Source organism: Citrus clementina, unplaced genomic scaffold (genome assembly GCF_000493195.1).
Source record: "Citrus clementina cultivar Clemenules unplaced genomic scaffold, Citrus_clementina_v1.0 scaffold_1, whole genome shotgun sequence".
NCBI classification, from domain to species: Eukaryota; Viridiplantae; Streptophyta; class Magnoliopsida; order Sapindales; family Rutaceae; genus Citrus; species Citrus x clementina.
This window is the reverse complement of record NW_006263303.1, coordinates 21,061,347-21,131,896: the sequence shown is the minus strand read 5'-3', so window position 1 is coordinate 21,131,896 and position 70,550 is coordinate 21,061,347. Positions and strand designations below refer to the sequence as shown.

The 70,550-nt window shown below is 35.8% G+C and overlaps 7 protein-coding genes and 1 non-coding gene across 9 annotated transcripts; 2 read left to right on the top strand and 6 right to left on the bottom strand.

Moving 5' to 3' along the window:
- Positions 1-6,511: 6,511 nt before the first annotated feature.
- On the bottom strand, positions 6,512-8,743 carry LOC112095732. The gene is made up of 4 exons (XM_024177840.1): positions 8,540-8,743; positions 7,759-7,879; positions 7,236-7,647; positions 6,512-7,118 (listed from the first exon to the last, which is right to left on the bottom strand). The coding sequence occupies exons 1-4, from the start codon at positions 8,741-8,743 to the stop codon at positions 6,512-6,514; spliced, it is 1,344 nt and encodes a 447-aa protein (XP_024033608.1).
- A 19,262-nt stretch (positions 8,744-28,005) lies between these two features.
- Positions 28,006-28,112, bottom strand: LOC112096013. The gene has a single exon (XR_002904173.1). It is a non-coding gene; the product is annotated as a small nucleolar RNA R71 (small nucleolar RNA).
- Positions 28,113-36,753: 8,641 nt separating this feature from the next.
- LOC18054695 (COBRA-like protein 10) lies at positions 36,754-39,368 on the bottom strand. Its single transcript, XM_006452133.2, has 2 exons — positions 38,628-39,368; positions 36,754-38,358 (listed from the first exon to the last, which is right to left on the bottom strand). Exons 1-2 carry the CDS (start codon positions 39,199-39,201, stop codon positions 36,944-36,946), a joined length of 1,989 nt encoding a protein of 662 aa, XP_006452196.1. The 5' UTR covers positions 39,202-39,368; the 3' UTR covers positions 36,754-36,943.
- Positions 39,369-41,724: 2,356 nt separating this feature from the next.
- Positions 41,725-45,597, bottom strand: LOC18054694 (DDRGK domain-containing protein 1). Of its 2 annotated transcripts, none has more exons than XM_006452132.2 (9): positions 45,435-45,597; positions 45,140-45,266; positions 44,641-44,755; positions 44,113-44,219; positions 43,640-43,741; positions 43,379-43,540; positions 43,020-43,076; positions 42,666-42,702; positions 41,725-42,256 (listed from the first exon to the last, which is right to left on the bottom strand). In XM_006452132.2, exons 2-9 carry the CDS (start codon positions 45,242-45,244, stop codon positions 42,051-42,053), a joined length of 891 nt encoding a protein of 296 aa, XP_006452195.1. In that variant the 5' UTR covers positions 45,245-45,266; positions 45,435-45,597; the 3' UTR covers positions 41,725-42,050. The 2 variants fall into 2 exon arrangements, with proteins under 2 accessions (XP_006452195.1, XP_006452194.1); XM_006452131.2 differs by having other exon boundaries at positions 45,140-45,260.
- A 1,074-nt stretch (positions 45,598-46,671) lies between these two features.
- LOC18054693 (thiamine thiazole synthase, chloroplastic) lies at positions 46,672-49,451 on the bottom strand. Its single transcript, XM_006452130.2, has 4 exons — positions 49,096-49,451; positions 48,804-48,984; positions 47,383-47,871; positions 46,672-47,246 (listed from the first exon to the last, which is right to left on the bottom strand). The coding sequence occupies exons 1-4, from the start codon at positions 49,332-49,334 to the stop codon at positions 47,085-47,087; spliced, it is 1,071 nt and encodes a 356-aa protein (XP_006452193.1). The 5' UTR covers positions 49,335-49,451; the 3' UTR covers positions 46,672-47,084.
- Positions 49,452-52,211: 2,760 nt separating this feature from the next.
- LOC112095866 (protein translation factor SUI1 homolog 2) lies at positions 52,212-54,838 on the bottom strand. Its single transcript, XM_024178439.1, has 5 exons — positions 54,658-54,838; positions 54,096-54,177; positions 52,888-53,093; positions 52,735-52,788; positions 52,212-52,609 (listed from the first exon to the last, which is right to left on the bottom strand). The coding sequence occupies exons 2-5, from the start codon at positions 54,130-54,132 to the stop codon at positions 52,565-52,567; spliced, it is 342 nt and encodes a 113-aa protein (XP_024034207.1). The 5' UTR covers positions 54,133-54,177; positions 54,658-54,838; the 3' UTR covers positions 52,212-52,564.
- A 1,475-nt stretch (positions 54,839-56,313) lies between these two features.
- On the top strand, positions 56,314-56,772 carry LOC18054691 (2S seed storage protein 1). The gene has a single exon (XM_006452128.2). The coding sequence runs from the start codon at positions 56,314-56,316 to the stop codon at positions 56,770-56,772; it is 459 nt and encodes a 152-aa protein (XP_006452191.1).
- Positions 56,773-60,430: 3,658 nt separating this feature from the next.
- Positions 60,431-63,759, top strand: LOC18054689 (G-type lectin S-receptor-like serine/threonine-protein kinase At4g27290). The gene is made up of 7 exons (XM_024178348.1): positions 60,431-61,703; positions 61,963-62,067; positions 62,169-62,386; positions 62,460-62,670; positions 62,797-63,034; positions 63,127-63,274; positions 63,448-63,759. Exons 1-7 carry the CDS (start codon positions 60,431-60,433, stop codon positions 63,757-63,759), a joined length of 2,505 nt encoding a protein of 834 aa, XP_024034116.1.
- The last annotated feature ends 6,791 nt before the right edge of the window (positions 63,760-70,550 follow it).

Genomic DNA, 70,550 nt, shown 5'->3' with positions numbered 1-70,550 from the left:
TTTTACTAACTCCATTCTGAAGGAACTTGAAGGGTTAAATTAGGATCAATTATGGTTTTTTGTTCATAATTTAGTATCAGTTACTCTGAAAAAATTGTGTTATGACGTCTCAAAGGCCAGAAAAATGAAACTACAAACTTACGGAGGCTGTTAAGTAAATAAAAGTACTAGGTCGGCCATGCTACTATTTCCGCCCCGGCATGGATCACCTCAGCCAAATGGTACGAGCAGAACAAGGGGACAAATATGAGCCGACCAGAGACGAGTACCAACCAGGGGAGTATACCGACCAGAGGTATATACCGAGCCGATACCCATCCCCCGAAAAAGCGGGAACACGATCCCACAGAATCACGATAGTTGCGCTTTTACCAGAACCGTTGCGGGAGACGCGAGATCCCACGTTTGCCCATAATGTAGCAGTTAAAGTCCCATGAGGGGCTGCCACCACCCGAAAAAGGAGGGATGAAGGCTAAACGGGAACGTGGAACAGCGGCTATAAAAGAAGAAGAAATCGATGAAGAAGGGGGAGAAAAACAGAGAGAATGGAAAACTCTGCCAAATTGTATCCATACACTTTTCAATACCGAGAGTGAGCCAATTCTAAGCAATTATTTGAACCTTAATTGCGTCGTTTTCCCGTAGACACCTTGTGCTAACTTAGGCATCGGAGGGTTTACGCCGGCAAAACCACCGGCGTCTCTGATCCACTTTTGTGAACGCAGGCTTAGTGAGAAAAAGAGGGACAATTCCAACTTCAGCGGCTGGAGCAATCGTTGAAGCAAGAAAGAATTGATATCTTCATTATTGATAACGTGAACGTTGGTGTAAAAATCTGGTTGGGCAAAGGGCGAGCCGATTTCAGCATCAACATTTTGGTGCCGTCTATGGGGACTGGATAAAAAGCTACCACCGAATTAGTAGTTACCGGAGAAGCAGCGAACAATTAGACATGGATGTGCCAAGGAAGGACGCTTTGAGGGAGGATAACGAGGCTGTGGAGACAATCACTCTTCGGGAAATTGAAAATGAAGCCCGGGAGAGGATGATGCAAGATCGATTGGAGCGGATGGAGAAACAAGTGGAGACTCTCGCGACTATACTGTATGAGCTGAGGGATGAGCAGAGAAGGGATTGTGAAACCCCCGTGGAGAGAGATGATGTTGGAGCAGAACCCAGCCTCCGGAGACGTAGAGTCGAGGAAATCCTTCCACCGGCAGACCAACCTAATGGGGTGCATCCCCACAGAAGCATTGGTCGGGTTCCAGGAGAACGAGTAGATGAAGGGAGGGACCAACCTCGCCCCGGACGGGTACTAAAAGCTGATGGCCGATGGGCCAGTGTTGATGAAGGAGAGCTCAGACAGCAGTTGCAGAATGCCGAGCAGGAGTGAGATCAGATAGCTGCGCGTGATCCTGACCGTGCTGTAGAATTGGAGGGAGAGGTGCGCAGATTAGCGCAAGTGATAGAGGAGATACAGGGCAAGAGGAAGCCCCCGAGCTGGAGGATAATGCTAGATGAAGAATCTTCACTATCAACTGAGATCATGGGTACTGTAATCCCAAGAGATTTTCGCTTCCCCGACCTCAAATACTCCGGGCAAAGTGATCCACTGGTGCATATTGAACGTTTTAACGACATGATGGGTGTTCAGGGGTTAACACCAGCTCAGAGGTATAGGGTGTTTCCATTGACACTGGAGGGATGAGCCCGAGAATGGTACCGCAAGCTGTCACGAGGAAGTATCAGAGGGTACGAGCAGATGTGCCAAGAGCTGGCCGAATAGTTCCGAGGAGCAATGGCCCCAGAGGATGATATGATGGAACTAATGGGGATGAAGCAGGAGGAATAAGAACCCCTTCGAGATTTTATAAAGTGATACCACTGAGCCGTGCTTGATTTGGGAGCTTTCAATCACCCGCAGGCGTTGAGGGGATTAAAAGAGGGTGTGATGATAGGCCGGCTATGGTATAACCTGAGAAGCCCCCTGGTGCAGAATTATTCAGCGGGGTATGAGCAAGCAAAGAGAAACATTGAAATCGAAGAAGAAAAATCGGCAAGGATAAAGAGTGAACAGCTGGAGGAGTTGAGACGAAAGGAAAGGAGAACCCCAAGTGGGAGTGGGTCGGGAAAGCGTGCTGGGGAGTCCTCAATGATGGGTGCAGTATCAGCTTGGTCTCGCCCTTACCCCATGGCTCAGAGACCGCAACAGGTCCAACACAATCAGGCTCAGCCCCCGCGCCCCCCATTCTTGGAGCGGCAACGAGAATTCCGGCAGTTGGCTAACCATCGTTATCACAACGCTCCCAGAGCACTACATACAGCCAACTCCAGAATGGGACGATCAGGTCAGCTACCTTCAATATCCGCTCGGGACAATATTCATGATAGCCAAGTAGTCCAGCTGATTGACCAGAGCTTAGCGTACAGACAATACACCCCGTTAAAAGTCCCTATGGAGGAGTTGTATGAGAGAATCGAGGGACGAGACCTGTTGTACCCTCCAGCCCCTATAACAAAACCTGCTCACCGACGGGATAAGAGCAGATTCTGTAAATTCCACGACACTCACGGTCACACTATCAACCAATGTCATGACTTAAAGATTCAGGTGGAGGATTTAGTGAGAAACCGTTATTTAGATGAATATGTAGATGGGGTGTCCCTCGTCATTGAATCACAGTACACGCGGGATGAAGGAGGTGAGAGGGGCCTGGAACGTGAACAGCTGACTATCCGTGTGATAGCAGGAGGGCCAACCTTGGCTGGGGATTCGAACAGGGCACGGAAGAACTATGGGAGATACGCCATGACCAGCAAAGAAGTACTTTCTAATTTGCCAGCAGCCAAGAAGGTAAAAGTGCGGCAAGTTCCCATTATGTGGACAGATGACGATAAAGAGGGTATTTTATATCCTCATGAGGATGCACTGGTGATTAAGGCAACGGTGGCTGGTACAGAATTGCGACGAATACTGGTAGATACGGGCAGCTCGGTTGACATCCTGTTTAAATCGGCCCTAGATGATATGAGAATTGCAGACTTGAAATTGGAACGGACAAATACATCCTTAAAGGGATTTGGAGGGGGATGGTTAAGTCCCATGGGGATCATCGAACTCCCGATTACTGTGGGGACAAGGCCGTTTAAAAGAACGATGATGCTGGACTTTGTCGTGGTAGATGAAAGGAGCCCTTACCAGATGATACTGGAGAGACCATTCATGAGGATAAGCCAATGCATTATATCCACGCATTACTTGGCACTGAAGTATAGAGTAAATGGAGTGGTTGGTGTAGTAAAAGGCGACCAGAGGATGGCAAGGAGCTGTTATGCTACAGTAGCCAAGGAGACACTACAGGTTACTTCTCTAGATAACCGAAGAGATTCTAAAAAGGGTCGCCAAGAACCTGTTGAGAACCTAGAAGAGATTGTGGTAAGCAAAAACAACCCGAGCAGAGTGGTTAGGATCGGATCAGGATTGGTCGGGGCAGTAAAAGGCGAGCTGGTAAAGTGCCTACAGTCACATGCAGATATCTTCGTCTGGTCTCACGAGGACATGCTAGGAATTGATCGCGGGGTAGCTTGCCACAAATTGGCAATCAAAAAGGGGGCGAGGCCGATGAGGCAGAAGAGGAGATGCTTTAACCAGGAAAGGTACGAGGCCATAAACGCCGAGGTGGAGAAGCTGTTGAAAGCAGGATTTATAAGGGAGGCCAAATACCCAGAGTGGATTTCCAATGTAGTACTGGTAAAGAAGGCCAACGGGAAATAGAGAATGTGTGTGGATTTCACAGATCTTAATAAGGCATGCCCGAAGGACAGTTTTCCCCTACCAAAGATAGATCAATTGGTGGACTTAACTGCGGGTCACAGTCTACTCAGCTTCATGGATGCCTTTTCGGGATACAACCAGATACCCATGGACGAGCAGGATGAGAAAAATACCACCTTTATAACTAACATGGGTTTGTTTTGCTACAGGGTGATGCCTTTTGGCCTGAAAAATACAGGAGCTACCTATCAAAGGTTGGTGAACAAGATTTTCAAGGCCTTGATCGGTCATACTATGGAGGTATATGTGGATGATATGATCACAAAGTCCAAAGAACCGAGGGATTACGTGAAACACTTGGAAGAAACCTTTAAATTGCTGAGGAAGTATGAAATAAAGCTAAACCCAGAGAAATGTGCATTTGGGGTCAGCTCGGGCAAATTTTTGGGATTCCTGGTGAGCCACCGAGGGATCGAGGCTAACCCAAAAAAAATACAGGCGGTAACAGAAATGAGATCCCAGCAAGCAGTTTAGGAGGTGCAGAGCCTTACGGGGAAATTGGCAGCATTGAACCGATTCATCTCGCGGGCCACGGATAAATGCCACCCTTTCTTCCAAACCATAAAGAAATGGAAGAAGATGGAATGGACATCAGAATGTGAGGAAGCATTTTGGCAGCTGAAGGAGTATCTGGCCCATGCCCCGTTACTATCAACTCCGAGAGAAGGTGACCAGCTGTTTTTGTACTTGGCAATCTCAAAATGGGCTACCAGCTCAGTATTAGTCCGAGAAGATGAAAGGAAGCAACACCCTATGTATTACACCAGTAAAGCCCTGGTAGACACAGAAACTAGGTACCCATTGATGGAGAAATGGACACTGGCTTTAATAATGGCAGCACGAAAACTGCGACCATATTTTCAGGCCCACCCGATAATTGTGATGACTGACCAGTCTCTTCGGCAAATGCTCCAAAAACCAGATGCATCAGGGCAATTAGTGAAGTGGTCCGTAGAGCTGAGCAAATTCGACCTATCCTACAGGCCCCAATGAGCAATCAAGGCCCAAGCCCTGGCTGATTTTATGGTTGACCGTGTTGAACTAGGGGAAAAGGTCCAAAAGAAACAACCAATAGAACAGGAGGATCCAAATGGGGTATGGCTGGTAATGGTCGATGGGTCACGTAGTGAACAGGGATCCAGGGCAGGAGTTATAATACGAAGCCCAGAAGGTGTTGAGGTATCCTATGCTGTAAAGTTCGAGTTCCAGTTTACGAACAACCAAGCTGAATATGAGGCCTTCTTTACTGGGTTCGGTCTTGCACATGCACTACGGGCAGAAAGAGTAGAGATCCGAACAGATTCCCAGCTAGTATGTAACTAGCTCAGCGATCAATTCCAAGTACGGGAAGAGAAATTGGGGCTTTATTTGAAGAAAGCGAAGCAAATGGTTGAACTCTTCAATGAGGTAGAGGTGAAGCAGATATCCCGGAATAAAAATTACCGAGCTGACATGTTGGCTAGGATGGCTGCAACTGTAGATCCCAAATTACTTAAGTCAGTTCCACTAGAGGTGAGAACCTCGCCGAGTATAGGGGAGGAAGTAGAGGTAATGAGAGTAAGCACTGAAGAATCCTGGAGGGACCCGATTCTTGCATACATCCGCGATGACATTTTACCGGAGCACAAAAGGCAAGTAAGTGCCTGCTTCTGCTCGGTCAACGAAAGACCAGCAGCTAAATTTATGAAAATTCTACCAAGGCAAGTAAGTGCTTGCTTCTGCTCGGTTAACGAAAGACCAGCAGTTAAATTTACGAAAATTCTACCAAGGCAAGTAAGTGCCTGCTTCTGCTCGGTCAACGAAAGACCAGCAGCTAAATTTACGAAACTTCTACTAAGGCAAGTAAGTACCCGCTTCTGCTCGGTCAACGAAAGACCAGTAGCTAAATTTACGAAAATTCTACCAAGGCAAATAAGTGCCTGCTTCTGCTCAGTCAACGAAAGACCAGCAGCTAAATTTATGAAACTTCTACTAAGGCAAGTAAGTGCCCGCTTCTGCTCGGTCAACGAAAGACCAGCAGCTAAATTTACGAAACTTCTACTAAGACAAGTAAGTGCCGCTTCTGCTCGGTCAACGAAAGACCAGCAGCTAAATTTATGAAAATTCTACTAAGGCAAATAAGTGCCTGCTCCTGCTCGGTCAACGAAAGACCATCAGCTAAATTTACGAAATTCTTACCAAGGCAAGTGTGTGTTTGGTCCTGCTCGGCCCACGAAAGACCAGCAGGTGATTTTACGAAATTTCCACAAAGGTAAACAAGTGCCTGTTCCTGCTCGATCAACGAAGACCAGTAGGCAATTTCAATAAATTTTTACAAAGGCAAATAAGTGTCTGCTTATGCTCGGTCAACGAAAGACCAGCAGCCAATTTTACGAAAATTCTACTAAGGCAAGTGAGTGCCTGCTTCTGATCGGTCAGCGAACGACCAACAGGCAATCTTGCAAAAATTTTACTAAGGCAAGCGGATGCCTATTCCTGCTCGGTCCACTAAAGAACCAGCAGGCAAAATCAGATAAATTGTCAAATTAATTTACAGAAACAATCCATGAGCAAAAACCAGACAAGAAAGTCAATAAAGAACATCTAAAAATTTATAAGCATTTAAATGTTTACAAAACGAATGAAAATCTAGAGTCTATACAAAAATAGACCTAAGGATTAGGAGGGTCAACGGCTTCAGGGCGAAGGATCAACTATCTCTGGAGGTGGAAGATGAGCAATACCGGGAGGAGGAGGCACGGACCCTTGTCCCACTTCAAAAGCATGTCCCCCAGCTTCCCCCTCCTGCACCCCATCTAAAGGAGCCTCCACCTGATCCTGCTCACCCTGCTCCTTATCTGCTTGTCCGATCTCCGCCATATACCGCTGCACTCCAGCCTCCAACTTGCTCATGTCTAGCTCGGGATATTCTTCCTTAAGCACAGACATGATGCACTTATAGGAGAAAGCAACCCCAGAGTCATACTCGGCATCCAGCCGATCGTCCACATGAGCGGATTTGCCTTTCTCCTCAGCCAACTGCGCACTCAGGGATTTGATTTCTCCCTCAAGGGCGGTCCTCAGAGTATCTCTTTCACTTTGAGTAGCCTGAAGATCAGACTTCAGGTCACCCAACTCACCCTCAAGTTTGGAGGAAGTGGACTCAGCAACCACAACTTTCTCCTCTAGCTCCGTAATCTGCCTGTTCAGCTCGGCCAGCTTCTCCTTCGAGCGATCAGCAGACTCAACCCTTTTCTTCAAGTCCTGGTTCTTAGCTTGGAGCTTGCTCTCTTGGCGCGTGATCCTATTCTTGTAACAAGATACTATGGTGGCCAACTTGAAGGAGACTCTTTAGACAGAACCAGCTAATTCATTGAGATTCATGCTCTCAATGTCATGGACCATCTTCGGTCCCACTGACTTCCCATAGTCCCTCTGATACGGGGTCAGGTAGTCACCTTGATCACGAGCCGGAAGAGGGGAGGATCGGTCCCCAGAGCGTGTGCTGACCTCAGAACTCTTGTCAGTAGTTTTCTCCCCGACACTCTTACGAGGTGGAGGAGGGGGCAGAACAGGAACAGAAGCCTTAGAAGGGCCAACACTGACTTTCTTCGGAGGAGGAGGAGGGTTGTTGGAGCTGCTCGGAGCCCGACCACGCTTTCTGCTCATTGCACTGAGGATCTTGTTATCCATCCCGGCAGCAATGTCCACTAAGCCCGAACCGACCAAGTTTGTTGGTGACAGCAGGTTTTGGCAAGTAGACGCGTTCACCAGAGCAATTTCAACCTGGAGCAAGGGTCGGTCTTCAAGGTCCTTAACCAAACCCCAAGATTCTAAAAAAATAAACAAGGTTAAAGAACCCAATAAGTGGCAATTTTGATTAAGAATATAGGCAAAAATGAACGACCTGGGGTATTCAAGGGTATCCCTGCCATGGGAAGGACCTACACTACTGGAGGGACCTAAGAAATCGCTGGGTATTGACACGTTAAGGTCTGAATCCCCTGTTTCTTCATCACTCTCATCAACAATTAACTTCCTTTTTCGATTTGACATATTGGAATCCTAAAAGAAAACAAAGAAAACTCGAGTATACGGATACAAAAGGGGGCAACACAGAACCCAATCAACAACAACCAGAGAAGAGATTAAAAGCAATACCTGGAATGAACTGGCCCTGATAGCGCTGCCGTGACAGAGAAAAAACCCAGCAAGTAGATGCTCCGGACGCGGGAAGTGTGAATAAAGTTCAAAGATGGGGTAGGTTAACGACGGAGAGACGAATAACAAAACGATGATGATGTAAGTCTAGGGATTTGAAACGAAAAGGAGGAAATGAAAGCATTTAAGTGATGGGGATGGCAGCTCACTTATCGTATATCGAGGACGAATAGCCCGTCGTTTCAAATTTCAAATACGAAGAGTCTGGAGATGCCACGTCACTAACTGTTACAAGAGGCCAGGCTAGATGCAAGCCCAGATATGCAATGTACATGCTCATTAAGGCCCATGCTCAGGTCGGAACCTCCCCAGAAGAAAATGGTACCTCAGGTCCGTCCCGGTAAACAGAAGACCAGATGAGAAGCCCCCGGGTTGGTAAGATTTGACTATCAGTTTCTACTCTTAACTCATTTCACTCGCAAGACCAGAAACTGGGGGACTGGTGTTAAGTAAATAAAAGCACTAGGTCGGCCATGCTACTATTTCCGCCCCGGCAGGGATCACCTCAGCCAAATGGTACGAGCAGAACACGGGGACAAATATGAGCCGACCAGAGACGAGTACCAACCAGGGGAGTATACCGACCAGAGGTATATACCGAGCCGATACCCATCCTCCGAAAAAGCGGGAACACGATCCCATAGAATCACGGTAGTTGCGCTTTTCCCAGAACCGTTGCGGGAGACGCGAGATCCCACGTTTGCCCATAATGTAGCAGTTAGAGTCCCATGAGGGGCTGCCACCACCCGAAAAAGGAGGGATGAAGGCTAAACAGGAACGTGGAACAATGGCTATAAAAGAAGAAGAAATCGATGAAGAAGGGGGAGAAAAACGGAGAGAAGGGAAAACTCTGCCAAATTGTATCCAGACACTTTTCAATACCGAGAGTGAGCCAATTCTAAGCAATTATTTGAACCTTAATTGCACCGTTTTCCCGTAGACACCTTGTGCTAACTTAGGCATCGGAGGGTTTACGCCGGCAAAACCATCGGCATCTCTGATCCACTTTTGTGAATGCAGGCTTAGTGAGAAAAAGAGGGACAATTCCAACTTCAGCGGCTGGAGCAATCGTTGAAGCAAGAAAGAATTGATATCTTCATTATTGATAACGTGAACGTTGGTGTAAAAATCTGGTCGGGCAAAGGGCGAGCCAATTTCAGCATCAACAGAGGCTATAATAAAAAAAAATTATAAATAAATACAGGTACAATGAGGTAATATTTTAAGACATAGATTAAATTTTAATTAAGATCCTTATGAATTATTTTTTACGAGAGTCAGCCCCTGGCGAAACGGAATATATAGTCCATACATTAGAGTTTGGCGTTGTAGCAAGCAGTACTCATGAATAATGGTTTCATTTTTGTATGTTTATGTGTGTCAAATGGGCTATCAAAAGCTTTGCTATTTATAAGGACAAGTTACTAACGGAGTGACTTAAGGATAAAATTGTAACTACACGAATATTTAATAAATGAGGTGCATGTAGTTGCACAAAAAAATGGGTGGGAATATCGCCACCTGTTACTCTGTTGGCAATCCCTTATTTTGTCTTTTTCGCTTCAATTACAATGCGGCGTCGTAGATTTTTTTTTTTTTTTTTGAGAGCCAAATTTAAAAAAAAAAAAAAAAGAAATCAAAGTTTTCTAAATTTTTACACATAACTCATTGTTATTTTAATTTTTTACACTTAGATCATTGACCATAGTTGACTACTAGAGAATCCCAAGTTCAAATTAGTCACATTCTTTTAAAATAGTCTGGTAATTTAGCATGGATTTATAACTATCTAGTTTTTTAATTCAAGTTGGGAGCGGTACGATCTTGAAATATTACATATGATGTGCTTTACGGTAAACTTCGGGTGTGCTCAATTGGAAATTGTATGGATATTTGATTAACAGTTAGAAGCATTAGTATTGAAAGACAAAAACTTTCAAACCTTTGCCTTTTTTGGTTACAAGCAAAAACAGGGACTGAAATAATAATAATCCTATGTTAGAGATATGAGTCAATATTACTCCACCACCCTATATAATGACATCCACACTGTTGAAAGATTTTTCCATTGATGGTCGATTCAGGGAGGGAAAAAAAACGGAAAAAAACAAAATTGGGTTACCTCACCCCAAAGGCAATGTTGCTGGACTCACAATCTCGACTTATGTTTCAGCCATTCAGCATCCTTTTGGAACTTTCAATTTGAAAAAGAGTGGAGCCATGAATTTGTGCATAATCCAATATGCACATACCCCACGGTGACCTCCTATCTGCGAAAGTGACTTTAAGTCAATTAAAGACTAAAGAGGACATGTAATATACGCAGCTTTAATCTTTATAACTTCTCAAATGTTCCAAATATACTTGTTTTGCGGATAGGAAGATGTCATTTAGTCGTTCTAAGCGCGGATGATGAATTGATGGTGATATTTGATGTCTTCTCTTATTAATATACGATGAAATTGTTTCTCAAGTGTTGAGAGTATTATCTCACATCGACTAAAAATAGTTACTAAACTAATAATATAAGTTTAAGACAACCTTCAACTCTTAAATTGAATTTTAAGTATGAGTTAGGCTCGTGCAATTTTACATTTTTTTTTGAGAAATTATCATTGCACCACCTTTCTTTTGTCTTATATTCATCCAACTACCACAAAATTTTAATATGTTCTCTGCACCACTTTTTTTTTAAAAGTTTTATCAATTAGCCACTTTTGCACTAACACCATTAAATAATTTAAACAAAATGACAATTTTATCCCTAAATAAAATAAATTAAAAGATCATTTTATCTTATAAAAGCTTTGAAAAATAAATAAAAATTATAATTATAAAAATACCCCTAAATTTAAAAAAATAAATCCAAAATAGAGGCGCTCAGTTGATTTTTATTAAATTTAGATTTTGTAAAATTTTAATAATTATTTTTATTAAAAATTTATAATTTTGCAAAATTTTAATAAAAATAACTGAATTTATTTATTAAAAAATTATAATTTTGCAAAATTTTATTAAAATAATTGAATTTATTTATTAAAAAATAAATCCTAAAATTTTAATAATTTAGGGAATTTTGATTAAATCCCAAAATTTTGTAATTATTTTTATAATTATAATTTTTTATTAAATAATTTTTATTAAAAATAAAAATTCTAATTTTTAGATTTATTTCTTTATTAAATGTAGGGGTATTTTTATAATTATAAAAATTTTATTTTCAAAGCTTTTACAAGATAAAATTATCTTTTAATTTATTTAGGAGTAAAATTGTTATTTCATTTAAATTATTTAACGGTGTTAGTGCAAAAGTGGCTAATTGATATAAATTTCAAAAGAAATGTGGTGCAGAGAATATGTTAGAATTTTATGGTGGTTAGATAAATATAAGACAAAAGAAAAGCGGTGCAATAATTTTTTTTTTTTAATGAGAGGGCTTCTATATTCAGATAGTATAATAAAGAATAGATGAGCCTCCGCTGTTGCTTGTAAACTAAGAAGCTTTTACTGCAGGCTAAACAGACGTAGCAACATTAATTTCTAGTCAAGCAATAATGGGCACTCAAAAATGCTGTGACTTGATTTGGATCGAGACTACATAATGGAATGAATATTCCAACATTCTCTATGGTTTGGATACATTGGTGTCATGTCAAGTCAGCATTTTTTAAATTCCAAGTTAACATAAAGCAAATTTACCAATTTGTTGCTTCTAAATTAACTGTAAAAGGCAATCAAAGGGTATCTTATAATTACAATATCATCCCATTTATTATTCTTTTTAAAAAATTCACATTAGTTTTCTCTTTCATTCAAAAACAAATGAAAGGCCATTCGTTTAGTAACAGTAACTCTTTAAGATCTTACTTGAACCTTAAAAGTGCTTCTCTCTCACGTTCAAGGGAACCCATATGAAGTTTCCCTAGCAGAAGCGTATGCTAATGGTTGCTATGACAACTAATTCAAAGAGAAACAAGGCAAAAGCAAGGACACCACTCATGTTTGGTTTCGTTGCTATGCAGTAATGTAATGAGGGATATTTGGATGAGAATTATGTTAACAAAGGCGCTGCTGTTTTATAATAAATTGTAATTAACAAACCCAATACTACTGCAATAAATCACAACTTATCTTTCAGGAATTCAGCATCCAATTTTATGTTATCAATATAGTGGCCCCGGAGAACTTGGAAAAAGTAGCAAGCACCGTATGAATTCTGCAAAATCCAATTCAATTAGCATCATTATATTCCAGTACTATTACTCCTTTTTAACGGATACAACTTTAAGTCAATTTATTGTAGAGGATGTATAGCTATTATTTTGCTAACAGTTGACAAAATGAATTGGAATTGTTTTTTACCTAGGTCCTTCGTTCCTTTCTCTAAATGGAATTTAGACATATTGCATCACTCTTTAATTATGGATCGGATGCTGCCAACGAATGACCCCAAGTTGCATGCAACAGAATCCATACGCATGAAATGGAACAAAAAAATTGTAAACCATATATAGCACTAGTAAATTGAAGGAAAAGTGGGTAAATCAATGTTGGAGTGATAAATTATTCTTCACAATTGTAAAAAAAATAAAACTTAGAAAAATGACATAAAACTTGCAAATTGACATTAAATGTGAAATAGAACAAAAAAATTGTAAATCACATATAGGACTAGTAAATCAAAGTAACAAGGGGTAAATTAACACTGGAGTGGTTAACTAGTTTTAGAATTGTAAAAAAAAAACTAAAACTTAGAAAAAATAACATAAAACTTGTAAATTGACATTAACTATAAAATGAAATAAAAGATTTTGTAAATTAATATCGGAGTGGTAAATTGCTCTTTAGAATTGTAAAAAAAACACTTAGAAATATGAGATAAAACTTGTAAATTGACATTAAATGTGAAATGAAATAAAAAATTTATAAACCGCACATAGGACTTGTAAATTAAAAGAAAAAGAGATAAATTGACATTAAGTGTGAAATTGGCATAGTACTTGTAAATTGACATTAAGTGTGAAATGAAACAAAAAGTTTATAAACCACATATATGGTGGATCATAAACTTGATCTAAGATGAACGAATTTCAAGCCCAATCCATAGAAGTTTCTTATGGTAACACCGGCAGGTATGGTTGGTGAAGTAGATGAGTGGTAGGTTTTGATGAATGATTATGATTTGTATTATATTTGAATAAATGAGTGGTTGTGATTAGTTTGTAACATGTATAAATACCCATCATGTATTCAATTTAAGCATCAAGTGAAGCAACAAATCTTCTAAATTATAGAGAGTGAAAAATAAGAGTTATGGGTGAGGAGTGTTGTTGAAGAAATAAAATAATGCCTATTGAGTGTTTGATTTTCAAAATTCTCCAACAAAGTAGTATCAAAGCTAGTAATCGGTGCTCTACATAGCACTGTAACATATCAAATCGAAGCGCTCGACGAGAGGAATGTGATGCCACAAAAATCAGCCCGATCAGAGTTTGAATGTGCCTGCAATCACTGTTAGAAATTTGTCTCCTGAAACTGAGTGGACTCACCGAGTTGAACCGAGCCGAGCCGAGCCGATTTGAGTTTACCAGAGTTGACCATTGACCATTGACCATTGACCATTGTTGACCACTGGCAGAAAGTTGACCCAAATTTCTCCCAAGGTTTTTTGACTTTTGGATTCATCCGTTCATTCAAAATCTCCAAATTCTTGTTTAATTTGTCAATTATGGCAAATGGTAGCATGATGTCATTTCAAGTTCGACAATTGAAGGGAAGCAAGTTTGACAACCTGAGCATTAAAGTGAAGCTCTATTAGGTGCACACAATGTATGGGAACTTGTGGAACAAGGCTTTACTATGCAAGAAAATGAAGCTACTTTAACTGTGGCGCAAAATGAGAATTTGAAAGATTTGAATAATAAAGAGAATAAAATAAAGTATTTCATTTTTCAATCATTCGATGAAGATGCTTTTGAAAAGATTGTTGGTGCAACCTCCTCAAAGGAAGCGTGGGATAAACTAGAGACCTCTTACAAAGGAGCGAAACAAGTTAAGAAAGTTCGTCTGCAAACATTACGAGAAGAATTCGAATTCTTACACATGAAAGCATCCGAGTCGATTTCTGACTATTTTACTTGAGTTGTGATTATTTCCAATGAATTAAAAAGAAATTGTGAGGAGTTAAAAGAGATAAGGATCATTGAAAAGATATTTCAATTAGTAAACTCGAAGTTTGACTGTATTATTGTGACGATTGAGGAAACAAAAGATGTGGAGGCTATGACAATCGAGCAACTTTAAGGAAGGTTGCAAGCCTATGAAAAAAAACTAAAAAAGAAGTAAGAAATTAAAGAACAACTTCTCAAGATGGAAATCAATCTGAAAAAGAAATAAGAAAACTCCAACAATGAAAGAAAGCATTATGTCTGAAGTAGAGGTCGATGACGAGGTAGAGGTCGTGGTCATGGACGAGGTTGGAATTTAAACAACAACTCCAATTATGGAAAAGGAGAAAGCTCAACCAGAGGATAAGGCAGAGGCAATCTAAGATCGAGTTATGATAAATCCTTAGTACAATGCTATAATTGTCAAGAGTTTGGGCATTATGCTTTAAAATGCAGAGCTCTAAGTACCATAATTAACGAGAGAGCAAATTAAGTTGAAGAGAAGAATGATGAAGATGGTACACTTTTACTAGCACGCAACATCCTCAGTTTAGGTCAACTCTTAGAAAAATGCTATAATATTCATCTAAAAGATTATAGTCTTTGTCTAAGAGATGACAAAAGAAAATTATAACTCTATGAAATGAGAGTTATCAAGACATTTTTTAGACTTAAATCAATATTAGTTAGAGAGTAAATGATGTGTTTTTGCTGCATTTTTAGTTATATTTTGAATGAGCATCTATTTAAATTTATTTTTAATAAATTGATTTTATTTTAGATTATTTTGTGCTTAGATTATGTGCATGATTGTAGGGGACCAAAAAGTTCAAGTTTTATGGATGAAACACTGCTGCAACAGACTTGCAAAGATGACAAAAGAACTTGGCTATAGTGGAATTAAAACAAGTCTGAAACAGTGAAGATACTATAGTCGTTGCTGCAGCAATCTTGTAGTAATGATAGATTGGATTTCGCACGCGTTAGGTAAAAGATTGTTATCTGAAGTTTCACAAAATAAGAGATACGCGGCCACACGCTTCAAGTTACCCTAATTTTAAGTTATGAAAGGAGCACGCATGAAAAAAGAATGAATGGAGAGTTGTCACTCTAGAAAAATAACAGAGAAAAACAACAAGAAAACAAAAATTAAGAGAGATTTGAGGGTTGTAATAGAGGATTCACAGAGAATAAGTGTGAGGTACAATTTTTTTCACTTAATTATAATATAATTTATTTTAAACTAATAAGCCCCCTTAAGTATTAAAATAATAATGATAATATAAAATATTTAATTTTAAGTAAAGATAACATAAGCAATGACATAAATGATGATGTAAGAGAAGTTTGTAAAGAGAGTTAAGAATTCTAGAATTTAGTAAGGCATTTATGAAGGATCAAGAATTATGGTGGCAAAATCCTAACCATCCATTAGCCTTAAGAAATCCTAACCCCCTACCCCTTTTCATTTTCAATGCAACCTATAAATTTCATTCTCTTCTATTCTAAAGTATAATATTAAGAGTAGAGAAATCCTCATTTTAGAAAGGTCTAGAGAAGTCAATGTCAAAAGGTAAATAACATTTCAATTGCAATGTAGGGACAAAATTTTTTTCATACTTAACTTCAGTTTTAACAATTCTTTTATCATGTGATGGACTACTATAATGTGATTAGTTATAATCTAAATCTTTATATAGTCGGCTATGCCGCCTATATTAAAGTATGATGTGATTGGCTATGATCTAAATTTCTACATGGACGGCTATGTCGCCCATATTATAGTAAATTCTTACTTATCCTTATATGGTTGGTTGTGCCGCCTACTCTATGATACTTAATTATGTTATAGTCGGCTCTGCCGCCTATACTATAATTCCATTTTGTTTAATTTGTGTATGGACGACACTTTCGCCTATATTAAAGATTGTTGTCCTTAAATAGTGTTGTGTGTTGATTATGTTATGCATCTAAGAACTTCAAATGTTATGACATAAGTTGCATTGGACACATGCATATCATGGATTACTTTATGAAGAAGACGTTTCGGAAAATGAATTTATGAAAAATGGGTGGTTGTACTACCAGGTGGCAAAGTTTACAAGGAGGGCAAACCCTCCAAGCTAAGTAAAAAGAAATCTTTTGGAGACGACGATACGTAACGTTTAAAAGATCAACTAATCAGGCCTAAGGGTATATTGTTTAAAGAGTAAAAGTGCTTGCCTTGCAGTGCAACATACCCAAGGCCCTAACAAAGTTGTTTTGTATTTTCTAAGTTCTTTTAAAAACTTAATATGGTCATCCATATGCATAATAATTTATACATGTATCAAAGTGTTGTCTTACTGGCATTAGCTCATAAAGTCCTTACATTGCAGGTAACAATGAGTAGGACAAGCAAGTGCCAAGTCCTAATAGAGACAAAGTGCATATGGGTATAACAAACCTTGGGTTTTATGATGGGCTCATTTTTATTTCAATAAAAAAATAAGTATCTTAGCTTTATGTAATAATGAAAGTTTTGAAATGTGCTAAGGAATCTCTATATGACTTTTACTTTTGTAAAAAAGTTTTGTTTGTTGTGTATAACGACTTTTAGAATTCGTATTTATATTAAAAGTATAGTGTTTTTAAACATATTTTTTTAAATAAATATTTTAGTGGAGTGTTACAATAAGAGGGAGAGATCGCAAGATCAATCAAACTTAAATTCTTTATCTTATTTTCTTGTTTTTATTTATTTATGGGAATATATTTGATGGCTAAAATAATATATTTACTGTTTTATCATAAATCATGAACTAAATTTTATTGTGGTAGAGTGTTAAACAAGTTTAATGGCTATTTGGCTGATATATGTGTGTAGCTTTAAATTTGCTACAACAGTTTGTCTTAATTTTACTCATTGCAATTCTCTATTTCAACTGACCATCAATTTAGTGGATACTATGTCACGGGATGAGTATTTTGCGCAGTTAACCCGTGCGGCACTTAGACAACTTTGCTGAGTGTTGCTAAGTAAGTATAGAGCTTCTTGAACTAGAGAAGAGAGCAATGGAGTCGAATAAGAAAACTTGTATTGCACAGAAGAGAGATTACAATGCTTGAGTGCTCAATGCTTGTTGTTGTTGTTATTGTTGTGTTCAAATGCCTAATGCCATGCCCTATTTATAGGGGAGGCTTGACAAGCTTTAGAGATTCTAGAGAATTCTACTAGGTGCCTAGAATTGTAGATATTTACATGTGCTGGAAATGTATGGAGTATTCTAGAATATTTACAAGCTCATTTGTGCTAGAGTTGGCTAGAAGTTTCCGGAATTGGGCCAAGCTAGCACTCTTGCCTTGTGTTGGCTCTCTAGCCCGAAATTGTGGGCAATTGGGCTAGCATCTTGGGCAGTCCGTAACATCCTCCCCCACTTAAACTCGCGGCGTCCTCGTCGCGATCTCGTCCTTGCTCCTTTAGGGACTTGTTTCGCGATTTGCCATTAGTCTTCTTGTGCTTCACTCTTGGGGAGGTTCCGCCACTTGCTCTGCATGTGGTCATTTCCTTCTTTCGGTTGGTGTTGCGGCGTCTCCTCTTGTGTTTCCACAACTCCTCATGCTCAGATGGCTTTGTGCGTTGCTCCACCACTCGTCTCGATGGAAGCTTCAGAGGCATAGCGTCCTTACCTTTGTCATGGATGGCTCGTACTTGTTGTGGGACTTGGCTTGGAGGGCTTTCAGAATCCTCTCCCTTGTGGTGTTGCCGGATGGAGACCAAGTGGTCCGGATTCTTATTGAATCCCCGTCTGCATTGCATGACCGATAGCGCCTTTTCTGCGGGCTGTGCGCGCTCAACTGGTACCACGCATGCCTTACTCCCATCAAAGATGCTAAGGGAGTTCGTTGCGGGAAGTGGGAAGGCATGTACCTTGTCGAATAATTTCGTGCCAAGGATCATTGCAAAGTCATTCATCGGCACAATCGAGAAGTCGAGCTTCCCATTCTATGTCCAAAGCGTAATGTGTACGCCTCGTGTGGTTCCCGTAAATGGCTTGGCGGGTGAGTTTACAGCCTTGATGGTGCCTTCGTGCTGCTTTACCTTGAAGCCTAAACACTTAGCCTCTTCTTCGGAGATGAAGTCGTGCATTGCTCCAGTGTCAAAGAGCGCACGAACGGTTTGGCCATTGATAAGCACACTTACGAACATGAGCCCTTTCCTTGTAGGTGCTGGCGGTTGGCTCACGAGTGTGCTAAGGCGTTGGAGCGAACCCAAGTTGTGTTGGGGTTCCTTCGTAGTTGGTGTGTGTTGGCCCTTGAGTTGTGCCATGAGGGCATTAAATGACTTTTTCTCCGGGCAGTCGCACACCCAATGAGGGCCATTGCAAATGAAGCATAGGCTTCGAGGCTTGGGTGGCTTCTCAGACTTATTTTGCCCACCCTTGCCGCTTAGAGGCTTTTTCTTGCTCCACTCCTTGCAATTGTGGTTGTTGTCCTCATAGCTCTCTCCCCTACCTTGGTCGTAGCTAGACCTCTTGTCCTTGAGCTGGGCGGAGTATTTGGTGAGCGACTCCGCAACGGCAATGGCGTCGTCAAGTGTTTGTATGCCACGCTTATCAAGCTCGGTCTTGGCCCAATCCTTGAGGCCATCTTGGAAGTAGAAGAGCGAATCTTTATCGAACATGTCACTTATCTCCAACATAAGGGTAGTGAACTCGTTGATGTAGTCCCGAATGCTTCCCGATTGCTTGAGGCGACGTAAGCGCGCTCACACTTCCTTCTCTGCATTGCTTGGGGCAAACTGTTTTCGGAGTTCTTGCTTGAAGTCGGCCCAAGTGTTGATGGTGCAAATGCCCTTGCCCATCTCGCCATGCTTACGACGCCACCATAGTTTTGCAGCGCCTCTAAGATAGGTGGGTGCAGTGCCCACTTTCGATGGCGCATCTCGGACACCCATGGCATCGAAGTATTGATCAAGCCCAAAGAGGAAATTATCTACGATTGTGGCGTTGCGTGTGCCATCGTAAGTGTCGGGCTTTGGCACGTCAATGCGGCGCGCATCACTCGTGCTTGCAAAAGTTGGACTAGCAGAGAGTGTGTGCTTGTGCCATGCCCAATCCGAGAAGACTTCATCCACTTCCGCACGGACAGCGCGTAGTTCATCCCGAACAAAGCTAGTAAGTTCGAGCAACTCATCATGAAAAGAACGAAACTCACCTCGGAGAGTGTTCGCTTGCTCTTGGATGAGGGCCTTTATTGCCACCGTGAACTCGGCATATTCTCCCTCGAGACCGTCCACTCGTTCTTCTAATCCCTCGAGGCTGTCTTGAGCGGCGGATAACGCAATTTCGAGAGTAGTCACACGAGGCTCCAACGCATCCACGGATAGGGCCTTGGACTTGCCGCGAGTCTTGCCTTGGGCGCGCTCTCCCTCACGGCCACGGCTTGGTTCCGGTGGAACATCCACACCAACAACACCCTCTTGTGCTACGTTCGAAGGGTTGGCCATTGCTCGTGAGCTAACTTGCGTGCGTGCAAACCTTAGTTCTGATACCACTTGTCACGGGAAGTGCGGCACTTAGACAACTTTGCCGAGTGTTGCTAAGTAAGCCTAGAGCTTCTTGAACTAGAGAAGAGAGCAATGGAGCCGAATAAGAAAACTTGTATTGCACAAAAGAGAGATTACAATGCTTGAGTGCTCAATGATTGTTATTGTTGTTGTTGTTGTTGTTGTGTTCAAATGCCTAATGTCATGCCCTATTTATAGGGGAGGCTTGACAAGCTCTAGAGATTCTAGAGAATTCTACCATGTGGCTAGAATTGTAGATATTTACATGTGCTGGAAATGTATGGAGTATTCTAGAATATTTACAAGCTCATTTGTGCTAGAGTTGGCTAGAAGTTTCCGGAATTGGGCCAAGCTAGCACTCTTGCCTTGTGTTGGCTCTCTAGCCTGAAATTGTGGGCAATTGGGCTAGCATCTTGGGCAGTCCGTAACAACTAGCTAAGAAAGAGCTTAAAAAAGATCTAACTTAGTATAACGAATTAAGATAATATTTGGTTTTAGATTGTGTTTCGCAAGTTGAGTTAATCTCGCTTTAAATAGGGTCATACTTGACCTAAAATTAATTAAGAACTAGATGTAGAGATTCACCTTGTAAGACAATTGGAACCTAAAATGCATAATACTGTATCAAATGTTAGCATAACAACTGGTCATTGTTAGGTTGCATTTAGATATAAGATATCCAATAGACAACAGCTGATGATGCATGAAGGATTCTGCTCATTGCTGTAATAGATGTTGTAGTAACAAAATCTTAATTAAAAAACAATCAATACCATTAAGTGAGTTTAATTACTCAACTACTCTTTTTCCATTAATCACATTCTTGTGTTTAGCTTGAGAATTTTCCTTATTGCATTTTGCTATTCGCATTATTTTTATTTAATTAGTTTATTTGTTTCATCAATTATTTTATTTTAATTTAAAATGAAATTGAATTGTTAAGATTGTTGTAGTAAATCTGATAGCATCAATCCATGTAGAGACAATTTGAATACTCATCAGTATATTACTTGTCGTGTACACTTGCACACAGACACCTATAGCAATTAGCATGCCAACCAACAAGTTTTTGGCACCGTTATCGAGGATTGATTGCTTATTGTGGTTTGTGAAATCAATTTTAGTTTGTGCACAAGTTTTAGTTTTCTTTTAATTAGTTTGCTGTGTTGACATGAGTGTTTTAGCAACCCTTACATGTGAAGGAACAAACCTGTTGAATTCCAGTTTGATCTAAAAATTGAAAGAACTACAAGAAGATTGAGAAAAGAGAACAGGAATTTAAGAATTACTATAGACATGGACTATTTACAAAAGTGCCCTCTCTCACTTTCAAGGCAACCCACGTGAAAAGAACTTCCATTGCTGAAGCTAACGCTAACGGTTGCTGTGGCAAGCAATTCAAAGAGTAAAAAGGCAAAAACAAGGACGCCACTCATGTTTGGTTTCGTTAATTGCTAGCTGTAGGCGGCTGTAGTAAAGGAAATGTGGATGAGGATTATGTTAGTAACGGCATTGCTATTTATAATGAATTGGTAATTAAATACTCTTTTGGGAACAATCTTATCTTTCAGATATTCAGCATCCATTTAATATAATCAATCAAGTGGACCTGGAATCTAAATTGGAAAAAGTAGCAATAGTCCATATAAATAAATCTTCCGCATAATCCAATTTTAATCCCCTTTCTACGGAAACGACTTCAAGTCTACTAATTAAAGAGGACAATTTATATAGCTAATATTTTGGTAATGTCATAAATAGATGATCGTTGTAGATAATGAACTCATATATATTTATGACATGATTATCTTACTAACTCCAGTTAATGATAAACCAGAATTTAATAAACCAATACTCGAAGGATCTTGAAGAATTAAATTAGGATAGAGATCAACGATGATGTTTTGTTCATAATTTAGTCAATGCATTAGAGTTCGGTGTTATAGCAGTACTCATGGATAGTTTTTTCAGTTTTGTATGTTTATCTATATTCGGGTCAAATGGGGTATCAAAAGCTTTTCTGTTTATAAGGAGATTAATTTTGTTAACAAGGCGAATTTCCACGATCTGGCGAGCAATTTCAACTTATCTTTCAGCAATTCAGCATCCGTTTGAAATTTTTAATTTGGAAAAAGTCATCACAATCTCAGTTTTCTGCATAATCCAATTGCACATGCCCCAAAATAACCTCCGACTTACGGAAGCGACTTTAAGTCAATTAAAGAGAAGTAATAGACACAGCATTCATCTTTTTAACGCCTCAAGTGTTCCAAATATTTTTGCTTTGCATATATGAAGATGTCGTTAATTTATGTTAGGAAATTGATGGGTGAAGCAAATGCACAATTAAAGTGAAATTGAGAAATATTGAGACATAAAATCACACAGGACATCAGAAATTACGTGGTTCGACTTTTAGCTTACGTCCATGGGCGAAGACAGAAGGAAAATATTTTATTAGTGAAAAGTAGTTACAAGTATTATAGTATTTTAACTCATTTCTCAAAACCCCAGTACACTCAAACTCTCAAAACACTAAAACAAGAGCTTTATTATTTAAGCTCTACAAAATCTCTCAAGCTCTCTCCTAAATGCAGGAATTGCTTCTCACAAAAACTGAATGCAGAAACCAAAATGGGGGGGGGGGGGGGGGAGGGGGGTTTCCTTTATATAGCCAAAATTGGTTATTATTTTAATATTTTCTTTTTTTCTTCTTGTGGCTTTTTCAAAGCCCTGTTCTCCTTTTTTTTTTCTTTCTTTCAATTATGGACGACACCATTTTTTTCAATATGGTTGGTGCCGCCCTTAGCAAATATCAAAAAAAAGAGATGTGAAGTTCTTGCTCTTCTAAAAAAAGTGGCCCACCTCAATTGACAATTTAGTCTTTCCCTAAGCGTGAATGATGAATTGATAGTGATATTTGATGTCTTCTTTGATTGATATACGATGAAATTATTTGTCAAGAGTAATTGATACGTTCTCAGCCAACAGCTTAATTTATAATTACTTAATCATCGGTGGTCCTTGTATGTATTTACTTATTCAAGTATTTTGTTTTTTGTTTATACTCTACTGTCAGGCAAAATATCTCCCAAATCTTGGGATTAGTCATGAGCTAATAGTATGACTATATCACGCCAAATTCACCTAAGAATTTAAAAGAGAAATTTGGAATAAAACATTGTAATATTAATTTTATTACTATCCCCAAAAGAGACAATATTATCCACAAGCAAAATAAAATCTCTGCAACAATAAATATAACAATAATCCTTCAAAAAAAAAAGAAGAAAAATAATTCAGTTCTAAACAATAACCAAAGTAGTTACAATTTTTTCATAAAAAAAAAGTTAAAGTTTTTAGCTAATAAATCCTCTCCTATAAACCAAAAAAGCTTATATCTCTAAAATAATCTACAAAATGTAGAAGATGGCGGGTGAGCTATCAACTTTGTAAGCAAACTCATATATAAGGTTACCAATAACGAGAAAACACATATTATCATTATAGACAACCATAAATTGGAAAACAATGATCATTTTACAATCTATTGTAAAGGTACAATAAAACTTATAATAAGTTAAGTCATTACGTAATAATCATTTTCAATATATAATCATTTAAGAAATTATTTAATAATAAAATTTTATTTTATTCAATTGTTCATGCCACATAGTGTCACTTGTACTTCTGTCGAAATCGATATATCACCTATAATATTGGTGACCCAGCCAATTAATCAATCAAGATATTGTACCCGCAATATTTATCAATAGGTGCACATAATGGTTATACAACTAACTGTTCACTTGTATTAGTAAAAGTAACTACGAATAATGAGTCAAAACCTTAAACAGAGTTTTCAAATTTTCAATATTAATCATTCAATAATATATCAATAAAACACTCTTATGAGACATTTAATTGGCAAAGTTTTTCAAATATTTTTAAGTTAAACAATTTATAAAAAAAAATCAAGTATCTTTCAAAGCCACTTAGAAAATAGTTTTGGAAAAGTATAAATTTAAAAGAAGTCATTTGACTATAAAAATGTTCCAGTCCGGAATTTTAAAGTGCGGGAAAGTACAGGAAAGTTTTAAAAGCACATGGTTTTAAAAGTTTAAAACTGTAAGCCTTTAAGGCCCTGCGATTTTAAAGTTTTTTCGGATTTTCCCACACTTTAAAATCCTTGACCAGAAAACTACTATATATATACACATATAATATTTCACAAGTATTTCATAATATTAAAACCAAGAATGCTAATTTATCATATAAATAATATTATTTTCATATGCATACAATGCTAATTTTTCATATGCCAATTTATCACACCCTTCTCTCGATGTAAAGTAACCAAACAATATCCTCAATTACATGAGTTCAGTCTTGGTCTATAATTTGAAGACAAGATTCTTATAAATAACATTACCAATTCTGACCTTGATGGGAAACTTAAACATTTTTAAACCATTGACACTTACTTAAACTTATCAATTTACTAAACTACACAGGACCATCCTACACAAGCTAATTTCTAACAAGTTATAAACATGTCAGAAAACACACAAATACTGCAACTAGATACTATCAACATGTGACATTCAATGTAAAATGTTAGAAAATTAATTAGAGTTCAAAAACATACCTAAAAATTGATTTTCTAGAAAAATGTCAAAACTATCCGGTGGTGATATGAACAAATGTACGTTAATTCAAAAATTCATAACTTTAGTTACACACATCCAAAAATAGTAATTCAAGTTTTGATAATTAGAGGAAACAATAAGAATTAGGAAAAATTTATAAGGCATTTAATGATGAAAAATTAACCCATACTGACTTTGATATCAGCCTTACCAATTTTGGAGAACAGTTTCCAAGATTGCAGCAACCCAACTCAATGATTTTTCTATAAGGTTAAAAATTATGAATTTATATGTACATAAAATAGACATATATGTACCATAATAAAAAATCCTATAATTTTCAAAAGTTATTTATGTTTCAAAATAAAATATAGAATTGAGAACTGCCGCTAAAAATTGAAATTTTATGGCACTAGTGTTCTGAATTCGAAAAATCATTACAACCAATATATTTTGAATTTTTAAACAATAAACTTATCAATAGAAAGCTAATGATATCTAGTTTAATAAATTATAAAGTTTCATGCATAAGACTCAATGAAAGCAGCAGTTACATAGCACCCAATCCACAATGTTCATAGTTTCAAAATAAGCAAAAGCATAATTTCCACACACTGACAACATAAAGTCAATACATGATCACGCTTTCACAATTTCATCAATATAACACAAAGACATTCAGGGCCCATTTGAGATTGATTCTGGGAGGTTCAAAAGTAATTTTAAAAATCTAAAAGATAATTTTAATGTTTGGTAAATTTTTTTAAAAATCACTTTTGGCAAAATCACCCCATCCTACAACAGATTTTGAAAAGTGAGGAATGAATAGTTTTCAAAAACTGATTTTAAAAATGTAACACCCGTTATTTTTATTTTATTGTTATTGTTATTATTATTGTTGTTGTTGTTGTTGTTGTTGTTGTTTTAGATAATATAGTATTTTAGGCCAATGATTTTAAGGGTTTATTTCTTTGTATTTATTTGATTTACCAATTTATTAAGTACCTTAAAGAAAATAAATTCCTTAATAGGTAAGGGTATTAAAAGGCTTGGCTTTAGAAAAACTCATCTTACGTTACTTTGTTTCTTAAAACCCTAAAGGCTAATTTGGGGGGAAGGGGGGAGTGAACAGCAGCACACACAAGAGAAAATTCATGGTTTTTTTTAAGAAGAGGAGAAGATTTTGATTGTATTTTTCTTTTCTATAAATGAAGTTATTGAGTTTTGATTTTTTTTTTAAGGTAGGTAAGAATTTATAATCCTTTAAACTTCTAGTTTTTATTTTTGATTTTATGTGATTGATTGAATAATTTTGCGTGTTATATTGATAAAATTTTAAAAGTATGATCATGTAGTGATTTATGTTGTTATTAAATGAAAGTAGTGCTATTATGTTATCCTAAATTCTATGAATAGTATACATTCAATGTTATATGACTACTACTTCCATTAAGTTTCATACATAAAACTTTATAGTTTACTAAACTAGACATTTTATTTTTCTATCCATATGTTTATCATTCACAAACTCATTGCATATTAATTGTTTTGATTTTTTTCGAATTCTTAATAAATTTTGTTTGATTTAAAATAATTTGTGCTTAGATTGTATGCATAATTGTAGGTGTCCGGAAGCTCAAATTTCAAGGAATGAATGCTAATGCAATAGGCTTGAAAAAATAAGGAAAGAACATGGCTACAAAAGAATTGAAACAAATCTGGAACAGTGCAGTTGTTGTAGCAACATTGCTATAGCAATCCTGGAACAACGACAGAGAAAATTCCGCGCAGGATACTTGCAGAATTGCGATCTGCAGTTTCCTAATCTGACTTATGTGCAACCTAGGCTTCCGTTTACCCAAATTTTCAACTATAAAAGGAGCACACATCATAAGGAATAAGGGGAGCCGTCGCCCAAGGAGAAAAGCATAAAAGAAATAAAAGAAAACAAAATTGAAAAGAAGAATTAAGGGTTGTACAAGAGGAAAAATTACAGAGATCAATTAGGAGCTCAATCATTCTTATCCTTCTCTTGTTTTTGTGTTTTCTATTTATTCATGGGGATGTGTTTCATGGCCGAAACTTTGTTTTTTTATTTTTCTTTTGCAAACCATGAACTAAATTTATTTGTAGTTGAGTGATAAACAATCTTGATGGCTTATTGACCGAAAATATGAGTTGCTGCGTGTTTGCTGTAGTATTTTGTTTTGATAGCATTTATTTTTATTCATTATTTCGGCTCATCACTCATTTAACGATACTAGCTAAGGAAGAGCCACAAAATGGTCGATCTTAGTGGAACATATCAAAGTAATACTTGATCCTAGATCCTAAATTGAGTTTCCTGGATTGAGTTTTACTTGAGTCCCAAAAGGGCTATGCTTGATTTAAGATTAATGATGAACTAGACATACGGATTTATCTTGTAGGGTAAATAGAACCAAAGCGTCTAATGTTATATCTTATGTTGGCATAACAACTGATCATTGTTAGGTTGCATATAGATATGAGATATCCAACATGCGACGGCTGATGATACATAAGGATTCTGCCCAGTGCTGTAGCAAATGTTGTAGCAACTGAGCCAAACATTAGAAAAATAGTCAAAACCATTAAGAGTGTTTATTCACTCAACTACTCTATATTCCCATTGGTTTTATCCTTGAGCTTGATGTAATAAGTTTTATTTTAATTAGTATATTAATTTCATTAATTGTTTTATCTTAATTTAACACAAAATCTGCACTGTTAAGATTGTTGTAGCAATTCTAATAACATCAATCCCTATGGAAACGGTCTTGAATACTCATTACTTTATTACTTGTTGTGTACACTTGTACATTGACACTAATAGCATTAGTATTTATACCCAATAAGTTTTTGGGGTCATTGCCAGGGATTGATTGTTCATTGTGATTTGTAAAATTATTTTTAACGGTGCTAATTTTTTTTAATTTTTTTTATTTTGTTGACACAGGTGATCTAGCAACCCTTGCATGCGCAAATATAAATATGTTGAATTCCAGCTTGATCCAAAAATTGAAAGAACTGCAAGAAGATTGAGAAGAGAGCATCGGGAATTACAAGCTGCTGTAGCAATAGATGATTTGCAAGATTAGATAAACTTGAACCTTAAAGAGGAGATACAACCAATTAATGTACATGAAGGTCTGAATGGACAATGTGTTCAAAGACAACCAGGAAACAACAACATTATTTACATGGTGAACGATAGAGATAGAGCCAATCGAGACTACGCAGTGTTGACTCCTCAAGCCATACATCCTGGAATAGTTAGACCCAATGTTCAAGTTGACAATTTTGAGCTCAAACCAGTGATGTTTCAGATGCTGCAACACAGTGGGGCAATTCAATGGGCTACCATCTGAAGATCCTTTTCTACATCTTAAGCTATTTTTAGAAGTGAGTGACGTTTTCAAGATTGCTGGAGTATCACAGGAAGTATTAAGGCTCAGACTTTTCCCATTTTCTTTGAGAGATCAAGCAAGAGCATGGTGGAATTCTCTACTACTAAATTCTATCACTACATGGAGTGACTTTGCTGATAAATTTTTGATGAAATATTTTCCGCCAACCAAGAATGCAAAATTGAGGAATGAGATCACATCTTTCCATCAACTTGAAAATGAGAGCTTGTGTGATGCATGTGAGAGATTTAAGGAATTACTCAGAAGATGTCCTTATTATGGTATTCCTTACTGCATACAGTTGGAAACTTTTTATAATGGTCTCAAACAAAGTACTAGATTGATGGTGGACGCTTCAACAAATGAGGCCTTGTTATCTAAGTCTTATAATGAGGCTTATGAAATTTTGGAGAGAATAGCTAACAATAACTATCAGTGGCTGTCAACCAGAAAAACTGCAGCAAGAGGAACAGCAAGAGTTCATAACGTAGATACCTTGACATTATTGCCAGCCCAAGTAACTTCATTAACAAGGATGGTAAAGGCTATGACTACTGCTCCAGCAACTGTTAACCAAATTTCTGACGTGTCTTGCGTTTATTGTAGAGAAGGGCATTTATTTGACAATTGTCCTAGGAATCCAACTTCAGTCAATTATGTGGGTAGCTTCAATAAATAGAATCAGGACAATCTATATTCAAACACTTACAACCCTGGATGGAGACAGCATTCGAACTTTTCATAGAGTTATCAAAACCAGACTACTGCAGTACCCATCGGATTTTATCAACAAAATCAAGAGCAAAGAAGCATCAATAATGATCAACTCAGCTCCCTTGAAAGTTTGATTAAGGATTATATTGTGAAGAATGAAGCAGTTGTCCAAATTCATACTGTATCTTTGAGAAACTTAGAAAATCAAATTGGACAGCTTGCTACATCATTAAGCAACAGACCTCATAGCAGTTTACCCAGCAGCACAGAAGACCCAAGAAGAGAAGGGAAAGAGCACTGCAAAGTGATTAACTTGAGATCTGAAAAGGATGTTCATAATCTCGTTGCTGTACCAAAAAGAAGAGTTGAGTCCACTTCAATCTAGAAAGAAACTTAAATTGAAAAAGAGCCACAATCCTCCACTTCACAACACACTGGTGAGAGCAGTCAAGCTACAACATTTGCCGAAAATGATGATCCAACACATGTGGATAACGAGGCTGTAGAACCAACCCAAAACATGGCAAAAAAGAAGCAGTTTGCACAACAAGTTGCAGCATAGCAGTTTAGGCACCCACCACCATTTCCTCAAAGGTTCCAAAGACAACAACAAGACAAGCAATTCAGCAAAATCTTGGGAGTGCTGAAACAACTACATATCAATATCCCTTTTGTGGAAGCTCTCGAGCAAATGCCGAATTATGCAAAAATTTTGAAGGATATTTTGACAAAGAAAAGAAAAGTTGGAGAATTTGAAACAGTTGCTCTAACACAAGAGTGCAGCCGAATGCTTCAGAGTAAGATATCATAGAAGATAAAGGATCCAGGAAGCTTCACAATCTCATGCTCCATAGGCACTAAATACAGTGGCAAAGCACTATGTGATCTGGGGGCTAGCATTAATCTCATGCCTCTATCACTGTTTAAGCAATTGGGAATTGTTGAATGTACACAAACAACAGTGACACTACAACTTGCTGACAAATCTCATGTCTATCCAGAATGGAAGATTGAAGATGTGTTGGTAAAGGTGGACAATTTTATTTTTCCAATGGATTTTATTGTGCTAGACTTTGAGGCAGACAAAGAAGTGCCAATCATTTTAGAGAGACCTTTATTAACCAGGAAAAACTTTAATTGATGTTCAAAAAGGAGAATTAACCATGAGGGTGAATGACCAACAAGTTACATTCAATGTGCTGGATGCCATGAAAAGTCCCGATGAGATTGAAGATTGTAATTTTATTAGTGTGGTAGCAGAGAGATTACATTGTTACTGCAATAAGGAAGAAATTAATACTGTAACATTTGAAGAACTTGATGATGAAGATCATGGAGCAGTTAACATAACATGGTCAGGGGAGAAGCAACCCTTTGGAATTGACGAGCAAATCCAACAAAGGGAACTCACTCCAGACCAACAAGAATTCAAGGTTAACGGGTCGAAAGTGAAGCACTATATGGGAGATGATGTGAACAGCCTAAAGACGGATTGGTTCTTGAAGGATCCAAGTTGAGCAAACAAGAACGGTCAAGTTAAAATACCTAAAATCATGTGCTAATTAGGAGGCAACCCAATAAGGGAAGTTGTTTCAAGTTTTTAAGGCATTGAATTTAGCTTTTAAATTATTTAATTTGTCTTTTTGTTATTTTAAGTGTGCATCTAATTTTTTGTCTTTATGTTAAATTGCAGCAAGTAAAAAAAATGTAGGCAAAAAGAGCAGGAAGGAACTGCTGCAGCATCACTTACAACATGACATATAACAGAAGATTCTCAAGCAACAAAGATATTTCATACTTTTGCAGCAGCAAATGGATTTATCAAATTTTATGATAAGGAACGTTTGATAAGTGGATCAAAGAAGAAGTGACCCTTTACAACCTGTACTGCAGCAGTGCTTCCAGCAACAAGGGAGTACTCATACCCGCTAGTTTATTTTACTTCTTTATGTAAAACTTTTCTTTTATTTAGTTTTAATTTTTTAATTCATTATGCATGTCCTTTTATTTAGTGTATGCATATCTGGTTTATGTGGTTTTTTTTTTGTATACTTGTGAGGGCACAACACCACTCAAGTTTGAGGGGGTTGCGTTTCTGAGTAGATGTATTTATGCTTGTGTTGTGTGTTGTTTGAAGCTCTGATATCTAATATTTGTGTATGGATTTGCAAACGTAATGAAAATAAATTGAGTGTTATTCAATATTTATGAGAATGCCAAATAGAGATAGTTATAGATGGAGGTTGAAATTCTATCCCGACACTTAGACTTTGGTTGAGTTTTATAAGAATACTATAGCAGAACCAGGAAAACCACAAAAGAGTAGAAAATATCTCAAGTTTGGGGGAAAATTTTTGTTGGACTATGCCTATTATGAAATAAATTACGCTCCCATGGTTTAAGTTGCTGAGTAACCATGGTTGAGTATGCACCCCACCCCATATGCAGACTTGAGTCCAAATACAACAAAATCTATGAGTAGTGCTGCAGTAATTATATTAAAAAAAAAGCAAAAACAAAAAGTGATGAAGGAATGAAAAATAAATAGGTCTGCTGCCTAGGATACTGAGTAACCTGGTCTGTTCATGAGCCCTATGTTCAGCCTTGAGTAAAAGGCGTCCAAAAGTAAGACCTAGATATAGCATCCTGGATGTTTTACTACAGCAACTTTGACATGTACTTTGAGTGAGTAATTGGGTGTCGTCATTACAAGTGATAGGCATTCACATGAAAGCTCAATGTTGCATTAAAGAGTTGAACTGAAAAAAAAAATTATGTTTGTTGAAGCATAGTTTGAGTTTGTTTATGAATTCTGCTCCCACATTTGTGAATATATTTGTGTTCTACCTTTGAATTATATGCAATATCTGTGTAATGTTGTAACACCTCTGGAATTTGATCAAAGTGGCACACACACACTCTAGACAGAATGAAGCCTAAGTCTAAAACTTGAATTGCTATGACAATTTTGTATGATTAAGAGTGTGATCTGAAGGTTGAAGAATCTTTGCAAATTTGATGACAGAGCTAAGTTATTTGTTGCATGATTGTGTGATTGAAGTATTAGTGTTGTTGTCATTAGTTGAGGACAAGTAATGGTTTAAGTTTGGAGGTGTGATAACTCAGTGAAATGAGAGTTATCATGGCACTTTTAGACTTAAATCAATAATACTTAGAGAGTAAATGATGTGTTTTCATTACAGTTTTGTTATATTTTGCATAAACATTCATCCTAGTTTATTCTTAATTAATTTTGTTTGATTTAGAATAATTTATGCTTAGATTGTATGCATAATTGTAGGTGTCCGTAAGCTCAAATTTCAAGGAAGGAATGCTAATGCAATAGGCTTGAAAAAATAAGGAAAGAACATGGCTACAAAAGAATTGAAACAAATCTGGAACAGTGTAGTTGTTGTAGCCGTTGCTGTAGCAACATTGCTGTAGCAATCCTGGAACAACGACGGAGAAAATTCCGTGCGGGATACTTGCAGAATTGCAATCTGTAGTTTCCTAATCTGACTTGTGCGCGACCTAGGCTTCCGTTTACCCTTATTTTCAACTATAAAAGGAGCACACATCATAAGGAATAAGGGGAGTTGTCACCTAAGGAGAAAAACATAAAAGAAACAAAAGAAAAACAAGATTCAAGAGAGAGATTAAGGGATGCACAAGAGGAAAAATTACAGAGATCAATTGGGAGCTCAATCATTCTTATCCTTCTCTTGTTTTTGTGTTTTCTATTTATTCATGGGGATGTGTTTCATGGCCGAAACTTTGTTCTTTATTTTTCTTTTGCAAACCATGAACTAAATTTATTTGTAGTTGACTGACAAACAATCTTGATGGTTATTGACTGAAAATATGAGTTGTTGCGTGTTTGCTGTAGCATTTTGTTTTGATAGCATTTATTTTTATTCATTATTTCCGCTAATCACCCATTTAATGATACTAGCTAAGGAAGAGCCACCAAAGGGTCTATCTTAGTGGAACATATCAAATCAATACTTGATCTTAAATTGGGTTTCCCGGATTGAGTTTTACTTGAGTCCCAAAAGGGCTATGCTTGATTTAAGATTAATGATGAACTAGACATATGGATTTACCTTGTAGAGTAAATAGAACCAAAACGTCTAATGTTATATCTTATGTTGGCATAACAATTGATCCATGTTACGTTGCATATAGATATAAGATATCCAATATGCGACGGCTGAGGATACATAAGGATTATGCCTAGTGCTGTAGCAATTGCTGTAGCAATTGAGCCACACATTAGAAAAAATAGTCAAAATCATTAAGAGAGTTTATTCACTCAACTACTATATATTCCCATTGGTTTTATCCTTGAGCTTGACGTGATAATTTACTTTGTTGCATTTTATTTATTGCGTTTTTATTTTAATTAGTATATTAATTTCACTAATTGTTTTATCTTAATTTAAAACAAAATCTGCATTATTAAGATTGCTGTAGCAAATCTGATAACATCAATCCCTGTGGAGACGATCTTGAATACTTATCACTTTATTACTTGTTGTGTATAATTGCATATTGACACTAATAGCATTTGAATTCATACCAACATGTATATGTCTAGTTTTTGTATATTTAAGTTCGTAATTTTTGGTTTTATATAAAAATCATTAGAAATTATAGAGTTGGGCTACCCTAAACCTTGGAATTGTTTTCCAAAATTGCAAGGGCTAATATTGAAGTCAGTTTGGGTTACATTGTCATTAGTAAATACCATATAAATTTTAATTATGATTCCTTATTGTTTCCTCTAACTTGAATCACTATTTTTGAATATGTACAACTAAAGTTATGAATTTTTGAATCAACAATCTTTTGTTTCTTGTTACCATTGGATAGTTTTGATGTTTTTATGAAAAATCAATTTTCGAAGATATTTATGAACTCTAATTAATCTTGTTAACTTTTATATTGAATGCCAACATGTTCATAGTAGCCTTTTATGATATTTATGATTTTTTTCGACACATATATAGCTTGTTAGGAATCAGCTCCTCTAGAAGGTCGAGTATAGTTTAGTGAATTGATATGCACTTATTGACAATTATTGCAGAGTAACCTACCCTAATTAAACTACTGACCGGGGTCATCGGGGTTACAAGTGACTTATTGAACTATCGACCGGGTCACTGGGGTTTCAGGTGACTTATTGAACTACTGGTCGAGTCATCAGGACTACATGTGACACTATGTGACATGAGCAATTGAACAAAAAAAAAAGTTGTATAGGTAAATGAGTATTTATTGACAACAATTATTCACATTATGACTTAAGTAATTATGGGTTCTACCGTACATATGTATTAGATTATAAAATAATTACTGGTTTCTAATTTATGGTACTTTATTGTTATTCGTAATCTTATACAAAAGTTTGCTTACCGAGATAACGGCTCATCCCTCATATCCAACATTTTACGGATTGATTTTAGAGATGAGGCTTTTTGGTCTAGAGAAGAGGATTTGTTAGTTGAAAAGTTTTGACTTTTTTAGATGAATAAATTGTTGCCAGTTTGGTTATTGTTTAGAGCTGAATTTTTTGGTTTGGAAGATTATTGTTCTATTTATTATTTAGAGACTTCATTTCGACTATAACTCGTATTAATTTTCTTTTGGGAATAACAATAAGAGTAATGTTATGAGGTTTCATTTTAAATTTCTCTTGAGATCCTTGGTGAATTTGGGGTGTTATAGAAAATCACTTTTATACTTGATATAATTAAATATATATATCCTCATATATATTATAAAAATCCAAAATTCTCCTTATTAATTAGGAAATAAAATCAATAACATTAAAGAGATTATTATATTACAATTATATTAAGATAACAAAATGAAAAATAAAAGTAGTATTATAAAATGTTTATTTTAGTTATCAATTATTATTATTATATATACACAAAAAAAAACATTTATATACAAGTTTATAAATTGTGTAGATAAATTTTATTTTATATTATGTCTAATTTAGTCATTTATATTCTTGCAATAGTTTGACAGTAAGATTTACTAAACACATACAACTGCTTTTAAAACTCACAGTATTTTAGAAATAAATTTTACTTAATTTTTAACTTGTTTTCTTTATTGCTGATTATTTTTATAATACAGCTAATAACAATTATTTTAAAAGTTACAGCATTACCAAACTAGCCTTCAATCTATCACATAAAATTATAAATAAACCAAAATTTCAAAAGATTATAAATACTTATTGATTTTAATCTTCTTTCTTCAAAATTATATCAAAACTCAAGAACTCTTTTTATCGAAAATAGAAACACCCTAAAATTTTTCTCCTCTGCTTTTCTAAAAAGGTATGTGTTTACATTTTTGTATTCTACTATACTTTTTTGAAGACTAATGTAAGAAAAGCTTTTATAAAACCAAACTTTTGAATACTAAACTTTTCAATAAGATATTTATTTCTTTTTTTAAAGAAAATGAATTAATAGGAAATAATATACAAGAGGGTAAAAGATTTGAAATTCAAAATTTAAAACACTTGTAAATATTGTAAATCTAAAATACCATATTTATAAAATAAGTGTAATAAAATAAAAATTAAAAGAAACAAAATACGGGTGTTACAATGACCGTCAATTCATGAGCTAACTTTTCAATATGAGTAAGATTTATGAGAATTTACACCGACTTTCTTCTCAATAAATTGGTTGGCAATCTTCCACGATTTCACCTTCAAAGCGCCTCCAGTGGCGTGCCCTCTGCTTGAGCCTTGAGCAATGCATTGAACGAACAGAACATTTGGTCCATTCACACTTGACGATGAGCCACAAAATCATGCCTATCACACGATTAACAGAGGGTAAGGGAAATATATTGAAATCCAAAGAATTTATATTTGATAGGCCATTTCTTTATGTAGAAATAATAAATACTAGGAATTGAAATGAGTGGAAGCAGGGACGGAGCCAGCATGGGACGAGGTGGGGCACAGGGGCCAGCTGGCTTTTAAATTTTTTTTTTTTATAATTATACTAAAAAATTGTATTTTATTGTTATTTATGAAAAATGTCCCAACTGAATTGTAAAATTTGAAATTGACTCCAATAATTTTAAAATATTTCATATTGTCCCTAGTTTAAATTTCTAATTATAAATAATTTAATTAGTTATTAAAATTTTATGAAACTTGATTAAAGACAGGAGAACAAATATTAAAATAAAAAACAATCATAAGAAAATGTTAGTATAATGGTTAATGGACCAATCTTTAATCTTTTTATTTTTTATTCAAGTAAAATCAATTATTTAGTCTTTCAACACTGAACCATAAGTTGTACGTCTACCGAATTCTAATTTTTAATTTTCTAATTAATTTTTTGTCTAGTTTTAAAATTTATAATTTTATCATGCATTTCATATTTGTTTTGTGTGTTGCAATATATGAATATTTTTGTTATTATTAAAGGATTTTAAGAGCAAAATAAGTAATAACCTAGTCTTGTATATTGAAAAATATATTTTTGTTTATATTGATAATACATTATTTTCAACTCATAAAATTCTATTGAGGAGTTTTCACGGAGAACCATTGTAATAAGTAAATATATGATCAATGAATATTATAGTTGTAATGTTATATATTGCTATCTAAATTTTTAGAAATGTATTATACTTTAAATAGAGTTTCAATTAGATGCATACAGACGCACTTTATAAGGAGCACAATTGTACATGTAGCAAGCTCCCATTTGGAGTTTATGGGGTCCATAATACAGTTTTCTAAATGAGGACTTATCACACGAGCAATCGCGTATTCGAGTCATGTTTGATTTTAAATGTGCCCCGGCTCGATCAAAATCCTAGCTACGTCCCTAAGTGGAAGCAAGCAGAAATCTTTGACCTTGATTGCAATATGAACATACTAACCAAATTAACCCCATAAGATGTCGATTTCAATGAATAATTAACTTTTGAAAAAATTCATGTAAAGTATGCAACGTTTGCTAGCTACAATAGCTGTAAATATGTGTATACGTAACAACTACTAAGTACTTATAAAAATTCTTCTTATACAATAGTATAATTTCTGTTCCAACTTCTTGTTACAAACTTCTCACTGTCTTGAATCACACGGTTTCACCATTCATTGTTCTAAATTCTGCCCAAATGCATGCGTAAATAGATGATGAATCTCTCCATTGTGCTGAAGGCAGAACAACCAATTTTGTAGCTCAGAAAAGAATAGTACTTGCTTAAAAATCTCACATGAAAGAGTACTTCAAAATGCTTGATGAACAAATACAAGTAATGCAAATTCTTACCAACATAAATTCCCCTACAATAATAGAACCTTTAAAAAGATAGGAACAAAAAAAAGGATCCCCCAATGGCGTGCACTCTCAACGATCTTGGATAAGAACGAATGTCAGAACCGTGATGAAGATAATGAGGACAATGTTGACAGCAGATTTATGTGCAGCATCGCGTTTGGGAAAGTCTTTGGGAAGTGCACATTCCTCACCATTGAAGTAGACCTTTGCAGGGAAACCATCACCTCTCTGAACATCAATGTTAGGGGTCTTTTTCTTAAGGAATGAAATCACGGATTGCTGCTTTCCAGGCACTTGAGGCTCACCAGGCCGAGTGCCATTTGTCAATCCCACCAAATAATTCAAACCCTCTAATCCTTGAAAGAAAAGGGTCTTGTTTTCCTTATTAGGCAGCCTTGTTCCATTGAATGAGTACACATTTTCATACCCATCAAAAGCTTTGTCCATTTTGACGGCAAGGAACCAATCTTCAAAAGGTAAAGTATCCCAATTGAAGAGTGTAACCCTAGCTGTCCATCCATCCTTGTAATCAGTACTTACATGCCAATTAATACTAACCCCACAATTATCGGGACATGGCAATGGCTTAGGAATAGGCAAATGTTTGAGTCCAGCCCAAGCAACTACTTTATTTGTCCTGTTACTGAATGGCACAAGAAGAGCCTCTGAAGGCAGCAACATCGCTTTAGCCTTGGGGTTACATTTTTCAGGATCCGGACATCCGCAAGCACATGTTGGGCAAGGAATGATAGATTCATTGTAATAAGCAGAGAACGAAACGCAGCAACTGGATTGCTTAATCTCTGACTTGGTAATGTTGCAGACAACTTGCCAACTCGCGACAGCTGTGGTCGTAGATTGAAGTCCAGAGGGATCGGGAAATTCAGTTGGTTCTACTCTAATAGGAGGGCCACACCTGTAGTTCGGATTGAGATCACCTCTGATTTGCCATTTCATGGGTGGAACCAGAGCCGTTCTGTTATCATGAGGGGGTAATTTGAAAACAGTCAACTGAAACACTGATGTAGCCTTGCTTTCGTCCATGAGTTTTGGTAAAAGACTGCCGTTTCTGCAACAATAAGGCAGCTTGCCAAGTTTTGTATCATTGAAGTAGGTTGCTGGCAGATCAGAAATGATTGGCTTTTTCTCACAATTGACGACTTGAGAGAAATCAAATTCTTTGTAGTATTTACCAGCAGGGCCATAAAGGCATCCGGAAATATCCTTCTTGTGAGTGAAGGCTCCTCTCATTTGGCTAATGAACTCATTATTCTGCCATTCCCACGTTAAATTCCAGTGATCAAGGCGCCCCAAGGGATGCTCATTTTCCATTGTTACTTGTGCGAGATAGTTGTTACCGTAGGCTTGCATCACATCATAACTTAGCAACAGATCGCCGTTCTGCCGCGGTGCGAACTTTGTGCTTTTCACTGGCGGAGCCTTGAATTTAGGATCCTTTTTACAGCATGTGTACATGTAGCTTCCTGTATGTAATGTCAAATAGTGGTTAGTTTGCATTGTATATCCAGGAAAATGATCTAGTGACAAACTTTGTCTATATTACATGGTGAGCATCTAGATAAAATGGCATAATTATGCAATTGTTTGTTAAATACTAAAGTTGTAGATCCTAATAATGTAACGCTGCCCATTAGATCATTATTCTATATGCAGTTATATACATATTTTTGCGGTGCGAATATATGATCTGAGAAATAATTCATTAATATAGGAGAGAAATGTATCTAGGTACCATCATTCTTTGCCGCAGGACACAGATAGCCGTCATTGACGAGCTTGAGGGATTTGGGCATCGGAATCGTGGGCGGTTTAACTCCGAACTGAGTGCCTTTAATCTCAATCTGCGCAGAAATCTGAGGATAATCTCCGGCAGTTTCAATGGCGGTCTTCAAGTCTGCCTGTGGATTCCCTACAAACGTCGTTCCATTACCAACAGCAGCCGGAAAATCACCTCCATCGATAATGGTAGCCCCAGTAGCGGACACCAAAATCTCTCTGTGACGAAATCCTACAAACAATTTCCAAGCTTTCAACTCCTCAGAGCCAGCATTCACGACTGTGGCCATCGCCTTAAACGCCCAAGCTTGGGCGCTTGCATTCTTGAGATGAGGATATAACAATTCACGTCCCATAAAGTTATACGTCAGGAAGATCCCATTGCATAAGTCTTGGCCCGGAGGAGGCGCCGGAGGAGCCGGAGGTGATTCGGCATCAGGGTAATCTTGTCCATAACAAATCTGAGTCCTTAAGCAAAGAAGAATCAATGCGACATGTATCAGTATACAAGGTATTTTCAATGCTTTCATGATTAATATTTCTATTTGTTTTTTCTTTTTTTGGGTTAAGGTTGCTAGCTAGATTGGAGGACAAGAAAGAAAACTGAAAATGAAAAGGGCTTTTTGTTTATATTAATTGGGAGAGTGGAATTTTTGCAGGCGCCGCGCGAGAACGCGGCGAGGCAGAGAAGGGGAGTCTGAGGGAAACCCATGTAAGAGTGAGAGGAGAAGGTTATAAGAGGAAGCAGAAATTCGGAGACTGGGTCAAGCTGTGTTCTCTTCCTCTAGTTTTTGCTGTTTCTTCGGAGGACAGAAAGCGCGCGTTTGTTTCATTTTTTCTGTTAAAGACATTATTACGTTTGCATCCTCTTCTATTTTTGCCCAACTTCCTCTTCTAATTTAAGGCATTTTTAACCATCATTTTTTTTTCATGCCTGTTTCTCTAGGGAAAAAAAACTCCATCACCTTTAGTTTTTAACTTCTTTTATATGTACATTATCTTTTTTTTTTTTCTTTCTTTCTTAAATTATTCTCGTATATAATACAATCTTAACCAATTGCAATTTGTAGGGAACTAAAGCAAGTTGTGAGACTATGGTATTTTTTTTGGCACTTCTAGCTATACTCCAACTGATGTATACATATATGCTGGTTTTCAGGGCTACTGGGCTATTTTAATTTTTTTTAATTTAAAAAAATTAATTTATTTTTGTTATGCCAAAGAAATAATCAACTATATAATAACGTAATAAGGTGTTTGTATAAACTATACTGTTAGGAGTGTTATGAGTTTTAAGAATTGAATGTATGTGTTTGATAAAATTTATTAATTATTACAAACATAACATAAAATCTTTAAATATTTTTCAGCTAAAATCGATTGTTTCTTCATTGAACTTTCATTTGTATATTAATTAGAATATAATTAAATAGCGAAATTATAAACGACATGTCATACAAATCTTTCTTTAAATTTAAAAAAAAAAGTACAAACTATCATCTCTTTAATGAATTTAAAAACGACATGCCATACTTATTATGCTCTGGAGTAACATAATAGGATTTGTCATCCATCAACTAACGATATAAAAGACACATATACAATTTTGAATTACCTTCACGCCATGTCATTAATGTGATGAAATTATAAATGACAAATCATACATCAATGGCTAAAGATTTTTTTCTCCCCTTTTTGGTCTTCCAACTTAACAAAAAAATTTTGGACCACCATAAAAAAGAACTTAATGTCTACATTTTTAAATTATAATCACTGTAATTATTAGCACAAAGTCACGACATTTTCAGCACCTTCATCATCGGACGGTAGAGCGTTAATAACTAATGAGAAATTCTTACAACTTAAACAGTGTGTGCTCCAATGGTACGAGCTTTGTTTTTTACATTTTAAGTTTATTCCGTTGCATAAGCTGTCGTGGAAAATAACTGCCCTTGGTTCAATTATCAACTGCCCTGAAAAGGTAAAAGTTCATTTAATCCCTATATTTTAAGATTAGTATCCATTTAGTCCCTATATTTTTAAAAATGCCTCGAAACATCCCTACTGTTAAAGTATTGATACCCCTACCGTTACTTTTTATTTCTTTTGGCTTACTTTTACAATATTACCCTTTCATAATAATTTTTTTATTTGGACATTAATAAAAAAAAAATTAAATTACCAATTTAACCCTAAAAAAATTATATTAATTTTTAATTGTCAAAAATTAAATTATTACTTTTTATTTCTTTTGGCTTACTTTTACAATATTACCCTTTTATAATAATTTTTTTGTTTGGACATTAATAAAAAGAAAATAATTAAATTACCAATTTAACCCTAAAAAATAAAAATATTAATTTTTAATTGTCAAAATTTGTATGCAAACTACGAAGTGTGCAAATGGTGCTTGCAAAAAAATTAATATAATTTTTTTTTATTTTCTAGGGTGAAATTGCTAATTTAATTATTTTTTTTTTATTAATGTCCAAACAAAAAAATTATTATAAAAGGGTAATATTGTAAAAGTAAGTCAAAAGAAATAAAAAATAACGTTAGGGGTATCAATACTTTAACGGCAGGAATGTTTCGAGATATTTTTAAAAATATAGGGACTAAACAGACACTAATATTAAAATATAGGGACTAAATAAACTTTTACCCGCCCTGAAAAGACTAGGAAATTTTAAAGTTTCATTGTTCCAACAGTTTTTAACTGAAGCAACCCATTACTGTTATCAGTTAAAATTGCGGAAACAAACAATTTTGAACAACAATAATAATAATAATAGTGATGATGGTAAAAATATCAACAGTACAAGAAGAACTAATTGGATCGAGTACTATTCCTTTTATACAATGAGATGAAAGTATCATACCAAAATCATTTGGCTGAGATAAAGAAGATGAGAGACTGAAATTTTTTTAGCTGCCGTAATAACACAAGATTCAGTTTTCAAAATGATAGTAATTTACTGCTCCTTTAATAAACTAATGACAGCAATTTCAAATGGTAAAGTGTATTGATGGCTAATTTTAAAACACTGATCAGGAGTACCGTTAAATATATTCCAATCGATATTGATAATTAAACTAATATCAAGAGGACAAAAAAAAAGGAAAAAGAGAGAAATATACAATTTAACTTCCTATCATCTTTTTGTAAAAGTTTTTTAAATAGATGTTCAACACACTTCCTAGGTCAGAAGGGTCCACGCCCCTACCAGTCTCCAGTGCCTCAATGTTCAGTGCCCCTGTTTTTCAGTAGCCTATCATGAGAATCTACACATGAATTTATGGAATTTTTCCAATTTTTCCCATACTCATTTTGTGTTCAAACCCTATACGTATGTGACATGAATTGAGGGCATACTTGAAGTCAAGCAACAGAAATCTCCTCCCCACCGCTGAGATCCTCAACAAACTGTGCTTTTGTTTCCAAATCAATGAACTGGTTGGACTTACTAGCTAAGTGCGATATGCTAACTCTTCCCTGGCGCTTAATGTAGTCGGCTACAGCTTTCATCTCTTCCTGTGAGATGTATATGTATTTTCCTCTATCATCCATGACACCAGAAAGTCGCCCTATTCAAAGAGCAAATTCACAGTTAAATTCCTTAGCAAGCATTTTACAGAACATAGCTCCATATCATAAACCACAAATAGAATGAAAGAACCATTCAAGTTTATCTATGACGAGGTAAAAACACAATCAAAATTACCAAGGATCAGAGACAAAACCTAAACTAAGGTCAACCAGGAAGGGCTGCTAATGGTTTCAAGGATAAGAAATTCTAAAGCAAAAAATATATATCGACACAAGACAACTTAGAAAAATTGAAAGTTGAGAGCTTAAATACAAAAGTTGCAGCAATGAGCCATCAATTTTTTTTTTTTTTTTTTGGTTTTAGAAGAAGAGCCATCATTTAGTTAAAACAACATATTCATTAAAATAAATAAATAAATAAAATACAAGAAATGGAAGAACACATACCCATATTTTCAAGAGAGGTAATCCGATTGATACACTCCTGCATGGACCAAAAGTTATAACGCAACATTAGGAAGCAATATATTGTACAAAACTATGAAACTATGACATGATTAACCACAATGCATAAACACTATTTGACTGAGAGATGTGTTCATAGAACAGATACTACAAAAACATCAGCTTCTTAAACTCATTGATCAAAATAACAAATAAAGATCTATATGCACATTGGTAGTCACGATTTAAGAATACTCCATCATTGCAACCAGCTGGGGAGATAAGAAGGAAATATTTTTGTTTATGCAGAAAAAATATGACAAACAAAATAAAACAGCTCTACCAGCAAGCATTTACCTGGGTCCGCAACTTAAATTCCGCAGCAAGATCTTCTAAAGGAATACATTTGTGTTTCTGCAAGATCATATTAGGAATAAAAACAATTAGCACCAAAACCTGTACCCAGAAGCAAGAAGCTTCAGTGCCAAGCAACTGTGACTTACATATGCTTGCAAGATTACTCCTAAAGCATTACCAAGTACTTCCTAAAATACTGTTCATCTCAAACGTTCCAATTTACCACAAAGCAAATAAATTGACAATTAAATCTTATTGGAATAGCAATTGCAATTTCTCCCACTCACTAACAAGTACAGTCAAAACACTATTTTTCAAAGGTAAATCTCCCCGATGATAAGTAGAGAGCTGGGTAGTACCTTTATATACTCCACGAAGTCAGCCAGCAAGTCCCGATCTCCATCTTGCACTTCGTTTTCTGTAGTTCCTTCAGCATCAATTGAAAATTCCCCTTTCCACTTCTCAAACTCCAATGCAGCTGCTTCCTCCTCCCTTGCTTTCTGAGCTTTAGCTTCTTCTTCCTTTTAAGTCATGGCAAGGATTTTTAGCCAGAAAATTACTACAAGAACACAACAGACATACAAAATAAAGCACCACCAAAAGAAAAGTGATCAACTCACCAGTGCACTCTCCCGTGCTTCACGCTCCTCATCCTTCCTCCTCCGCATTTCTGTATAACGGTCTTGTTTTGACTGCCTAGACTCACGAGCAGCTTCATCCGCCTTCAAATCAAACATATCAAAAAGCAATGGAAAAGAAAGAAGAAACAGAAACGATGTGCATAGACAGACCAAAATAAGCGGCAAAGAGTTTGCTCTAGTATCTTTCCTAGTTGAAGATTCGTAACCTTCTAATACTCTATGGATATCGAAGATATATGTTTTGAGAATGACTCTGTTACTAAAAATGCCCATTTAAATGAAACCTTCACTATTACATCTAAAGGACGAAGAAAAGTTTTCTTCAAAAGTTCTAAATAATTTTGTTTAGAATTTCATTTAACTTCAAATGACATTCATTGAAAGGTGGCCTTACTCAAGACAGAAAAGGGGGAAAAAAAAGCATGAAAAATAAGAAGAGATAGAAAATGTACCTGCCGTGCTGCTTCCTGCTCTTGCCGTCTTTTCTCCTTCTTCTTTGATGCTTTAGCCTCATAATGTCCACCCGCAACACCTTCATCATCACTTCCTTCAATAGTTTCTGTGTTCAGATGTGTACAACAATTAGTACATTCAATATAACCAGTTTTCAAGATTTTTCAGATTACTCAAATGTAATACATTATTATTCCATCATGACAAGGCTTATGATAGCATATGTTCACTATTCACTCAAAATTTACAAAGCTAAAAATCCAAAAACATTTCAAATACAGGATCTCAGAACAATTCCAAAACAAACCAAAAGGAAAAAATATCATCCACTATACTTGCTTCCAAAAGCTTTCCAAATTACCCTAACAGTTACTAGAAACGCTTCTTTGCATTTTAATGTAACCCATATTTGGCAGAAACCAATCCAAAAAAATATATATACCACAATAGCTTGAAAACACAAGAGCAAGAGAGTGAAAAAAAAAATAATAATAATAATAGTAAATGCAAAACAGAACACCAATAACCTTCTACTTCTGCAGCTCCAGCTGATGATGTGCTAGCTCCAGCAGCTGGTCTTCGACGCATCCGACGAGCACCAGTTGCACGTACCAAATTCTCCCTCTGATGTACCTGTGGAGCCTGTAATCGATACTACACATTAAGAAACATAAACCAACTCCATCGGACAATGCTCTTAGAACTCAGAACATATTCTTGCAAACCAAAACCACAAACAGCAGTAACCAAAACCATGAACAGCAGTTCATTAGTTCGACTTAAAAAATACAATAAAAAATTAAAATCTGCTTCAAAATTAAGCATCAGGACAACAGTTACAATCATAACCAGAAAGACACACTTGACTGTCCTCAACAATGCTTTGAAAAAGCAGTTACTAAAAGCAGTCTTTGAAGCTCAATCTAACAATTCTAGTTTACATGCTCGAATTCTAGTTAAAATCTTCAAAAAGTTAATCAATTATGTCTTAATCGTAAAATTAAAAAGAAATACAATCTTACAAACCTCCTGTGGCTGTTCTCGAGAATCTGAGCGACGTTTCCACAAATAAATTGGAATCAAAGCGAAAATTAGCAGCATAGACAGAACCAGAGCAAAAATTTCCTCCATCTTTCGATTTATTTAGCTGCCACTAATCACATTACAGTAACCAAAAGTCAAATTATTCAAGTACTCCTCGAATCATTATCCAATTAGAACGTTAAATTTTGAAAATTAGAATAATACAAAATCTAGACTTATAAGCAACGATTTTGGAGAAAAAGCAAAGGGTTAGGGTTTGGGTTAAGAGGAAGCAAACCTGGACAGAACGGCGACGTTTTGCTGATTCTTCAAGGCGCGTGTACGCGTGCAGGAGGTGGTTGTGGTTTTCGTTCCCGGCGTCTTACGGTGAAGGAAAAAGAACGGAGTCCCGCTTCTGTCCCCCTCTGGCTTTTATTTTGACCTTTTTTTTTAAATTTGGGTAAATTTATTTCCTTTTATAATTGTTAAAAAAGCGAATTGCAATTCAATAAATAACTATATACACACAGGCATAGAGGGTGAATGAACATATCAAAGTCGGTAATAAGTTATATATTAAAATACATTATATTAAAATTTATATTTTTTCCGTGTTTGCTTTTAACTTCAAATATTTTGTGCTACTTTTCGTGCTCATTAGGTATTTCTATACAAACATCATTATTAGTGAAACTGACAACCTCAATAAATAAAAAGAAGATAAATTTTTTCTAATAATTTACAATAATAATCCCCTTAGGATTCTTTTACTATTTTAATATGGTGGACCGGTGGTTGATAAATTAAAAAAATAAAAATTTTAAAATATTATAAGATAAAATTTTTTATATTAAATTTTTTATTTTTTATTTATTTTTATTTTAATAAAATAATAAATATTTATTAAAATTTTACTTAATGAACTTAAATAACTTTTACGTACTAATTACTGCACTAAATGATTACTTTCTTAGCCTAGTAGCCTAATAGGCACATTTATTTACTTGGATTTGGATTGTAGGAATTTTTCAAATTAGAAGCACATATCATGATACATTGAGATAGGTCCTAATATGTAATTAAGGATACGATAACCAACGGTCATGAGGCACCAAGGTCACGAGTTTTCTTATTTCTCTCTATATTAAAGATTAATCTGACACACACCCCACGTATTACAGCAATAGAGCCCACATCCTCTTATTGATAATGTTGCAACGTTGCATATTCCAACTCTCAAATTAGAGTTTTAACACGACAAAATAGTTTTCAAAACACTACGGGATTTCAGTAATCTACATTTATTTCCCTTGTGACAAGAAATTCTACCCAGTTTTAGGAGCCTGATTCGGTATCTCAGGCATTATGCTGGGAAATTGAACGAGCTATTGATCTCGGCTTTTCAACAGCCTAACATGGACTGAAACTGGGGTTCTTATATGTACACCATTCAATCACTTAATTTTCACCATAAAAGGTCCTTACTTAATTTCTCAATTACAGCTTATTACTCCGATCATCACAAGATCATATCGAAGTTAATACTTGCCCTAGCAACAAAAACAGAGTAAGCTCAGATCTTCATCATTGATCTTAATCACATCAGCACTTTCCCATTGGCTGATGCCTCAAGTTATAAACATACAAAGCAAAGAAAAGGGAACAGCCCAAGGGCAGTCTTACATACAACACAGATAACAAGGACTAGATACGCAACTGCAAATTCACCTCCGAAAAACTCACAACGGTTTCTTACAAGAGGAGAAAGAAATTAAAATTAAAGGTTCCATGATGGACCGGAAACAAACACTTTATTCACAAAACCTCACAACATCATCTCATTATTCGCATCAACCATCCATCACAACCACCTAAATACAACTACTTTTTTGCCAGAGTTTATTTGCATGCACACAGCTGATGAGTGATGATGCCTGTTATTACCAAATTAAGCATCAGCAGTCTCAGCAGAATCAGCTGCAGCTAAGATCAGCTCAGGGTGAACGCCTCCCACATATGTACCGTCTAATGCATTCGGCTGGCCCAGTGAATTCAACGCCAAATGCGCAGCCTTCTGCCCCGATATCATCATTGCTCCAAATGTTGGCCCCTGCATTCAGATTATTACGTTTGTTACTTATTTGCACACATTATCAAACACTATATCAAGAAACCGTTTTGAGATTGAAGAGCAGCAACTTTCTTAATCTAAGGCTGCTAAGAAACAGAGTCGTAAGCATATGTACCATTCTAGGAGCACCATCAATCTCGGCAACTTCCATGCCGGTAACTATCATACCAGGCACAACCTCCCTGGTCAGCCTCACAATAGCATCTTCTGCAGAGTTCATGTCCAGTGCCTTCATTCCAGGCACTTCCTCAATCATTCCGATACTCTTCAACCTCTTTACTCCAGTGGCACCAAAAGGCCCATCATGGCCACAAGAGCTCACAACCACCTTCGCTTCCATTACATTGGGATCCATGCAAGACTGTGTATCGTGATTCATTGACACCAACGCCCAGTTGGTCACCACACCACCAACTCTGCCGCCTTTGACTATCAAGTCCTCGGCTGCCACTGCATTAAAGAGCTTGACGTTGGGGCGGGCCAGGAGCTTGCTCATTATAGTGGAGGTGAACAGCGCTGCATGCTTGATCACAACATAGTTGTCTTGCTCATCGTAGTCGATGCCAAGCTCGTCAAGGAAGATGTGGGCTGGTTTGCGCACAACCTGTTCAAATTACAGGCAATTCAATTAACTCCAATTTAGACCTAAATTGTTTTGTACGAAATCTCGGATACTCTGTTGTGTGGCAGCAATTCTAATGAAGTGATAAAATCAAATCATAAAGGTTTGATTTGTATGAGACATAAATAGAATATTAAGAGTCCAAATATGATACTAATGCTTTACAGGTGACCCAAATTACAAAACTCCTCATTTAACCAAGATATTGTCCCATTTCACTCATCTCAATATTAAAGTGAAGAAATAACTCGATTCCAAATCGGAATTTCCAATAATTAGATAAATAAAAATAAACTTAATTATTTCCTTAATAATGACAAGAGGGACCATCAGACCCACCACCCTCCAGCAAGTCTCTTTTTGACACGAACTGATGTCCTTAACAGAGCTTTTTGGAGATATCTTTAACAGAGCTTTTAGCATATAATTAATTATTATCATAAGCCATATACAGAACTATAAAGCTTACTTAAATAAAATTTTTGGTAGTAGAATTTTTCTAAGTTTTTATTAAAAAAATTTAATTATTTGATTGTTAATAAAAATAATTTTTATTAAAAATTATAACTTTATTTTAATAAATAAATTTTTTACAATCATGTTACGAAAAGAAATAAAATAAAATTATGAAATAAATAAAAAAATTTAAATATATAACATTTTTTAAAAATATTTTAACCTCCAGAACAAAAACTCAAAATTTAAATTTTTACTAATAAAAAGAAAAAATTTAATTAATCTTAAAAATATTATTTAAAAAATAAACAAACAACAACTAAAAAATTTTAAAAAATTATGATATTAAATAAATATTTATGATTATTTGACAAAACATACCAAATAAAAAAATTAACGTTTATTGTTAACAACAAGCATTATGATTGATAACAAAGAAAAATTGCAATTTATTATACCATGGCAGAGAAGAGCTGTCCACCGAGCCACGCGCCACCGCCGGGGCTAACAGACTGTTCGATAATAGCAATCTGAATGTTGGGGTTTTTGCTGAGCTCATAAGCACAAGAGAGGCCAGCAGAGCCAGCACCAACCACTACCACATCAGTGTCAGCATAAGTGATCATGTCCGTCATGTACCTACAGACACATAAGTGCTTTTAAATTTAAGTGTTTCTACAAAATCACTTTTGAACAAAACCTAGCCCTAGTGATTAGTGTGTGTGCGCTTGCTTGCGTGCTTGTATATACCTGCGTGTCATTTCACGAGAAACAATGGATTCTTTGATGGGGTCAAACTTGAAAGTGTTCAAGTCATAAGGAGGAGAAGCAGAAGCAGAAATGGACAAGTTGTTGGGACGAGAAGATTTGATGGGTTGAAGACGTAGAAGAGAAGGTGACATGGGAGCCCCATGAAAGGATGAGTCAAAGAGCTTATTGGTGGTGGACGAAACTGAAGGAGCGAAAGCTGTAGAAGTCATGGCTGCCATGTTTTTTTTTTTTAACCCCTCCTTCCCCTGCTGCTTAGAAGTTTGATAATGAGAAGTAATTTGATTTGCAGCAGTGATGATGACTGGTGAGTCAAGGAGGGTGGTAGTGGGATTTTATTATTATATAGAGAGGAGAAAAGCGGCGGTGAAGGAAAATATCTGGGGACACGTGGAAAGAGGATAGGGTTTGAAGGGTCTAGAAACTAGGTAGAGAGGACAAAAATTTTGCACGTTCGAACTGCAAAGCTTTTGGTTAATTGAGGCAGCAATCCCTGTTGTTTAGTAAAATATCAAAATTAGCAATGAGGTTTCAGATTTTCAAACTTGTGTTAGAAAAATGATATTTTAGATAAAAGGACGGAGTATATTTGGTTAAAAAAATTAAAATAAAATACTGATAAAAATAATAGTAAATTAGACTTAATTTACTTATTTAATTACAAACACAATAAATTAGATTCAATCTAACGTTATTTCATTAAAGTAATAAAACAAACCATCATTAATATATTATGAATAATTTTTTTGATTTATTTTTTTTTAATACACTGATATATAATATATTACAATTAGAGCTCTACTGATATTTACAATAAGAAGTCAGTCAGGACTCTCCTGAATAATCCTATTGTGGTACAGTCTGAATATCAACCATTCACTTAAAGCTGAAAGGAGGTATGCCCTCATTATTAATACCGGAGAAAAATAAATTCTACCCTAATGTAGGGAGACTATTCAACCCCTATTATAAATTGTTACTTATATGATATTGGGAAGTATTGGTTGATATTTTCATTAACAATCAAACAACAATTTATACAAATTGTTTTACAAAAGTTCACAATACTAAAGATTGGTTGAAATAAAAATAATACATATTCTCCATTCTTAATCTAAAGATATGAACGGAACTAAATGGCTTGATCATATGAAGCATACTCCGGCAAAATAGTTCATTTAATAAAAAACTAAATCAATCCTTAATTGAAACATACGATCTTTAACCCTTTTTAGATAATTTGATGCCCCGACGGAGTGTTTTGTTTAGGCCAAGATTTTGCTTGCCGTTGATGATTCAGTTGATTTGGTGGATTTCCCTGCAGTTTATCATACAGATTTGAATCCAAAATCGGAACAAAGCGCACGAACCGGGTCACAATAAGGAAGACTTGGTTGGATATGAACGAAAACAACTAATCTTTCTTGTAATTTCACAAAAGAAACGGATTCACGTGTCAATTACCCAAAGCTTTCTCTGGTTTTCGTGCAAGTGCGTGCCAGTTCTGGTAAAGCGTAAACTGGACTCTACCGTCCAATTGCGGAGTCCTGCAATTGTCACTCGCTGTCATCTTGTCGTTGTGATAATATTTGGCTACTTAGGCTTTTGTGATGATTTTGAGTTTTGTGATCTTGGACTGAAGATTTTGTCGTGTAGTGATTCCGTGAGATATCTTTTGACGGGACAGGTGAATTTATTGTTGGGTAGGCAAATTATCAGCAAACATTAAGAAAAATAAATAAATTACATATTTTAGGTACATTTTTCATTAATTAAGAAGAAATGGAAAAAAAAAAAACACATATTTCTTTGATTGATTTTGGAAAACATTACTATTTAAACTCAAATAACAGAAATTTTTTGATACATCAGGTACCAGATCCATATAAAAGTCTCAATAATATCATATAATATATGCACTAATTAATTTTAAAAATTACGAGAGCAAGCTAGCAACCACGTTCAATAAATATATGTACGGGCAAATCAGTATTTATTGAGTAATTCTTATTATTTTTCACTAATAAATATATGTACGGTACATCAATATTTTTTGGATAACTCATTTTATTTTTCACTAATAAAAAACATTCAACGTCAACAAAATTAAGGCTAATTTGTATCCCCTTATAGAACCACCAAATAGTAAATTTTCTTCTAAAATTATTAATCGAAGTACACATCTCTCTAATTATTAATTAAAAAAAAAGGAAAAAGGAACTATTCCAAGATCAACATGCTAAGTGTTATAAAAAAGGAATCCCACATGTCCTATGTATATATCAACTTGAGCATAAGTAATTGTGTTTGATTTGTCTATGGATGAATGATTAAGAAATGTGGGCGAAATTGGTGAGCGACGGTGGTGATGAAAATGGGGCTCAACCAATGTCCTAAAATGTTTAGTGTTTGCAAGCTAGATTTCAATAGAAATTACGTATGACATAATATTTCTAATGGAAAAAAGATAAGAGAAAACTTGCGATGGTTCTTTTTCACAGCTAATGTCCTGATAACTTCCTTAATATTATTATAAGACATCATAATCATCACCTCCACATAAAATCCTTTGTTGAATAAGAAATTTTTTTTTTTTATTTTTTTTTTTTTGATGCATACAACTGGCGACCCAAACAATCGACATCATGTACTTATTATGAGAAGAACTAAGAAATCTGTGCCCTTTGAATGAATTCAAAGCCCTAACAAATAGAATATGAAAAGCTATTGATGACCCATTTTCAAGAAATTGCATCTCCCATCACAACATTGTAATTGACCCAGCGCGCTCTCAAAAACTACTGCAAGTGAACCAGTTGCATCAGAAAAATTAATAAAAACATTTTCCGTTCCAGAAGCCTCTCTGCCTCGTCTCTCAACGACTCAACCTTTCTTTCTGTCCACTTAAAAGTGTAACCAAAAATTTAGATGCACGTTGAATTTACTCCACACATTTAAATATCTGCGATGGTTATTTTACTTTCAATTACTCTTAAAAAACAAATTACCACTTGCGAGGGGAAAAAAATTTTTTTGAAGTCTAGGATCAGCTGCCACAGCGAAAACATCTCAAAACTTGTACCACAACCCGAACAGTTACTCACAGAACATCCATAGCTTTCTATTAAGCACATCCCAACTCTCAGCAAATTATTCCTTCTAGTACCCATTAAAATTAGATGATAACTTTGGATAATAATTTGTACTTACAACATACGAGCAAACTATACTGCATCACATAACCATAATCATCCCACATTACATAAAACCGAGAACTAGGAAACATCAGTGGCACAAAAACAGATAAAACAATACTAAACCAACACAGGAGATGATATAACAGCACCACCACATACAATTTTTTTTTTTTTTAATAGTATCAATAGCATGTTCTGCACTGCACTGACGAACGCGGGTCACCAAATGTGCAGAAACGGAAGTTGCTGTTTACTTAAAAGCCATGCATTTTGATATGTTCCTTCTTCACAATCCCAGCCTGTTGCCCCAATAAATAAATAAAAAAAAATCAGGAACTTGATTTCGTACCATAACCTTTAGGAATTGGCTCTTGCCTATTGCCTTGAGAATATAAATAATGGTAGACTGAGAAAAGAATATTACCTGAACAAGGAACGTAGATACATTCTTCCGCTGGTCACCTTGGAGTTGAATGACCTATATACAAACAGAAGGATAAGAAATCAAATAAAAATAAATAAAATAAAACAAATAATGATAATAATTAATCGCTTAAGCTAGAGATCAAAAGTGCACCTGTCCTAGTTCAGGATCCTGGACCACTGTTCCATTGCAGCAAAATTCCTTTTTGAGGTCCTTGAGGATTTTGTTGTAACTAAATTCTTTCTTCAACCCCTGGACAGTTGTCAGGCTTTTCCTACCATTCCGTTGCTGAACACGGATATGCACATACTCTTTTGAACCAGCACCTGAGTCCTCAGCCTTTGCATCAGCAAACGGGTCTACCACCCACAAAGGAACAGAAGGTTAGATTTTTATGAACAAAGGAATGAGGAATTTATAGGTAAAATCATCATCAACAAGGAGAACAACTAAAAAGGGTAAAGTGTTATTGGTCATTTCAACGACCATAAGCTAAATAAGAACCAAATGCAACAAATATCCACTATGATATGAGAAGTCAACAACTGAATACCTCACCAACTATAAATTAGAAGCAAAGGCACCTATATTTTGATTTCCATCTTTGCATATAGGTATGCTTCGAACTGTAACGCAAATTGGCTAAAATTAAGGGTCCTTATAGTTTGATTTACAACCACAAGATTTTAAAGGCAGCATGTGATTTAAGTAAGAAATGAAAAATCATGGCCATTGCCATATATAAATTCCACAACTCAAGAACAGGCAAAAAGGCATTAGAACTAACACTTTTAACCACATAACCTTTCACCAATAAGTTCAAAACTGAACCTCAAATGGAAAGCCGCTTAAGAGCAGCAACTTGCTACCACTGCATACTAGAAGTCAGCTAGGAGAAGCATGCCTGTCATTGGCCAATAGGCCTGAGCCAATAGCCTCTATATCTGGTATCACGCGAAAATACATAAAAGACATACATTGCCATACGTTTACAACCTATATCAACATATCTTTACGGCCTTTATGTTTTTCAACTTTTAATTAATTATTTTGCACATTCAATGACGCTTCATAAACCTGCCAAAATTCCATAAACCTTTCATATGGTGGATGAAGTTACTCAACTCAAAATGTTTTCACAAGTTACTTGGTGGGTCCTACTCCAATTCTACTATAATCTTGTCTGCCACCAAGTCCGATCCTACACCTCTGTTGTTTCACACCCACTAACTCAGAACATGATTTTTAACAAACATTCGAGTTTGTGCTTGAAAAGACGCTTTCCCTCCCAATTCTCATGCAAAGAGCCAAGAATTGTGCAGACTAAAAATTAAATATGTCATAGATTTAAGCGGACTTACCAAAGGCAGCAGGAACCTGGATATCAAAATCAGACATGAACCTCAGCTGATGCAAGGGGCCCAACAACCGGAATGCTCAGACCTGGATCACAACAAAGACAAAATCAAATCAGAAACTGCTCGAATAAAAACGAATTCAATTGATTCAACACAAGAGCTAGAATCACAATTAATTCCATCCAATTGACAATTGCCTTCTACGCTAAACAACCAGATCCCAAACCTCTCAGTAAAATTTCGGCATCCCCAAATGGCAACACCAATAAAATTTCAAAAGGCAGATCAAGACTAGGCCCAAAAAAAAAAATAAATAAAATAAAATCAACTACCCAAATAAAAAATAAAAGGAAAAAATGAGCTCAAATTACAAAACCCAGAAAGATTTGATTTTTGAATTAACCCAATAAAACAATCACCAATATCACATAAGGAAGAGATCTATTAGACTCATACAACACATAAGCAATAATTTCAAGTAATAACACAAAAACAAAAAAATAATTTAAAAAATAAAAATTCAACGAACAGAATGAAATCGTACAGAATTGGATATTGGGATTACCTGATCCGAAGATTAGGGTTTAATAATCGAGATAGTCCGATCTGATAAGATCAAAAAGAAACCCTAAATCGGATTCGTATAAGTCTGAAGCTCGTTCTTGGTGACAGAGAGTTAGGGAGAAATATCCAGAAAAAGGAAGCAAATATGTAAATTACAAACAAAGTTCGTTTTTCAGGCTTAGGTTGGTTACTACGCTCGAGAAGGAGCGTTACATATACGCGCATTTTTGGGAGTAAATTAGCGAAGAACAGAAAGATCACGTGGCGGTGAAACTTGAAGCGAGTGTGTTTTCGTAGTGAGGAGGGGGAGTGGGTGAGAATACTGAGATGAAGGGTAGAATTGTCAATGTAAGTTTTTTTTTTTATTGGTACTTGGTACGTTTCCTCGTGAAAAACGTTGTGACTTTTCTTCTTCTGAGATCTTCTACGGGCTTTTTTAGCTTGAATTTCCTGAAACGTAACGCTCTCGGTTCTCACGTGTTCCAAATCCAGGTATCAAAATTGTGCACTGGCCCGATCAGGCCCAAGGTGGTGTTTTACTTCACAGCTTGTTTCCATTTTCATTTTCCGACACACAAATTGATTTCATGTATGTTTAACAAAAGTCATGAATATGTTAAAAAGGTAAATTCATTTTTATTTTCTAACAAACTATTTTAGCCTCATAAAATAATATTTTATTAAAATAAGGAATCAACATTTCTCTTAGTAAAAATATGACATTTTTATATTATGTTATCTATAGCAATAATTGGCCGGCCCAATTAGTGTGTACACACACATGCTTTTGTAACAAAATGAATGACCATTTACTTTTTTCACAGGGAATATGGTATTTTCATTTTGACGTTTTTATTTACTTTTTCATAGGGAATATGGTATTTGGAATTACCCATCCCATATTCACAACAACATCATCTAACATGTCTAGTTTGTCTAAGGATGCCAATAGTTTCTATTAATTTTTTCTACATTTAGTTTTAAGTTTTTGCAAAGCATATAATTATAAATTGATTTCTTCCTGGAGATTTTAACTTAAAAAAGAATATATGTCTTGAATGATAAAGTCTCATTACGTCTTCTGACTAGACATCATTTTGTTTTTCATTTAATAAATTTTTCTCCTAATCCATATCATCAAGGAAAATAATAAATTTGTGTATAGAAATTAGGTAAAAGTATGTTACATAAATAAATCAAATCTAGATTCTTTTTTGCTCGGAAAAGAAATCTAAAAGAGTTAAATAGAAACAAATTAAATACATTGGAAATTTATACTTATGAATAAATTGTTATTACTCTCATGTTTCACTCTTGACAATATACAGTATTGGATCTATTTGAAGATTTTGATTCTGTTGCATAAAGAACAAAGCTGTATAAGAGTTCCCAAGCAATTTCCTGCAGTTACCAAAATTTTAAAATCCCAAGGCAGGCAGTTTAATTTTGCATGCATGCACAAACAAAAACCTCAATTGCCAGCAAATTGCATGAAACATCTACGTGTGACAATGAGTTGCAACCATCAAACACCTGCCCTGATTACCACTCCATCTAACACGTATCCGCCATGCATACACCTTCATTTTGCTATAAAGATCCCTTCACCACCACCCCGAACTCTCACCATCGACCTAGAAAGCCCTAACAAGCGGCAATGGCAAATAAGCTCATTCTCCTTCTATCTACTTTCGCTCTCTTCCTCCTCGTTGCCAACTCCTCGATCTACCGCACCACCATTTTCATCGACGAAGAAAACCCCTCCCAGCAGAGCTGCGAGCAGCAGATACAGCAGCAGCAGCAACTCCGCCAGTGCCAGATGCACTTGAGGCAGCAGGTCCGCGACCGGCAGCAGGAAGGGGAGGACGGCCTGTGGGGCAGCAGCCTTGGCGACAATCAACAACAGCAGTATCTTCGACAATGCTGCCAACAACTGCAGCAGCTGGACAACAGATGCCGCTGCCCGGGGCTAGAGCAAGCGTTGAGAAGCCAGCTGCAGCAAGGACAGATACAGGGCGGGATGTTGCGACAAGCTTATGAGTCGGCCAGTCAAATTCCTCGCAAGTGCAACATTTCTCCAAGGCAGGGCTGTGACTTCAGTTCACCTTACTTCTAGATACGTGTTTCTAATAATAATGGCTAGCGTGTGTGCTCTGGTGGTGCCCCCGGGGTGGGGCGGGGGGGTGGGTGGGAGTGCATGATATATGCATGCAAGTTAGTAATAAAATTAAGTTCACTGTTAAAGAGTGACTAGCTTTAGAGTATAATAAATCACGTCGTCGTGTGTCTTTAATTTGCCTGTAGGTGATGAGTAGTGTGTAATTATGTAGACTTAATAGGCTGCAGTGTGGAATCGAAGTCGCTTTATTAAGAAAAGAGTGTTATCTTTGTTAATTTCTTATAGTGTACTTTGTTTTACTCTGGTTTCTACATTTATCACCTGAGCTTGTCCAATTATACCACACTATCATGGCAATGAAAATTAATTAATCTCCTGTTTAGGGAGCTCCATTACAAATGATAATATGTAAAGACTAACATTGAAAAATAGTAATTTATAGAACAGCTGGGGGTGGGCCTTGCGAGGATTCAGTAAATATTGTTTCACCTGCTTAATAAACATAACTTGAACGACCAAAATCTTTTATCTTAATAAGAGGTTCTGGTGGAAGAGACAGTTTTATGTAGTGTTCAATACCGACCGTTACCCCTGCGGATAGTAGTGTGGCAGCGGGCATATTAATTTCTATGCACCTTTTCTTAAAGAAAGAGGAAAAAAAAAATTTACCCTCTTATTTCTAAATTCTTATATCATAGCTTTACTAAAAAGTATGTTAGTTTATCTATTATGGCCCTCCGTACTCATCATTTATCCCAGCCCTCCCAGTTTTATTGTTTGGGTGGTGATATTTTCCACCCATCCCTTTAGAAAAATAGAAAAATAATTATAAAAAAGAAAATTATTTACTGTTCACTATTTTTTTACTGTTTTTTTAAATATATAATTTTTTTTCACTTATTTTTTTATTATTTTTCAAAAATGCATAATTTTTTTTGCAGCGCTCCATCTGAAGTTAATATTTTTTTCATTGGTTCACCCTCGTTATAACACTGTTAGAATTTTACTAACATCATAAGGGTAAAATTATTATTTTACAATGACACAGTGGTGCAAAGGTGACAAAAATATAATTTTAAGTGGAGTTTAGAAAAAAAATTAAGAATTGTGTATTTAAAAAAAAACAAAAAAATAAGTGGTCGATGGATAATTTATCTTTTACATTTGAGGGTAAAAAAGTCATTTATATAATATTCCGTTAGTTTTCTTAACGGTCTCCAAATAAAAGTGGAAAAGTAAAAAAAATGTAATTTCAGGTGGATTCCAAAAAAAAAAAATTGTGGATTTTTGAAAAAGTTAAAAAAACGGGTGGACGGTGGATAATTTTCCTTATAAAAATTAATACTAGTTTTAAAATTTTAAATAAAGAAGAAACTTGATTAATTAACTAATTAAATTCTCCTTGATTGTTTAAATTTATAACACAAAAAATACGTGTTTTGGACATCTACAGTAAAATTTTGGAGATCTACAGTAAAGTTCCAAAAGTCTATTAATTTAAAAAATATTAATATATTGATAAATTGATAGTTATTAATTTATTAATTAATAATAAGAAATTTTTTTAAATATATATGCAGTATAATTAGAGAATGTAATGAGTTTGTCAAGAACCTGTATGATAAGATTATGATAAGATTATAGTTATTAATGTAATATTAATTACTAAATTTGAACTTATAGTATTAGAATTTTTTTAATACTTAACAACAATAATAATAATAAAAATTTCTTAAGGGTTAACTTAATTGTTAACTTAAACTTACATAGAGTTATAAATCATAGTTCACAATAATATTAATACATATTTATAAAATCACGATATTTATAATTTTATTCATTAAAATCATGATATCAATTATTTATTTAATAAATTATAAATATAAATCAATTATAGTATTTTTTTAAACTAAGAATTAAATGAATTTAAAAAATTTAATTTCAAGTTATTTGTAAAATCATAAAATTTTAAGTTTACTTTTATTAAAAAATAAAACGTGCTTATTGCAGGCTTTTTTATCGCGTCGTGCTTAGCCCATTTTTAATTATGTTGTGTTTTTAAGGCCCGCATACCTAAAATTCTAAGCCTGGCCCGACCCACATGCGTGCCGTGCCGCGTACTCTGCTGAAACGTGCTCATGTCGTACTGTGCTGTACGAACACCTGTCGTACCACGTGTCATCCGGCCCATTGGCCATCTCTACTTTTAAGTAAGTTGGGACAAAGACAAGATGAGTCAAAAAATGAGATGATGTTTTTAGCTTTGGAGTATTGCTATTGGAAACACCGAGTAAAAAGAAGAATACCCACTTCTATGATACCGATGCACTTACCCTTGGCCATGCAAGTGTCAAGATTTCTCACTTTTTTCTCTTCTTTCTTTTTTGTTCTTTAATCTAGTAAAAATCCTAATAGAACAAAAAGCTTGATTATTGAAGTGGAAAAGTAAAGAGCTTCCTACATCAGTAGAATCAGTGCGAGAGCTGGCTTATTCATTCAGCATTTGAATGATCTGTTTTGCTTCAGGTATGGAATCTGTGGAGTGATGGTAGAGCCTGGGAACTGAAGGGTCCTATATTGGAAAATGAAGCATCTTATCCAATACTGAAGAGATACATGAACATGGTCCTTCTCTCTGTTGGAGAGAATGCAACAGATAGACCAGCCATGTCAGAACTTGTCTCAATGCATTCAAATGAGGTTGCCAACTTACTTTCTCCCAAACAGCCTGCTTTTTTTATATGTGAGAGTTATGAAATATTCAGTTCTACCCACAAATATGCAGGCTGAAGCTTCTTCAATGAATTGCTTAATCCATCCAGAGATCAAGCTCGATAGCTATTTGAACCCTGCTTTATGTGCTTTAGTTAGGAAAAAAAATCAAATGTTTGATACATTGCTTAGAATCACAGTGTTTTTTTTTTTTTTTTTAAAGCTGAGAAACGGAGCTGAATTTCTTTTCTTGTAGACAACAAATGAATGTGTACTACATCACTCTTTATACAATCTTTGGACGTGATGCTTCAGCTAAATCTAATCTTGCAAGTGGTGAATCTGATAGCTTGAACTAACCATTTTATTAGTAGTGTTGTTAACAACTGAGTAACTGACGTTGCTTACACTGATTATTATAAGTTAAGTTTTATTTTTTTAATATTCAAAATAATTTAACATTGTAAATATTTATTATTTTACTGTTGTATGATCAGCAGTGAAGTTTATCTGTAACACTGATGATTATAAGTTAGGATTTTCGACCATTGGATATTGCTATAAATCGCTATCAAAATTTAGTTTAAGAGAATAATTTCTCATCAAAGAAATTTCTCATTTCTTACGTAAGTTTGAAATATCTAGCGATAAAGTCAAGTCGAGTTATGATTTTGGAACCACAAACCATTAGCCTTGAGAAATGGAAGGATACCACGCAGGAAGTCCTGAAGTAATTAAAATAACTCCTTTTTCAACAAGTGAATAATTTTTAACTATTTTACTAAAGTTTTGAAGAGTCTGCAAGACTTCAAAATTCAACACCAGGAGGTCAATTCAATAGACTTGTTCAACACCCCGTTAGGACTGATATTTTAGAAGATGAATATTAATTCTATTTCAATCAATCTCAAAACACTTTGATATTTTTCATCCAGTTTTGAGAATGGAGAACCTTTCTAGCTTCTACATCATCAGTTATTTGACCTCTTTGTTGGCCTTGCAGTTTTCGTTAGCAGCAGACTCAATAACTCCAGCAACATTCATCCGTGATGGTGAGAAGTTGGTTTCACCATCTCAAAGGTTTGAACTAGGCTTCTTCTCTCCTGGTAATTCAAAGAACAGGTACTTGGGAGTATGGTATAAGAAGAGCCCTGACACAGTTGTTTGGGTCGCTAATAGAAATTGCCCAATTCTTGATCCACATGGAATTTTAGCTATTAACAACAATGGGAACCTTGTGCTTCTCAACCAAGCAAATGGCACTATCTGGTCTTCGAACATGTCTAAAGAAGCAAAAAGTCCAGTGGCACAGCTGTTAGATACCGGAAACCTTGTTCTAAGGGAAAATTTTAGCAATAATACTTCTGAAGGTAGCTATCTGTGGCAGAGCTTTGACTTCCCATCAGACACTCTGTTACCGGGCATGAAGGTGGGTTGGGATTTAAAGACTGGTCGGGAACGATATTTAACGTCGTGGAGAACCGCTGATGATCCATCCCCAGGAAAATTCACTTACAGACTTGACATACATGTGTTACCTCAAATTTTTCTTTACAAGGGATCGCTGAAGTTAGCCCGTATTGGACCGTGGAATGGATTTATCTTTGAAGATGGTCCTACATTTATAGACTATCTTTACAAAATAATTTTGGTAGATACGGAAGATGAAATTTATTACAGGTATGAATCCTACAACAATTTAAGCATAATGATGTTAAAAATCAACCCATTAGGCAAGATCCAGCGGCTATTATGGAACGAGGGGAGTTCTGGATGGCAAGTCATGTTCTCAGCCCCCGGTGATGTTTGTCAAAATTATGGGCATTGTGGTGCTAACAGTATTTGCAATGTTGATAATCCACCTAAGTGTGAGTGCTTGAAGGGATTCAAACCCAATTCACAACACAACCAAACATGGGCTACAACATGCGTGAGAAGCCATTTGTCAGATTGCAAAACCGCAAACCAGTTTAAAAGGTTTGATGACATGAAAGTGCCTGACTTGCTAGATGTTTCGCTAAATGAGGGTATGAATCTTGAGGAATGTGGGGCTGAGTGCTTGAATAACTGCACCTGTAGAGCTTATGCCTACTTCAACCTAACCAGAGGAGGCAGTGGCTGTTTAATGTGGTTTGGGGACCTGATTGATATGAGAAAGACACTTGCAAACCTTACCGGACAGTCTATCTACTTACGAGTACCAGCTTCAGAACCAGGTACATTATTGCATTTTTGAAGTTGATATTGCAAAGCTTTCAGCTTCTTTGCTATTGCAAGGCTTCCTTCTAAAAGCTGTGCCTTCCGATTAAATCGAATTACACTTGCCTACTTGTTTCAGGAATTGAATGTTATAAACCACATGAGCCACAATAATACAGAGAGAAACTAAAACAAAGCAGGGGTTATTTGGCTATTTCCCAGTTTTTCCGGCAAAATGAAACTGGGAATTGATAGCAAATATATTTTTGGGTGTAGGAAAGAAGAGGCCACTATGGATAGTGGTACTAGCTGCTCTTCCAGTGGCAATTCTTCCCGCTTTTCTCATATTTTATCGAAGGAAGAAAAAGCTCAAAGAGAAAGGTGACATCCTTTTAAATCACTGTCTTATGTTTTGCGTCCCCATGAGTCTATGAGTGCACATGACAAAACGTATGCTCATATTTTTTATAACCGGCATACAGAAAGAAGAACCGAAGCAAGCCAAGATATGTTATTATTTGAAATAAATATGGGCAATATGAGCAGAGCAAAGGAATTCTGTGAGGGAGATAGCGCTGGAACGGGAAAGAGTAAGGAATCTTGGTTTCTCTTTTTCAGCTTGTCTAGCATATCAGCAGCTACAGATAATTTCTCGGAAGAAAATAAGCTAGGCGAAGGTGGCTTTGGGCCTGTTTATAAGGTAGCATTCTTGTGAACTTTGCTACAATAAACAGAGTATAGAGCGTTATGTTGAAATATGCAATTGGAAACAGGGTAAACTACTTAATGGAGAGGAAGTTGCAGTTAAAAGGCTCTCTAGTAAGTCAGGACAAGGACTAGAAGAGTTTAAAAATGAGATGATGCTGATAGCAAAACTTCAACACAGGAACCTTGTCAGACTCTTCGGCTGCTGTATTGAACAGGGCGAAAAGATTTCGATATATGAGTACATGGCTAACAAAAGCTTGGATTTTTTCATTTTTGGTATTTTTTTTCCATCATTCAAGAAATAAATATTTACAATTTCTCGCTGACTTTTATCTGTACCCATTGTTTTAACCTGTACCATTTCATATTATAAATATTCCTCAAGGTTTGATATTGTAACAGATCCTGCTAGGAAAGATCTATTAGATTGGACAACACGTGTTCGAATTATTGAAGGAGTTGCTCAAGGACTTCTATATCTTCACCAGTATTCAAGATTAAGAGTTATTCACAGAGATCTCAAGGCAAGTAATGTTCTCTTAGATAGTGACATGAATCCAAAAATATCTGATTTTGGCATCGCAAGAACGTTTGGTGGTGATGAGATGCAATCAAATACGAATCGGATAGTTGGAACTTAGTAAGTAAATTTGATTCCTAAGACTATTTAAATCCTCATGCAAATATCATTTGCTTTCATTGTTGAATATTTGATGAAACAATGAATTTCAGTGGTTATATGTCGCCTGAGTACGCTTTGCACGGCCTATTCTCTATCAAATCTGATGTGTTTAGCTTTGGAGTGTTACTGTTGGAAATACTGAGTAGCAAGAAGAATACACGCTTTTATAATACTGATTCCCTTACCCTTCTTGGCCATGTAAGTGAGAATATTTCTCATTTATTTCAGCATATTACAATGAATCTAGCAATAACTGTGAAGGAATAAAGTTTGATTATTGAATTGGAAATGTTAAGAATTTCCTATACGCAGAACTAAAATGATGGCTGACTTATTCATTTAGCATTTTGAATTTTTTTTTTCTACTTCAGGCTTGGAATTTGTGGAAGGATGACAAAGCCTGGAAGTTGCTGGATCCGACAATGCAAAATGAAGCACTGTATTCGATGGTGACGAGATACATTAAGGTGGCCCTTTTATGTGTTCAAGAGAATGCAACAGATAGACCAACCATGTTGGAAGTTGTCGCAATGCTAAAAGACGAGATTGTTAATTTGCCTTCCCCACATCAGCCTGCTTTCTCATATGTGCAAATTGTGGAAAGGTCAGTTCTGCTAGCAAATATTAATGCTGAAGCCTCTTTAGGAAACTGCTTAACACTTTCAGTGGTAGATGCTCGATAGCCATATGAGCCTTACTCTATGTTCTCAGTTAGAAAGGAATCAAATGTTTTGATATTTTCCTTAGAACTAGAGTGTTTCTTTGTTAGAACAAGTACAAAATCTGAGAGACATTGAGCTGGACTTTTCTTTTCTTATTAAAAAGAAATGAATTTGTACTACACTATTTATACCATTTGTAATTGTGAAGATTAAGCTATAGCTAATCTTCCAAGTGGCCTAACTAATAGCATGAATTAGGCACTTTATTAACCGTTTGGTTATCAACTCTTTTAATTTACCTTCTCCCAGACAGCTGGCTTTTCTATCTATGAGAATTATAGAAAACTCAGCTATAACTAACTTGTATCATTTACAATTATAGATGTTTGGAGTTAATTTTCTTTGTAAATATTGTAAATGATTTTGTGTACAGGTTTTAAGTGTGTTTTCATAATAGGTGTGTAACAGTGTGATAAGGTTTGTATCGTAATTTTTTCATTATCTATTTATTCTCTTTGGTCGTGAAATGACTAAAATATCTCTAAAATAAATAAAATATTTAAATTATAATAAAACACACATAATAAAAGCTTAAAGGATTCAAACACGTAAAAATAAAAATGTTAGTGAGACTTAGAGCATAAAATGATAATTTTACCCTGTATAAATATGCATTCTCTGGTACTTTACAATGTTTCTCATGTAAGGGTTTGATATTGTAACAATTCCTAGCAAAAAAGGACTTTTATGTTGGGAAACACAAGTTAGAATCATTAAAGGAAGGGAAATTATCAGTTATATACCCTTAAATGACACCAGTATCAAACGTGCTACAGCACTTTTCAAGTGTATCACTCGTATACCCTAAGTTGACAAAACACTTCTGCCGTCCACCAATCCGTTAACTGCCGTTTGCGAGCGCGGACATCATAAGGGTAATATAGTCTTTTTAAAAAAACGACATGTCATCCCATTTACCTAGTAAAAAACGACATGTCATATGATATATTTTGATAAAAATGACATGTCATCGCATTTATCGGATAATTGTTAATAATTGCTAAAAAAAAAAAACTACTTTACAACCGAATTTACTCCTCCAAAATTTAACCTAAATTATTGAAGATCTACTCCTCCAAGCGCAATTTGAATTTTTTATGGTATAATATGTATAATTGTAAATAATATGTTGTTAATAATTTTTATGGTATAAGATGAATATTTTTTATGGATAATTGTTAATAATATGTACTATTAATAATTCATATTTTTTTAATAAAAAATGTATTGTTAATAAAAAAAAAAATTGTGTATTGAAAATTTACATTAATTTTCAAGATAAATTTATTTTTTTACCTCATTTTGAGTTTAAAGGGTAAAATAGTCATTTTGCTCAAATTCTGTTAAGTTCTTAACGGTAGTAAACGGAAAGGTGGACACCAGAACTCTTTTGTCAACTTAGGGTGTACGAGTGATATAAGCGAAAAGTGTTGTAGCACGTTTGATACTGGTGTCATTTAAGGATATATGGCTGATAATTTCCCTTAAAGGAATTGCTCAAGGACTTCTATATTTTCACCACTATCTAAATTAAGAGTTATTCACAAAAATCTCAAGGCATGTAATATTCTCTTATATAGAGAAATAAACCCTAAAATATCACATTTTGGCATGGCAAGAATGCTTGCTAGAGATGAATTGCAATCAAATGTGAAAAGGATAATTGGAACTTAGTGAGTATATTTAAATTGCAGAGATTTTTAAATCCTCATGCAAAATCACTTGCTTGGCCATGTCCATAAATCATTTCAAGATGATTACGTTTGTAATGAAACAATGAATTTCTGTGGTTCTAGGTCACCTGACTATGCTCTTCAAGGCCTCTTCTCTATCAAATTTGATGTCTTTTATGTAGAGCTTTGATTGATAATTAAAACTCTGCCCAAGATCTTTGATTAAGATCAATACAAGTTGCACACAAGCACAAAATTAAACCAAATCAAATCAATATTCTCTAAATAGACTCAACCATTCAAGAATAGAAATCAGAACAATAGAAAAGATGAATCAGAAGCAAAATCATAGAGAACATAAGAGATAACGTGGTTCAGTCTTTTACAAGAATTACATCCACGAGTGAAACCATCAGAACTTGTTTATTGATTGATTTAATGAGGAAATTATAAGTACACAGAGTTGAGATTTCAGAGCTCAAGAAATAACTTTCCTTCTTTCTAAAGTCTTTCTCAAATACTCTTGAATCAGTTATAGAATGAGATGGAGAACCAGTAATATATTGCAGCAGAGTAATAAACAATGAACCCAGATAGCACAACTTTCTTCCACGTGTCCAAGACTGTTAAAACGAACTTGGAGGCACTTACTTAACCACATGACTTGGCATGAGCAACTCTTGAATCAGTTATGACCAAAACGCAAGCCTTAATGCCGTTTCCCGTTACCCCTTATGTGACTTTATAACTGAATTAATCAATTACTTAATACGTTGACGTTTGCTCTGGTTTGTATTTATATTCATTAACTTTACATTTCTCCACCTTGAATCAAACACTAAATCTGATTCTTTCACCACCCTTATGCAAAGTAAAGATTGCATATCCCAGTCACGTTACCCCTTATGTGACTTCATAACTGAATTAACCAATTACTTAATACGCTGACGTTTGCTCTGGTTTGTATTTATATTCATTAACTCTACATTTATCCACCTTGAATCAAACACCAAATCTGATTCTTTCACCACCCTTATGCAAATTAGAGATTGCATATCCCAGTTAAGCTCAAGCACTTCCTGAACCTTTCCAGATCTTAAGTTAATCACTTTGCAATGCTCTTTTCCTTTTCTTCTGGGATCCTCTGTGTTACTGGGTAAACTACCATGAGGTCTGTTGCTTAATGCTATAGCAAGTTGTCCAATATGATTTTCTAGATTTCTTAAGGATACAGCTTGACTTTGGACCATTGTTTCATTCTTCACAATATAATCTTTAATCAAAGCTTCGAGAGAACTAAGTTAATCATTGCTGGTGTTTCTTTGTCCTTGATTTTGCTGGTGAAATCCAGCTGATTGGGCAGGCTTGTTTTGTCCACTAGATACTGCAGCATGTTGTTTTTGATTGCTCTATAAGAAGTTTGGGTGTTGTCTTCATCCAGGGTTATAAGTGTTTGAATAAGAATTATTCTTATTTTACTTGTTAAACTTGCCCACATAGTTGATCAAAGCTAGATTTCTAGGACAATTGTCAAATATATGCATTTCTCCACAATAAACACAAAATAAGTCAGCAATTTGGTTGCTAATTGTTGGAGCAGTGGTCATAATTTTCACCATATCTGTTAATGAAGTTACTTGGGCTAATAGAGATGTCAAGGCATTCTAGGTTCCAATTGTCCTACAAGGTAAATTCTTTTGTCTAGTTCACTAATTTTAGATCAAACATGACCCTATTCAAATTGAGATTAACTCAACTTAGGAAACCCAATCTCAAATCAAGTATTGTCTTAATTTGTTCTGCTAAATCAGACTTTTTTTATGCTATTTCTAAGCTAGTATCCACTAAATGGGTGGTCAGCAGAAATAGGAAATTGCAATTAGTAAAATTAAGAAAAATGTTATAGCATGCAATAGACATATATCAGTCAAATAATCATTAAACTTGTTTATCACTCGATCATAACAAAATTTAGTTCATGATTTGCAATACAATAATAAAAAAAATTGTTTTAACCATTAAGTACATTTCCATAAATAAATAAAAACAAGAAAATAAGAAGAAGAGTTAAGTTTCACTTAGTCTTGGTGATTTCTTTTCCATTTTCTCCTTGAATCCTCTGTTGCCGCCCTCAAGTCTCTCTTATTCTCTATTTTCTTTTTGTTTTTCTCTGTTTTTTTTCTTGAGTGACGGCTCTCCCTTTTTCTTTTCATGCATGCTCCTTTTATAACTTGAAATTAGGGCAACCAAAAGTGTGTGGTGCGTATCTTCCATTTTTGGAAACCTTGGATCACAATCTTTCATTTATCGCGCTTGAAATCTAATATGTCGTTGCTACAAGATTGCTGCAGCATCTTCACTGTTTCAGACTTGTTTTAATTCCTCTGCAGCTAAGTTCTTTTGTCATCTCTGCAAGTCTGTTGTAGCATCATTCTATCCATAAAACTTGAGCTTTTTTAGTCCCCTACAATCATGCACATAATCTGAACACAAAATGATCTAAAATAAATTAATTTATTAAAATTGAACTTGAATACATGTTTATGTTGAATGTAACTAAAATGCAATATAAACACATCATTTACTCTCTAAGCAATATTGGTTTGAGTCCAAAAGTGTCATGATAACTCTCATTTCATAGAGTTATTAATGGGCACCATCAATGAGGTCGTCTAGGTAGCGATTCCTTACCAAGTCTTCAACTTGATTTCTAAGGTCACGACACTAAGCTATGGTGTGACCATGAATGTTGTGGAACTCATAAAATCTACTTTTCTCCCATTTGTTGGCCACTTTTGCTAATAAGGTTGAGGGATATAGTAGACCTCTATTATTTATTATGTGGTATAGCTCATTCAGAGGCACTTTCAAGGGGTATATCGCTTGTAAGCCAAGCTCTGGTCGATTATCTGCGTAGTTTTGTCCTTAGCAAAATTATTACGAGTGGTGACAGACGCTGAGGGTTTGATATGTTTACTTTGGTGTTTTGTATATGGTGATTTGTTAGGGCATCGCAATGAGGATGGTTATATGGCTAGTTGTGATCTCTTCAGTGGTCTCTGTTCGGTGAATGAGCAGAGGGGACTCTCCTGCATTGGAATTAAGGTGGCATTTAATGGGTTTGCTAATGAGTGCTCGACCATTTGCTTTTCTATTTGGAGATGGTCTGTCACTTCGCTTAACGGGCCCGCCTCTTTTCTAGATCTTTTTCTCCTTCCATCTTAAATCTTTAAGTTGCTCACTTCTGATCATCATCGTCTTTTCATCCTTAATTTTGATATCTCTCTTCGCCTATCGTACGCGATAGAGTATGATTTTACGATTGGTCTTCTCAAGTTGTACCACAGTCACCATATTCGCCCTCTCTTTCAGCTTCTTCAATGTTTGAGGATAGTTAAAGGCTCCAAGGTCGAGGACTGCGTGGTCTTATCTCTTCAAGAATTCTATGACGGGCTCATTTTCACCCCGCTTGATCCTAATCAGCTCCATTGTGTCAACCTCAAAACTGCTCTCCAAATTCCTGGCACATTTACTCGAAACTTCTTATACTTCCTCTGGGCATTTTTTGGTACCATTCTCACGCTTGTCCTTCCAAGGTTAGTGGAAATATTCTACACCTCTAGGCTTGCATCAAACCCTACACCCTATCATATTATTAAAACGTTCGATGTGCACCAAAAAGTCATTTTTTGGGTGTATTTGAGATCTAGGAATCAAAAGTCTTATGGGATCACAATGCTCATGATCTCGGGTGAAAGACAAGACTCACTATCCAGTATAATTCTCCAACTCGGTGCCTTACCCTCACCTTGCATCTCATCTATAACCTAAGCCAGCCTCCATACCTTTCCCTTAAGCTCCATAGCGCGACCAGGGTTTCGTGCAGTGACTGATCGCGTTCCTGTTCGATGTCGCATAAGTGTTGTCTAAGTACCCTCCTTTTAGAATTCTCTTTTATTATTTGTCTAATTATGATTACTACAGAACTGACTCTTCGTTCTAAGACTCTACTCACCACGAAGTTGAATGCCATCCTCCTGATTATGTTCATCCTGAGCTACCCTAGTACTGGGTTCGAAGGTACCTTGATTCTCTGCTGGAGCTCTCCCTTCAAGCCTAACTTGTCATTCGCTTAACTTATGCAACACACTTGTGAGTTTCAATTTGTTTCTGTATTCGCTCTATTCGTTCGTGTATTGCCCTCTCTCCTTCACTTCATTTGCTCCGTAATCAATTTCATGCGCTCTGTTTCCTCATAGTCTCATTTTTCGTACCTTTTTGTCAATTTAATCCATTGGTGGGGGCTTTTCGTTTGCTTCCTACAGACGGCACCAAAAATGTTGATGCTGGAATCTAGTCGAGCTAGTTAGCGACCAGGTGATCACATCAACACTTGGATTTGTAATTTCCAGGGAATATCTCTGCACTTCAACTATATGTACACTAACAAACAACCTTGACTTTGAGTAGACAACACTCCATTAGAGGGCGCCAGATGTTTTTCCAACGATAACCCTCTGACACTCAAGTTAGTAATCAGGTTCCTTCTAGAAAAACTTGTACCACTAACTTGTGGCTTAGTTATATTAGTTCAAAATTAGAAAACATAATTTTCAAGAAGATTAGAAAAAAAAAGAATCCAGAAATAGATCAATGATAGATAATGTGTGAAGTCAAAGAAAATTTTGTCTAACCCTTTAACCTTCGACTCTATGTCATTTATACCTATTCAGAATATTCGGCCCTCTCTCCACAATCATTACTGGGTCAATTACACCATCGTGGGTGAGTAGGGACGCAACTGCCTTTGAGTGGATCTCATACTTGGACTCTCAGGGGAAAACCCATGTCCTGATAACTGTCGTTGGCCAAGACTTTGATCCAACTCGACCAGAGTCTCTCGTCGCATAACCCCAACCACGTAAAGTATTTAGGCAACCAGAAGATGGCTCCTGTGAATGAGCTGCCATGATTAGTTGCTTTTGGTTGAAGAGAGCATCTTTCTGCCCATGGGTACCTGATCGTCACACTTTTTACCCCAAACAATGACTCTGATTAACATTTTTCCTATAGTCACAA

What these genes read in the sequence shown, in the direction of transcription:
- LOC18054691 (XM_006452128.2), top strand. Translation starts at nt 56,314, where the DNA reads ATGGCAAATAAGCTCATTCTCCTTCTATCTACTTTCGCTCTCTTCCTC.
- LOC112095866 (XM_024178439.1), bottom strand. Translation starts at nt 54,132, where the DNA reads ATGTCTGATTTTGATATCCAGGTTCCTGCTGCCTTTG. An exon ending in CCAGGTTCCTGCTGCCTTTG is followed by an intron (nt 53,094 to 54,095) that starts GTAAGTCCGCTT and finishes TGTGGGTGGTAG; the next exon opens with ACCCGTTTGCTGATGCAAAG. An exon ending in TATCTACGTTCCTTGTTCAG is followed by an intron (nt 52,610 to 52,734) that starts GTAATATTCTTT and finishes TTGGGGCAACAG; the next exon opens with GCTGGGATTGTGAAGAAGGA.
- LOC112095732 (XM_024177840.1), bottom strand. Translation starts at nt 8,743, where the DNA reads ATGGGCAAACGTGGGATCTCGCGTCTCCCGCAACGGTTCTGGGAAAAG. An exon ending in GCTCGTACCATTTGGCTGAG is followed by an intron (nt 7,880 to 8,539) that starts GTGATCCCTGCC and finishes GTTTTCTTTTAG; the next exon opens with GATTCCAATATGTCAAATCG. An exon ending in TATCAGAGGGACTATGGGAA is followed by an intron (nt 7,119 to 7,235) that starts GTCAGTGGGACC and finishes TTACAAGAATAG; the next exon opens with GATCACGCGCCAAGAGAGCA.
- LOC18054689 (XM_024178348.1), top strand. Translation starts at nt 60,431, where the DNA reads ATGGAGAACCTTTCTAGCTTCTACATCATCAGTTATTTGACCTCTTTG. An exon ending in AGTACCAGCTTCAGAACCAG is followed by an intron (nt 61,704 to 61,962) that starts GTACATTATTGC and finishes TTTTGGGTGTAG; the next exon opens with GAAAGAAGAGGCCACTATGG. An exon ending in AATCGGATAGTTGGAACTTA is followed by an intron (nt 63,035 to 63,126) that starts GTAAGTAAATTT and finishes AATGAATTTCAG; the next exon opens with TGGTTATATGTCGCCTGAGT.
- LOC18054693 (XM_006452130.2), bottom strand. Translation starts at nt 49,334, where the DNA reads ATGGCAGCCATGACTTCTACAGCTTTCGCTCCTTCAGTTTCGTCCACC. An exon ending in GACAGCTCTTCTCTGCCATG is followed by an intron (nt 47,872 to 48,803) that starts GTATAATAAATT and finishes TAATTTGAACAG; the next exon opens with GTTGTGCGCAAACCAGCCCA. An exon ending in TTGATGGTGCTCCTAGAATG is followed by an intron (nt 47,247 to 47,382) that starts GTACATATGCTT and finishes ATCTGAATGCAG; the next exon opens with GGGCCAACATTTGGAGCAAT.
- LOC18054695 (XM_006452133.2), bottom strand. Translation starts at nt 39,201, where the DNA reads ATGAAAGCATTGAAAATACCTTGTATACTGATACATGTCGCATTGATT. An exon ending in TCCTGCGGCAAAGAATGATG is followed by an intron (nt 38,359 to 38,627) that starts GTACCTAGATAC and finishes CATTACATACAG; the next exon opens with GAAGCTACATGTACACATGC.
- LOC18054694 (XM_006452132.2), bottom strand. Translation starts at nt 45,244, where the DNA reads ATGGAGGAAATTTTTGCTCTGGTTCTGTCTATGCTGCTAATTTTCGCT. An exon ending in AAGCACGGGAGAGTGCACTG is followed by an intron (nt 43,541 to 43,639) that starts GTGAGTTGATCA and finishes ATGACTTAAAAG; the next exon opens with GAAGAAGAAGCTAAAGCTCA. An exon ending in ACTTCGTGGAGTATATAAAG is followed by an intron (nt 43,077 to 43,378) that starts GTACTACCCAGC and finishes ATGATCTTGCAG; the next exon opens with AAACACAAATGTATTCCTTT.